Here is a 72,089-nt window from a genome sequence, read left to right on the forward strand (position 1 = left end):
TTAATACACCTCCACCTGTCACCTCCTCTCCATTATCCCCCTAATCAACAGTAGAGCTCCCTCCCATTCCTAATGCTTTTGGTTGTCTATCTGCTCGATTACATCTAGCAGTTGAGGCCCTCATCCAAGCTCCAAATTGTTTTGAATCAACATCTTCATTTATGCCCCTCACCTCTTCACCCAAACACCCCTGTGTAGAGTGCATTATACAGCCACAACGAAAGCAAATTCTAGGTAGTTTTTCATACCTAAAGGGAATCCAGAGCTGCTTCCTTTCAAAACTCATTGTTCTTCCTCGACTAAAGGTTTTGTAAGCTCATACTCCACCTTCAACCTCAGAAAACGACCCCAGGCCACCTCATTCTCCTCACCTTCCACTTCTAAAACCTTCCCGATGGATTTACCAATCGCTTCCCCCATTTTGCAATTCATCGCTCCTAATGGTAGATTGTACATCTGGATCCAAAAGATTGCTGTTGAAAAATCCAGGAGATGAGCCTGCTTGCTTCCATTGAACGGTTTTACAGCAAACAGATAGCTGTCAAACAGCCATGGATAGCCTGCAAGAACTCTGTTTCTATCTCCTTGATTTGCAAAGGCCACCACAAAAGTATTTATTCCAATCTCAATAAATTTCATGCTCATATTGACTTGTCATATCTTCTCCATCATCTTCCTCACAGTTTCCTTACCAATAGTTCGATCTGGACATGTTCTTCCAACTAAGCTCCTCTCCCCCTTTTTTTCGTAATTTCTCCAAATTTTCCAATTCCACTGCTATCGAAATACTCGCCTCATCATTTAGTCTTAATCGCTCCCATTCAACTTCAATTTGCTCCATCTTCAGCCTTCACCACCACTGTCAATGGCAACTTCAGCTCCCCTTACTCCACACGAGAATAACGGAAACTAACTAACTTCTCATCTGTCACCTACTAGAGGAGAGAGAGAAGAATATAATCTAAACGATCAATTTTAAATAGTAACCACATTTTAAGAAAATTGACAAACTATATCGTAGATTCCTTGTTCAATGTTGATGAAATTATATTGACCAAGAAAACAAAAAGAAAAATTTAACATAACAGCAATATCCGCCGCTAGCCTGCTACAGCTAGCCTGTGTATGTGGCGATGGCCCTGACACTCACACCAAGCCCACCTCCTCCCATTCCATCTGCGTCCACAACCAAGAACAACAACAACAAAAATGGCTACTCAGCTAACCATCAAAGTCACAGCCGTCTTCTCACGCTGCTGAATGAATGTACGGACATGTCTCGGCTCAAACAAATCCACGCTCACACGCTCCGTACCACCTCTACCCACAATCGACGCTTTGTCTTTCTCTGTAGTCGAATCCTACACTTCTCGTCTCTAGTTGACATCGACTACTCTTTCCGGGTTTTCGAGCAAATCGAAAACCCCAATTCTTTCATGTGGAATGCTCTTATAAGGGCATGTGCTCGAAGCTTTGAGCACAAAGAGGAGGCCATGCTGCTGTATTGTAGAATGTTAGAAGAAGGCATTGTCATGCCCGATAAACATACGTTTCCGTTTGTTTTAAAAGCTTGCGCGTACTTGTTTGCGCTGCTGGAAGGGAAGCAGGTGCATGCCCAGGCCTTGAAACTAGGGTATGATTCGGATGTGTACATTAGTAACAGTTTGATCCATTTGTACGGTACTTGTGGGTGCCTGGATTTAGCACATAAAGTGTTTGAAATTATGCCAGAAAGGAGTTTGGTTTCATGGAATGTTATAATCGATGCCTGTGTTAATCTAGGTGAGTTTCATACATCATTGACACTATTTGGTGAGATGCAGAAAATGTTTGAGCCTGATGCTTACACGATGCAGAGTGTTATCAGTGCTTGTGCTGGTTTGCGTGCTCTGTCTTTGGGGATGTGGGCCCATGCTTGTGTGTTGAGAAAGTGTGGTGATGAAATGGTTGCTAATGTTTTGGTCAACAATTGCTTGGTGGATATGTACTGCAAATGTGGGTCATGGGAAATTGCTCAGCAAATCTTTGAGAGGATGGATAAACGGGATGTAAATTCATGGAATTCAATGATTTTAGGGTTAGCCATGCATGGAAAGGCTGAGGCAGCATTGGATTATTTTGTCCGTATGGTCAGGACAGAGAGGGTTGTGCCTGATTCTATCACATTTGTTGGTGTGTTGAGCGCATGCAACCATAGAGGTCTTGTAAATGAGGGCCGTCACTATTTTGAAGTGATGGTTACCGAGTACAAGATTGAACCCCAATTAGAGCACTATGGATGCCTTGTAGATCTCCTTGCCCGTGCTGGGCTCATTGATGAAGCTTTGAACTTGGTGTCCAATATGCCCACTAAACCTGATGTAGTAATTTGGAGGAGCCTTCTTGATGCTTGTTGTAAGAAGAATGCTGGAGTAGAGCTTAGTGAAGAATTGGCCTCACAAATCCTCGAGTCAGATGGAGGTGATTGCAGTGGTGTCTATGTGCTTTTGTCCAGAGTATATGCATCTGCCAGCCAGTGGGATGACGTTGGATTGGTTAGAAAACTGATGACTGATAAGGGTGTAACAAAAGAGCCTGGCTGTAGTTCAATAGAGATAGACGGTACTTCTCACGAATTTTTCGCTGGGGACACATCTCATCCTCAAACCAAAGAAATTTACCAGGTTTTGGATGTGATTGAAGAAAGACTAGAATCAGTGGGGCATGTAACTGACTTTTCACAAGCACCAATGGTTGATGAGTTCAATGATGAAAAACAACAAGCTCTTAGGCTTCACAGTGAGAGACTTGCCATTGCTTATGGGCTCTTAAGCTTGAAACCAGGTACCCCGATTCGTATATTTAAGAATCTTCGGGTATGCGTTGACTGCCACAAGGTTACCAAATTAATATCTAGAATCTATAATGTGGAGATTATTGTGAGAGATCGTGCTCGGTTCCATCATTTTAAAGATGGCACCTGTTCTTGCATGGACTATTGGTGATGATTTTCAATTGTATGAAGAGTTATATAACTCATACATTCAGATGTATAAAGGTTAAAGAATTTGGAGCTCTGAGGTTGTAATGAGAATTAGAGTTCATTAGATACAAATTTCCTTCTGCATATGAAAATACTGACACCTGGAAAAGAAGATATATAATTCTAAAGGACTGCTCCATTAGCCTCCATATATCCTATTCATTACCAACCTTAGCAATTACTGATACTGGAAAAATAATGCATTCGGCATGCAATCTCAGCTGTCGTAATAAGCAAATGAGAGCATCATACATGCACTGGAACTGAGGGCTTCTGTCTCGGAACTAACTCAGACAGCAGCAGCAATTCTTATATATATATAGATATATATATATATATATATATTTTCTTTTACATGTACATATACCATGTTCGGTTTATTTTTGACTGTACGATACTTTTGAATGCAATGAAAGTCCCATTCGTGTCCATGGCAACACGCACGGTGGACTCATTTAAGCCAAGATGTTTGTTGAGATACGTATCCTTTCATTTCATTTGAAATAGATAATTTTCATTTCGAAGTATTTTACTTATTTAACTTGTCACTCTAATTCTTTGTTACTACATAATAATAAAAATGCGTCATGTTTTATACTATATGAATATTGTATAGGACAATACTAGGGTGACTACCAAATGTGCCCACCAAATGTGCACACTAATACAAATGAGTTTTTTTTTTTTTTTTTAATTTTTTAATTATTTTTTAAACATCCTTAACTAGTATCAAAAAAATAAAATATAAATATAAATTCACTATAGACACTTCCTTAACCATTATATATATATATATGTATATATATATATATATATGAGGGCATATTTGATAGACATACTATCATTTTTCATATTGTATATTTCAAGACAAATGAAGAGGATTATATTCCATCTTGCTGTCAGGTCCTTGCTTTGTAATGGGCATAAATACATCAATTGGCGGTGCTTTGCTCGACCGTTTGGCATTAGTCAATATTCGTATGCTTTTGTGATGTGTCAAAAGTATAACTTAAATTGATACTAAGGTTCTGTTTGGGGTTATGTTAGGAGTCTTAAAAATTATTTAAATAGCCTTAAAAGCTCTTTAACAGAAAAATAGGTTGTTTAGGTATTACATATTAAAATACTTTTTAATCTCAAATAAGTTAAAAGTACGTTTGAAAAAAAAATAAAACATTATTTGATATCCTCAAACGTGTTTTTCCAGATAATCTGGAATGTGGTTTAAATTTTAAAAACACTATCAATGGACAAAAATACCCATAACCCTTTAAGATAATTATAACTTTCAAATTTTTAAGAATATGGTCATAATCTTTACAAAATCAAATGATCATCATTTCTACATTAGAAAAATACTTTTTTAATCGTTTTCAAACAAATGTAACATGATTGAAAGTGCTTTTAACATATGATTATCAAACAGTAAATAAATTTTTAATAATAAAACTTATTACTTAAGTTATAAATTAAAAGCCGTAAAGTTATAAATTATATTTTCTATCGTAATCTCAAACATGCGCTAAGACTCTTCAACCGTGCCGTTTTTTCTTTTTTTGGCCCGGTCTAGATCCATGTAACTGGGTTTCAAATGCAGTTTTATCTGGGCCAAAAACCGGATCACCCAAACCTTCCCTACCTAGGTCAAGTATAAGTATGGGAACAAGGTACCGAAAATCCGGTGCCCGCAACTTGGTTTCTTTTTAAAGAAAAATTTAATTTTTTGACCAAAACGATGTCTTTCTAGGCTTAATGTTAACGTCACCTTAACCCTCTCTCTCTCTCTCTCTCTCTCTCTTGTGCCAAAACCCTAGCCACTCTTCCTCTACCGATTGAAGCTTTGTCGACTCGTGGCCCTCGTCTTCATCACTCAGTGTCGCACCGCCAATCATATAGACAGCCTCTCAGTCGTCGATGTCAAGAACTCAAGGTTAGTTTCTCTTCATTTGTCCAAGCCTTCTCACCTCCCCTGTCTTCTTCTTCTCCTCTTCTTTTTTTTTTTTTTTTTTTTGTTCTTTTTTTCCCTACAAATTTGTGGTTGTGTTCTTGAAAGTTGAATTTTACCCCTTGATTTTGGTCTTGTTGAGGACAAGTGTTTCGGGAGTTTGGATATTAAATAAAACTATTTTTTTTTTTACTTTAATTAGTAATTTCTTTTTTACTTGGTTGTCATGGGTTTGTGATAATATTTTTATAAAGTAGAGCTTTTTATTTCGTTGATTCAATTTTGTCTTTGGAGTTTTGAATTTCAGAAGGTATATGAAGAACAATGTTTTGTTTTTTGTTTTGTTTTGGCAGGAATTTTTCATACCAGAACAATAATCGGCACGAATATGTGGAATGTTTCGTTCCGGAGAGAATTCCAGCCTCTTTCAATGCATTCCGACTGGATTTTGGTGTTCCTTTTGAAAAGAATGTTTCGGTCTGAAATTAGTCATGATGGGAGCCCACCTATAATGCCCCAAATCCAAAACCATAAACGGACAAAGTCCGCCTATCTTTTTAAAACTTTCTTCCTATTTACAAATATATTTTAAATATACAACCTTCAAATTATTTAAAACTATAATACAATGATTTTTAAAAGTCCATTCATAGGTTCAGCTAGGCCCATTAAATTTTAAATAATTACGATATAGATAATCCAACAAAACCTGTAAAAATAACTAAAATATGACTATAAGAAAATTCTCTATATAACCAAAACTATTTTCAATAAACAAAATCATCAAGCCCCAAAACATCTAATCTCAAGTGACGAAACCAAGTCCACTATGAAATTTTTGGCTCAAAAGTTATCACCTTAAAAGAAGACACTTTCTACAACTCTGAAAAAGATGTGAAATAAAGTGGTGAGCTACCATGTGCTTAGTAAGTATCAATTTAATGGGGGTGTGAGAATTGACAATTTTCTTGATTATATGAGAGTGAATAAATTCCTAATAAAAATAATGTGCGTAATACAATTTTATCTTAAACAACATGTTTAGCCAAATATCGTATTCAGTGCTACATGATAATAGGAAAATCACCAATATACTAGAAAGATATCATGCCACGAAGACATAATGCCGCGAGGGGCATCAATATATCACAAAGATATCATGCCACAAGGGAAGTCAAATATGTCACAAAGACATTCATATCATGGGCTCAAGAATAAATAGTATGCTCACATTTAACTTTCAAATTTTAATAAGTTACATAACATTTCTCAGACATTCCAACAATTACAAAATCTGCACAATTCCCACAAGTTGTGCCAAAATGGCATAAAAATGTGCACAAATCTAAATTTTACACAAGTTTGAAATATAATACCAAAGTACACTGTTCCAAACAAAACCTACCATTTCTTTTAGCAAAATTCTATTAAAGAGCCACTTACCTCGATTGCAAGTAAAAAACAATCACACTATATTCATTCGCCAACGGTCACTCAGAACCTATTTAAAGACCATTATAATTTATTAACTTCTACACTAAAAATGATCCCACTTAACTCTAAAATTTCACCCAATCCTTAGTAACATGAATTTAGATTGTCCTAAAATATTATCTTCCAAAATTAATAAACCCCAAATTTCTAGATTGCAAACATGTTGCTAGACAGCACGTATACTTGCATCTAGTCCCTTATTATTTCATCATGAATAAAGTCTATGCTCAACCATATAACAATGACGTAAAAATGGATTAATTCTTAGTGAGGGGAAGGGTGTACGAACTAGAGGGTAAGGGGGTTTGTGTGAGAGAGAGAGTTAGAGAAGGGGGATTTAGGTCACCAGAAAGGAAAGAATGGGTGGGGGAAGAAAAGGGAAAGGGGGTTGGGCCTTTGGGGTGGGCTTTTTTTTAGGGCTAGGTTATTACATTCTTCCCTCATTCAAGAAATTTTGCCCATGGAATTTGATATATTATTCATAGAAAATAACTATGGGTATTTTTGTTTCATTTCATCCACGTGTTCCCATGATGCTTCTCGTAAAAGTTTGATTTCTCCAAAGAACTTTCGCAAATCTTATTATTTTGGAGCATAGCACTTATTCTTTGGAATCCACAATTTGAATTGGGGTCTCTACGTATGACAAATCTTTTTGGATTTGCAATGGCTCATAATGCAATATGTGCAAAGGATCATACACATATTTTCGTAACATGGAGACATGAAAAACATTATGTATTCTAGAAAGTGTAGGAGGTAATGCAACTTGACAAGCAACTTGACCGAATTTTTTAAAAATCCCAAATGGTCATACATAACGGGGACTCAACTTTTCTTGCTTACCAAATCTCATAATACCCTTCACTGGCGCAACTCGTAGAAATACTTAATCTCGAATCTAAAATTCTAACATTTTCCTAACTCTTTTGTCTACTTTGAGCCTTCTGCAACCGATTCTGAATTAATTATATATTTTCACAAGTCTGTTCTATAATCTTAGACCATAAAAGTTTTCTTTCACCAACCTCGTCCCAACAAAGAGGAGATCTACCTCTCATGAAGAGCCTCGTAAGGCGACATACCAATGCTCACCTGGTAAATATTGTTATAAGCAAACTCCACTACAGGTAGATGGTCAATGTAACTCCTTTTAAAATCTATCACAGAAGCTCTTAAAATATCCTCTAAGATTTAGACAGTTCTTTCAGATTATCCATCTATCTGCTGGTGGAATGTTGTACTAAAAGTTAATTTTGTACCTAATGCTCATTGGAATTTACTCTAAAATTGTGAGGCAATGGATCTCTATTTGAAATGATGGTTATTGGCATACACAATTTGAATTGGGGTCTCTTCGTATGACAAATCTTTTTGGATTTGCAATGGCTCATAATGCAATATATGCAAAGGATCAAATACATATTTTTGTAGCATGGAGACATGAAAAACATTATGTATTCTAGAAAGTGTAGGAGGTAACGCAACTTGACAAGCAACTGGACCGAATTTTTCAAAAATCCCAAATGGTCATACATAACGGGGACTCAACTTTTCTTGCTTACCAAATCTCATAATACCCTTCACTGGCGCAACTCATAGAAATACTTAATCACGAATCTCAAATTCCAACATTTTCCTAACTCTTTTGTCTACTTTGAGCCGTCTGCAACCAATTCCGAATTAATTATATATTTTCACAAGTCTGTTTTATAATCTTAGACCCTAAAAGTTTTCTTTCACCAACCTCGTCCCAACAAAGAGGAGATCTACCTCTCATAAAGAGCCTCATAAGGCAACATACCAATGCTCACCTGGTAAATATTGTTATAAGCAAACTCCACTACAGGTAGATAGTTAGTGTAACTCCTTTTAAAATATATCACAGAAGCTCTTAACATATCCTCTAAGATTTAGATAGCTCTTTTAGATTGTCCATCTTTCTGCTGGTGGAATGTTGTACTAAAAGTTAATTTTGTACCTAATGCTCGTTGGAATTTACTCTAAAATTTTGAGGTAATGGATCTCTATTTGAAATAATGGTTATTGGCATACACAATTTGAATTGGGGTCTCTTCGTATGACAAATCTTTTTGAATTTGCAATGGCTCATAATCCAATATATGCAAAGGATCAAATACATATTTTTGTAGCATGGAGACATGAAAAACATTATGTATTCTAGAAAGTGTAGGAGGTAGTGCAATTTGACAAGCAACTGGACCGAATTTTTCGAAAATCTCAAATGGTCATACATAATGGGGACTCAACTTTTCTTGCTAACCAAATCTCATAATACTCTTCACTGGCGCAACTTGTAGAAATACTTAATCTCGAATCTCAAATTACAACATTTTCCAAGCTCTTTTGTCCACTTTGAGCCATATGCAACCGATTCTAAATTAATTCTATATTTTCACAAGTTTGTTCTATAATCTCAGACCCTAAAAGTTTTCTTTCACCAACCTCATCGCAACAAAAAGGAGATCTACCTCTCATAAAGAGCCTCATAAGGCGACATACCAATACTCACCTAGTAAATATTGTTATAAGCAAACTCCACTACAGGTAAATGGTCAGTGTAACTCCTTTTAAAATCTATCACAGAAGCTCTTAACATATCCTCTAAGATTTAAACAGTTCTTTCAGATTGTCCATCTATCTGCTGGTGGAATGTTGTACTAAAAGTTAATTTCATACCTAATGCTCGTTGGAATTTACTCTAAAATTGTGAGGTAATGGATATCTATCTAAAACGATGGTTATTGGCACACCATGTAACCATACAATCTCTTATATATAAATTTGGAAAAACTTGTCGAGGTGATAGTTCACTTTAATTGGAAGAAAATACGTTGATTTTGTCAGTCTATCTACTACTACCCAAATTGCATCTTGATTATTATTCAACCTCAATAACCCTGACACAAAACCTATAGTTATATGCTCCCACTTCTATTCTGGAATAGGAAGTGGTTATAATAAACTTAAAGGTCTATGGTGTTCCACTTTTACCTATTGGCGCGTTAAACATTGCTACACCAATTTGGCTATTTCTTATTTCATGTTATTCCAGCAATATATACACCGAATATCTTTGTACATTTTCGTACTCCATGAGTGTATGGTATAACGAGAATTATGGGCTTCTTCTAAAATTTATCCTTTTATTTCTGGATCATTTGGCACACAGTCTATCTCTAAACCACAAAATACCATCATCTAACATGTTGAATTCAGACTTATTTCCACTTTGTACTTCCTTCATGATCTTTACCAATTTTGCATCATTGCCTTTACTCTCTTTAATTTTCTCAATCAAAGTGGGTTGTACACTTAATCTAGCTAGGTAAGATTGAGAATCCTTCACTATAACCTCAATCTCATACTTCTCTAGATCCAACATGATTTGCCTATGAGTGATCACTAAAGCAGCAGTAGCACCAAGGGATTTCTTGCTAAGTGTATTTGCCACTACATTTGCCTTACCAAGGTGGTAGTTGATCATACAATCACCATTCTTAATTAATTCTAATCACCTTCATTGCCTCATATTTAATTCTTTTGTAGTAAATAAATAATTCAGACTTTTGTGATCGGTGTAAATTTCACATTCTCACCATATAATAGTGCCTCCGAGTTTTTAATGCAAATACTACGGCAGCCAGCTCCAAGTCATGAGTAGGGTAATTTAGTTCATAGCCCTTCAATTGTCAGGAAGCATATGCAATCACTTTTCCTTATTGCATCAACACACAACCTAATCCTTTATATGAGGATTCATTATCAGTGACAAAATTACTAGAGTCGGAGGATAAGGTTAACAAAGGGGCAATATCTAACTTATGCTTAACTTCTTGAAAACTACGTCGCATTCATTAGTCCACTTGAACTTAACAGTTTTCCTAATTAGTTGAGCCAATGGCACTGCTATACGAGAAAAGTCCTCTACAAACCTCCTATAATACCCCGCGAGACCTAAGAAACTACGAACTTCACTCATATTAGTTGGGCCTAGTCCATATAGTCACAACCTCAATCTTACCTGGGTCTACCATTATTCAATCTTTGGATACCACATCTCCTAGGAAAGTGACTTGACCAAGTCAAAACTGGCATTTCTTTAATTTGGCATATAATCTTCTTTCCTTCAAATTTGTAGTACCAACCTTAAATGTCCTTCATGTTCATCCAGATTCCTAGAATAGATCAAAATATCATCAATAAATAAAATTAAAAATTAATTTAGATACCCCAAAAAAACTCTATTCATTAAATCATTGAAGGCAAACGGGGCATTGGTTAATCTAAATGGCATAACTAAAAATTTGTAGTGCCAATATCTAGCTATAAAAGCCGTCTTTGGCACATCTTCTTTTTTCACATTCAAATGATAATATTAAGAACAAAGGTCAATCATAGAAAATAGTTGAGCTCATTGTAATTAATCAAATAAGTCATCAATGCCAGGAATGGGGTATCTATTCCTTATAGTGACCTTATTTAACTCATGATAGTCTATGTATAATCCACTCCTATCAATTTTCTTCACGAAAAATATTGGAGCTTCTCAAGGTGATATACTCAGATGAATAGACCCTTTATCTAATAATTCTTGCAATTGTTTCTTAAGTTCATTTAACTCCATTGGTGCCATTCTATAAGGTGTCCTAGAAATAGGGTTGGTACCGGGGGTAAGATCAAAAGATAAGTCTATCTCTCAATCCGGGGTAATCCAGGTAAATCCTTAGGAAATATTTCGGGGAAATCTTTAACTACAGGTATATCTACAAGTTTCAACTCTTCCATTTGGACATCTACTATGCTAGCCAAGAACCCATACCCTTCCATCCTAAGTAACCGGTTGACCTTTAAAACCGATATTATTCGTAATGGAGAGTTGGTGGACAATCCATTAAATCTAAACTCAGACTCTCCAAGAGGTTTAAACACTATTTCCTTTTCAAAACAATGACTATTAACATGATATGCAGCCAACCAACGCATTCCTAGTATAACACCAAAATCATGCATATCTAAGACTATCAAGTCTGGTAACAATTCCCTACCCTCAATATCAATCATGCATAACCTGAGTACAAGATTTGTTATTAATGTACTGTCTGCAGGAATTCAAACTACTAACTCATAATCAAGTAGTTTTGATTTCCTATCACAATTCTTAACAAATATCCTGGAAGCAAAGGAATGAGTCGATCTAGAAGCAAAAAGTATGTTGGCATTTATGGGAAGTAAATTGAGTATACCTATGACTACCTTGTCTATAGCCTGGGCATGTTGTGTTGTCATAGCATATATTTGCCATTGAACTTGTTTTTCCATATTACTATTATTTTTCTAAACTAGGTGTGGTTGTTTATTATTTGGACATTCAAGAGCAAAATGATCTGGTTGTTTACAAGTGTAACATAAATTGACCCCAGTAATGCATGTCCCTTTTCCACAACGTAAACAAGGTCTTCCACTCATTTGATGGGAAGGATGTCCCTTTTTATCACCCTTATTAAAAATTCTCCTTTTAAAACCTTGCTCTTGGTCCTTTCCTGGTTGGGCATTAGGTTGCAAGTATCTCTTCTTGTATACATTTGAAACATCTCTTAATCTAAAATATTCCTCTAATGTCATGGCCCTCCTAACTGTTTCAGGATATGTGCTAATACCTAAAACCAGTATGAGGTGACGTATTCTAACACTCAAACCCTTCTGGAATTTTTGAGCTCTTTTCCCTTCATCCAGAATCAAGTGTGGGGCAAAACGAGATAGTTTGGTAAACTTGGTAACATATTGCTCTATGGTCATAGACCCTTCAACTAAGTTTGCAAACTCACTTTCCTTTCAAAATCCTTTACCACTTCAGGTTAGTAGTTATGATCGAAAGTTTTTTTGAATTTATCCCAAGTAATGGTGGTGCCTTCGCCAAGTTCTTCCTTTAATAGAAATTATGTACTATCCCACCACCTCTTAGCAGCATCCTCTAAGGTAAACGTAGCATATCAAACCTTCTGTGTGTCAGTGTAATTTAGTACTCTTAACAGTTTTTCTATTCTCAATAAACATTTTTCCGCTACAACATGATTTGACTCCCCAGAGAATGTAGGGGAGTTGTGTCCTTTAAACTCTCCAAAAGAGCAAACCTCTCTTAGGTTTTTATGTCTCCTAATACACCGAGCAATTCTAGAATATATTCTATCAATCATTTCATTAATTTTATCTGTCTCAGCCGCAACAAACATTTATTCCTTTAAATTACGTTCCGGGATTGAGATTTCACAGACTTCTTCTTTTGCCTTGACGGAATATTTAACCTATTTAATCATAAAAATATATTATATAAATAAGAGCTTAATAATAGGTCCATCAAACAATATCTATACCAAATTTTATCAAAAATCAATAAAGCTCATACCAACTTTAGACTCCAATAAAAAATATACAATGTCATTAACCTATGCTTCAACTATAACACCATCCTTTCCTAAGTGTCTACAGAATCATAGGTCTAAGCTTTGATACCACCTTTGTAATGCCCCAAGCCCAAAACCATTAATAGATGAAATTCTGCCTATATTTTTAAAACTCTCTCTCTCTGTTTACAAATATATATCAAATATACAACCTCCAAACTATTCAACATTATAATAAAATGATTATCAAAAGGACAATACTAGGGTGACTACCAAATATGCCCACCAAATGTGCACACTAGTATAAATGATTTTTTTATTTTTTTAATCATTTTTTAAACGTCCTTAACCATTAAGAAAATATATATATATAAATTCACTAATAATCACTTACTCAACCATTAAGAAAAATAAAAAAAATTATGAGTGGGTACATTTAGTGGGTTTATTTGGTAGGCATACTATCATTTTCCTTGTCAAAAATCCATTTACAAGTTCGGCTAAAGCCATTAGATTCTAAATAACTACACTACAGATAATCCGATAAAAACTGTAAAAATAACTAAGATATGGCCATAAGAAAACTCTATGTACAACCAAAACCATTTTCAAGCAACAAGACCATCAAACCCCAAAACTTCCAACCTCAAGTGACTAAACCAAGTTCACTCTAGAATCTTTGGCCCAAAAGTTATCACCTCAAAATAATGCACTTTCTACAATTCTGAAAAAAAATGTAGAATGAAGTGGTGAGGGTTGTCATGTGCTCAGTAAGTAGCAATCTAATGGGGGTGTGGGACTTGGTGATTTTCTTGACTATAAGAGAGTGAATAAGTTTCCAATAAAAATAATGTGATCGTTACAATTTTATCTCAAATAACATGTTCAACCAAATATCATATTCAAGACGACATAATAATAGCAAAACACCAATATACCACAATGATATCATGCCATGAAGACATCATACCTAAAGGGGCATCAATATACCACAAAGATATCATGCTACAAAGATATCAATTCACGAAAGATGTCAAACATGCTACAAAGACATTCATATCATGGGCTCAAGAATAAATAGCATGCTCACATTTAACTTTCAAAATTAAATAAGCCATATAGCATTTCTCAAACATTCCAACCATTAAACAATTTACACAATTCCCATAAGCAGTGCCAAAATAGCATAAAAATGTGCACAAATCCAAAGTTTACATAAGTTTGAAATATAATACTAAAGTGCACCATTCCAAACAAAAACAACCATTTCTTTTAGGAAAATCCATTAAAGAGCCACTTACCTCAGTAAAAAATAATCACACGATATTCTTTTACCAACAGTCACTTGAAACCTATTTCAAGATCATTACAATCTATTAACTTCTACAATAAAAATGATCTCACTTCACTCAAAAATTTCACACAATCCTTAATAACATGAAGAGAATACCTTCTTGATGGTCAGTCTGTCCAACCTCAAATAACAATCCTCCAATAATAGCTCTTCACGTAAGTTCTTTAATTTACATGTCTTGCGCCTGCCTACATGACTTGATCAAAAAATACAAAACTTTCTAATCTTTCTCATGTGTCCTTTTTGTCTTCTACCAATTGACTCTCACCAAACCCAGAGCTTGACCCTGTCAAGTCATGAAAGACGGAGATTGACCCCCCGGGCAGCAACGAACGAAGATTAACCCCCAAGCACCCAGCCCAAATCTAGAACTCCATCGACGGACTAATTTTGATTTGGGTACTGTACCGGAAACCTCTATTTTTTATTTATTCGAAGGTGAAAACTCATTTCCTTAATTGTTTAAGATATATTCTTATTTTCTTTTTTAATTTTATACTATATAGTTCCAAGGGTTTGGGATTGACCCTCTGATACAAGTCGTTTAATTTCTATCCAAGGAACATTTGCATTATTTCCTTTTGTGGTCTTTTATATTTTTTTTTTCTATCAGTAGGATAATAATGTTCATTTTCCTGATACAGGTCTCCACCAGTCACCTATCCCAATTTGGATTATTCTTTGGAATGTGATATTTTCTTCTTCGATATTACCTTCACAATACAACTTGTTTAATTCTTGTTTAATTTTGGAATGCTCTGGTATACATTTTGCTTTCTATTGTGTGATGAATATCATTGTAGATTGGACCACTAGGCTATTGTTCTTTTCTTAGTTGTCTTTGAGATAACTCATCTTCACTTAAGTTGTTCATTTTGGCATTTTACATATGGTTCTCTGACATTAGAGTTTTTGTCCTATATAATATTAGTGTATGTCTGGCAGTGCTTCGACTCATGTAAGTTGTTTTAACTTTAGCTTTGGACAACTGATTTGTAATGAATATATGATGTAATTAGTCATGTTTGGTTAGCACGCGATGTAATTAGTCGTGATATAATAGAACTTAAAAATTCTATTATTATTTTTTAGTTAGCATGAGACCATTTCTTTAGAAATAATTAGCTTCCCCACTATCACTATCCAAACGGGGCCTTATTCTGCCATTTGACTGTCATGATCTTCCAAAATCTTGAGCAATGAAACATTATATCAAACCAAAGGGAGAAGTAACTAGTAAATGCAATCCTTCTATAATATAAAACAATGATACACTATGCCATCAAAGTACAAAAACTTGATATATAACATGATTTTTACAACATTTTGGCACATCACGGCATATAACAATTATTACTAACAAAACTGGCCATCCAATCTAAAACTGAAGTAATAAAGTCATCCAAAATATCTAAGATCCACAGCTGGTGTCCAATTTGAATTGCAGAACAGAGATCAAAATAAGAGATTTTCGTAGAAACAACACATATCCTAGAGTACCTAAAATCAGTAGCCATAGGCCTTGCTTGCTATCTGAATATTAACAACTTCAATTGAATGTAGTCCATCACAAGCTTAGATCTTTGTCATCCCAAGAATCACAAGCTTCAAAAGCTTTACAACCCGCCTGTCATATTAATCACAAAACCAATAATTACATACAACTTAAATTTTTAAAACATCATATTACATTTAAGAACTTATCTACATAATATAAAAACAAAAAAAAAATATTAATCACATACATGCATATCAAAATGCGTCTAAAAAGGCACCAGATTACAAGTAGACCAAGAGAAAATTAGAAAATTATCACAAGAGAAAATTACAAGCATTTTTACAAACACTTGCTAGCCTAGATTACAAGCAAACCAAGAAAAAAAATTAGAAAGTGTAATCTTCAAACCATTGAATGGGCAGATTGTGGGGGTGATGGAAACTGTGGTGGCAGCGACGTATTACAAGCAGACTGAAAATCACAAGTTTCAGGAATGGGTTTCGTAGCGACGACGTATTACAAGCGGACCAAAATTCACAAGTTTTGAAAATAGGTTTCACAAGTTTGCAGGGGGAAGGGGTTTTGGTTTTGCAGGGGAAGGGAGCGGCTTCACAGGTTTGTAGGGGAAGGGGTTTCAGTTTCACAGGGGAAGGGAAGAGTTTCGTAGGTTTGCAAGGGAAGGAATTTCGATTTCATAGGGGAAGATTGGGTTTCATTTCAGACGGGTTTTAATCAGATGTGTGCTTCTATAGTGTTTATTTAGGCAGGTTTCCTACGTGTCTTAATATAATTGGGGGGTTTTTATATTGATAACTTCAAACGGGCTGTTCCGAAGAGGAATTGTAACATGAATTTACACTTGTCCTAAAAGATTATCCTTCAAAATTGATAAATCCCAAATTTCTAAATTACAAACATGTTGTTGGACAGCATGTATACCAGTCTCTGTTCCCTTATTATTTCAACGTAAATAATGTCTAAACTCAACCATATAACAGTGACTGACGTAAACATGAATTAATTCTAACTAATACCCATCACTAACATTTGAATATTAAATTCATTTTCAGCACACCCTAACAACATAATCAACTAAGTATATTCTCGAAAATTCAAAGAACCAAATCTTAACAAATCTCATATTCAAAATTCATTACATATACTACTTATGAGGGAGAAAAATTTACCTAATATTGTCGTTGGTGGTGATAAAAAGGCAAGGAAGGGTGGTTGTGAGTGGAGGTTATTACGTTGCAAGGACAAGAATTAAGAGAAAAGCATAATAGGGATAGAAATAAGTTGCCACACACACACACAGTTGGAGAGAGATATATACAGGGAATTGAGAGAGATAGAGAGAGAGAGAGAGAGAGACAAGATGGTGGTGTGAGAGAGTGAGTCTGAGTGAGGGGAGGGGTGTGCAAACCAGGGGGTTGTGCAAGAGAGAGTTAGAGAAGGGGGGATCTAGGTCACAAGAAGGGAAAGAGAGGGGGGAAGGGAAAAAGGTTGGGCCTTTGGGGCAACTTTTTTTTTTTTTTTTTTTTTGGGAGAGGAGAAGGGGGTGGCTGGGTTATTACACCATTTGTTGGTGACCGTTCAATTCTAGCTTGGGCTGACTGTTTCAGCTCCAGGATACTATTTCATTCCGAGAGCCCACCTCGTGGATGGTGTGATACGTTAAGGCTATTATTTTTTTTTTTTATATCAAAGTGAGTGATCATAAAAAGGTAGTGATGGCATTGATGGGGTTAATTAATTAATTCATATTTTCTCCTATATGAATGGACTGAGAGTGATTCCATATTTTGTATTATGATAGGAATCTGTGGATCTGATACTGTTGGTCCATGAAGCCGATTTCAGCAACTACATTTTTATCAATATATATATATATATATATATATTACATATACATTCCAGTTATTTTGAAATACAATATATATAATTAATTTATCCCTATAAAGACTATTTCAAAATGATACGCCTAAATATACCGGGACAGAAATATCTTATTCCAATACCTCAACTTTGGTTGACAAGGATATGTTTTAGTTAGGTGTCTTTACTATTTTTGTCATGTTATGAAGAATCAGCCTGCTCCTCTCAGCTTTGCAAGCACTTTGGATGTAGCAAGGAAAATGGTAGCTTTGCACGTACACTAAAACGTACCAGTAACAAAATACTCCATTCTAATACCTCAACTTTGGTTGACAAGAATATGCTTCAATTAGGTTTCTCTACTTTTTTTGTATCATGTTATGAAGAATCAGCCTGCTCCTCTCAGCTTTGCAGGCGCTCTGGATGTAGTAAGAAAATGCTAGGTTGCCCCTAGATTTGCCCCTGGGTTTGACCGCTTGTGTATTTTAATTTTTTTTTTAATGGTTAAGAAAGTGACTACTAATAAATTTGTGTATTTTTTTTAAATGTTTAAAGATGTTTAAAAAATGTTTGAACGAAAAAAAAAAAAAAAAAAAAAAGAGTGAAATTGGGGCATACCCAAATGGTACATTCTGGACAACAGAGTAGCATGATCCATGTAGTAAACTATAATAGATAACTTTTACTGTACTTTTACGTGATTTGGAGGGTTCTCTGATTTATATTTCTATATGGTGTAGTGTTTACCTTTTTTTTTTTCTAGGGGTGGGCAGCGGAGCCCCGCACCTCGTTGCCCTACCCCTGTTTGTCCCACCCCGCACCCAATTTTTTTTTTATATATATATAAAAATTATACTATACATATTTATAAATATTTATTATTTTTACTATGTATAAATCTCTTCTATTATATAAGTGCCTATCAGATGGTTGTAGACGGAAATTCTTGTTTTCCGTTAAGTGCTTATCAAACTGCATTAAGTCCACGTTAAAGCAGTAATCCGTCTTCTTTTTGGTCCCAGTCGAAAATGGGCTCTCTCAAACCAGACCAGCTCTCTCTCTAGAACCTCGCTCAGAAACTCGCTCCTCCGAATCCAAATAGGGGGAAGGGGAGCTTCGGCTCCTTCTTCCTCTTCCTCTGCTCCCTCTCCTCGTCGGTCCTTCATCTCCGCTGGTTTGGTTTGATTTTATATTTTTTTTCAGGTTTTTGGCCGAATAAAGGGGGTAGCCAATTCGAGCTTCTTTAGTGACCATCGTCAGACACGTGTATCACCCAGAAAAGCCTCACCCGCTGATCTTGCGGTCAACCAGATTGGGAGCCAATCGGAGCGGCGCGTTGTGCCAACACGCGCTTTAAAGGAAATGCGTGGGGTTCTCAAACCACGGTGATTCATCTTCCGTCGACGCCATGCGCGGCAGCTTAGGGCCCAGCAACTCCAGTAATGTCTTGACCAGCCGAAGGACTCCTTTCTAGTGTGGCGCATGTCATGCACACGCCACCGTCGATTTCCATTTTTTTCAATTCTGTTTGGTGTTGTTTGGTGGTGTTTGTTTGTTTCCGATATTGTATTTGTTTGTTTGTTTGGTTTTTGTAGTTTTGTTTTCGTTTGATTTGAAACTTGATGCCTTTCCAATTTCTTGGGTTGAGGTTTCATTTACAGTTTGTTTGCACAATAATTGGGATATGTTAGTTGGATATTTTTGTTTGCATATCATGTTTCTTGTGCAAAGCGTGAACTTTATTGTATGAGAATTGGTCTGATTGATCATTCCCTTAGCACAGATTAGTAAGTTTGTGTAGTGGGTGTATACTTTATTTGCGTAACGGATTTATTGATTTATCGAATGGCTGTTTCGGTCACCTCTTAATAGATAGAAATTTGCACTTTCTTGTTTATAGTTATCAATTTAATGAATAAATATAGTTATCGATTTTGCTTCTTTCATAATCTTGCTTAACCGTGCCTGTTTATAGTCTTAGAACTTACTTTTTTTTATTCCGCTTTATCATAAGATACTACAACAACTGTTTTTAATTATGAAAAATAGATAGAGTGATGAATTTATCTTTAGAGAAATGATTATTCCTCGAATCTTTTTGTGTACTTGTTACAGCATGACTGTCGAGAGATGTCCGGATAATCCGATGCTTGGTCGTTGTGAGATTTTTGGGAAGGTAAATGAACCTCTGTACAGTTTGTGCCTCTGATTTTCTGTGGATTGACTTTGATGTTCTATAACTTGTATTGACTTTGAACTAAATCTTCATATTGTGCTATATGTCTTTGCAGTCTGGTAAATACGTGTGGCAAACTTATGAAGAAGTATATGAATTGGTAATTAAAGTGGAAAATGCTATGCGAAGTTGTGGTTTTGGGGAAGTAAGTCTGTATTCTATTATCTATTATACGAAAGGTAATTAAATCTGCATGTGTAGGTGGAAGTTTCCAAAACATGGATTATGCGAAGTTGTGGTTTTCGTATTCTTTTGCCATGTTAATCTTTCCTCGTAGTTAATAACCTTTTTGGTAAATGTTTGTTCACCTAAAAAATTTATTGTTGAGACAGATTTCAGATTATGAGAAATATCATACCACAGAATGATAAAAAACTAGACAAGGCTTCGTTCTTGTTAGAGGTATGCCTAATGACAATGTTCTTTTTTTATGATTTGGAAATTAGTTCTAATGACTCATAATTGGCAATTTTTCATATTTATTTGCAGGTTATCAAGTACATTCAGTTTTTACAAGATAAATTAAATATGTACGAAGGACAGTACCATGGGTGGAGTCTAGAGCCAAAAAAATTGATACCATGGGTAAGATACTTATGGTAGACATTTGTATCTCTGTTTTTTTTTCACTTTAACCTGTTAATTGTTTTGGACTATTATTTGCTTTTGAATGGCATTCTTAGTTTGTCTTCAGTTTGAAGTTTTGTGTTTTTGGGCTCTGTGAATATAAGTTAAATGGGTTGATCGCAGCAGCCTGTACAACATGGTTATGTGTATCACATATATATTGAAGATTATGCTTGCTTGACCTGTGCGAAGCACATGTTTTCAACATGGTCCTTTGTCTATAGAGGTTGCAACAGAAAATTAAGTAGTGTGCTCCTTTGGTATATGAAAATGACCAGAGAGGCCACTAGGCTGATGTTTTGTTTCACACTGGGGTATGTTTGAATAAGAAACTCGGAAAAGTTTGAAATTTAGCCTTTTCCTGCCCCCAAGCATTTGGAAGGCAGATGGACCGTAACTCTAGACACAACCCTGCCACTAAAATGTGTTGGTGTACCAAAGTCCATGTAAGGTAGAATGCATCCTTTATTTTTATAAATTAAAAAGAAGAAAAACTGATATGATGGGAACTGTCGTGTTTTGATGGGAAGGATGTGATGTGCAAATTGTATGTATATTATTTTTTCATTTTGTTTCTCACAACATTGTTTACTAGTGTTTCTTGCATCCAGATATAGTTGTTGAATTTATCTATTTCTTTGGGATGAGGACCTTATGGTTGAGAGTTTTTACCCAAAACAGTATGGATTGTGGTTACTTTTATGGAATGATCTTCCCATTCTATTATGATGGTGTTTAATCCTATGGTTAGTTAGCACTTTATGATCATTCAAAATCTCAAATTAGAAGCTGCAAATTGTATGGAAATAACTCTAGAATTTTGAATCTTGTGCTGTTTGAATTTTCTGTAAATTTATTTGTCTATTTGTCTATACAGATCCTGCATTTATATTCTGCTGGCTTGACTCTTCTTGTTTTATGTTTACTGTACTTGATCTTAAAAACATGTTTTTTGAGGTAGAAACTGTAATAGACTGTCTATATGGTTGTGCTCACAAATATCTTCACAGGTAATGTGGATCTGTCTAATCTTCTTTCAAATATGGAAGATTAGATTGCGAAAGCCAAAGATCAAGCTCTAAGCAGGAAGGATATCATGGACAAGGTAGAGAAGTGGAGCTATGCAACCGAGGAGGAGTAGTGGCTGGAAGAATATGAAAGGGTAAATTGTCTTGAAATTTAGTTTTTCTATTAAATGCCAATCCCTTTTCTCAAGCGTAAGGCTGATATCTTGCTGCTAGCTACTACTATTGTTGGATAATCTATTGACTTTTATGAGTAAAAGATGCAAAATTTTCTGCAAGCATTCCAATTTTTTTTTCTTTTTCATTTTAGCTTTTTATACCATGTTCTGTTTATGTTAATGACTGACTTTTATTTAGAAATTACTTTTTTTATTCCGCTTTACCATAAGATACTACAACAACTGTTTTTAATTATGAAAAATAGATAGAGTGATGAATTTATCTTTAGAGAAATGATTGTTCCTCGAATTTTTTACAAATAACCATTTTATAAAACTAGGCAAACGTGCTTTGCACGTTGCCCCCGCCTAGTATAGTAATATGTATTAAGTAAAACTTTTAGTTAATACTTTATCTAAGTGCTAGTGTAGTAGAGTGACCCTTTTATAGATTTCCTTCATAATACAAGTATCACACTTAAGCAATGTGAGACTATTGTATTGGCTTGGCAGGATTGCTACACTACAACTTACACAAAATATACACTAGAAAATTTAAAAACTATAATTATAGTCATATTTAAAAATTTAAATTTATAATGCATTTTTTATCAATTTTAGACCCAGAAATAATTGGTAGGCCTAGTGGATTGTAGTTCATTATAGAAAAGGGCGGGGGGCGGGACAGATTGGGAATTTGTTGGGCGGGGTACCCGCCCTCGGGATGTGGGGGAGGGGGGCGAGGAGGGGATACAGTGCAGGCCCCTACTTTTTTCAAAATTTTATTATAGTTTAGCAAACCTGTATTGAGCCATTTTTTTCTTTTCCCATCATTTAAGTGAAGATTATTACTTTTAAAAAGAGGAAAAATGGATACAAATGCCTTTGTAGAGATAATAGAGGTTCTATTGTAATTATGGCTGTTTGGGGTGAGAATTGATGCTTTAGAGATGGGTCTTTCGTGGACAATTCGACATAGATTTTGGTTGCTACTATCCTATGTTCTCGTTTTTTCTAACCAAGGATCAAGTTAAAGTGGTCGTGAAAGTCTCCTTCAACTAGTATAGATGAACAAAATGCAGTACACAACTCTCCACTGCAGCTTCTAGTTGTAATTTTATAGTTTATTTATCAGACAATGTAAAAACTGCTTCAAACGGCTTCCTTTTGCAAGAAATGGGTGGGAACCAATTTTTTGGCTCTAGATCCCTTTTTTATTTTTATTTTTTTTTCTCTTGTGTTATATATGTTGATTTTGGGAAGATTGTAGGGAGCTTGCACCCCATAAAACTTTGTATCATGTAATCCTTACTTGCCTAAAAATAATAATAATAAAAAATTAAAATAAAATAAAAGGGAAGAAGAAGAAGATAATTGACGTTGGTAGTACTACTCACAGATCTTACGACCTACTAGATTTTAGCCAATAGAGGTGCAATTAATTAAATATCAACCCTCACGACTTCTCTGTAACATTATGAGTGATCAAAACATTGCCCACAAACCATGTGAGGGATCCCACATGTAGGTTCTCCTATCATTCATTCCAGATGTGATTAGTTTCAGTTGGGCACTTAGACTTACCATTTTATTTATGACGTTGTCTTGAACATCCTCTTGTCATGACTTCTCTCATTTTAGGTTTATTTAGTTTTTGATAAATAAACTTATCCGGTTTTAATATTTTAGATTATTGAGGTAGCACGTAACTTGTTAGCCACCTCTATTTGCACTAATGTCTCAAATTTCACATTTAGTATTAGAGGATGCACCTTCAATCTTTTTAAGAGTTCATTATCTCCAGAGACTGTTGAAACCCTTATTTGCATCCAAAATTAGTTATGGATCACACCACTCGACTTCCAGAAGTTAGAAGAATACGTACAATCGATTAACCTTGAAAATAAATTTATATATAACTTACTTGAAACTTGAAATCTTGTTTGTATTGATCTATTATCTATTTAACTCAACTTTTTCATATTTTTTTTTTTTGGATGATCATCCGGCTTCGTTTTCAATGTAAGCCAAAAGTTAATTTGTTGATGATGAGGACCAAGCATCAGCAAGCATCAATTATATGTTTTTTCATATCACTACAACAAATATGGGTTTTTTCCACAAATTTTTTTTTCAAGATATATGATCATGGCAAATAGTAGGTTTATGACACGAAAATTGGTCGTGGGAAAAAATACAAGTCTTTTGCTACGAGATCACATTGGTGAATATAACTTTGTGGGAAAATGGCTTTTTCCCACGAAATAAAAGTTTTTTGTCGCGATTATAAGTCGCTGGAAATAAATTTACCAAAAATATGTCTCTTTCGTGGGTTATAAGTCTTGGCCACAAGGTTATTAGTTTTTTCCGGCGACATTATCTCGCCGCAAAAACTAATACACGAATTTTTTTTTGGTCGTGGGTTATTAGTTTTTTTTTTTTTTACGAGATTTTGATCTTTTTGCGGCGACGCATGTCCGCCGCAAATATACTAACCATTTTAATTCATGTTATTAGTATTTGCGGCAGTGTTATGAGCTTTTCCGACAATAATAACCCGCCGAAAACACTAATAAAATTAAATCCCCCGCTCCTTTCTCCCCCTCCCTTTTCTCCCCCCTTCCCCCAAAAACACCCGCGCGATACTCTGAGTCTCCTCTCTCTCTCTCTCTCTCTCCCTGCGACTGTCAAGCGTCTCCTCCTTGTTGCGCCTCCGTAAACGGCTCCTCTTGCCTTCGAGCCATCGTGGGTCTTCCTCCTCAGCGCCTCACCCTCTCGTCAATTCTCGCTCTCTCCCTCTTCGTCTCAGATCCCATCATATCCGTGCACCTCCACCGTCTCCAAACATGGCCATCGCCACCCTCAGCCGCCCTACGATTCCGCCAGTCTCCAACTGTCGCTCCACCCCAGCTCCCGCATCTCTCTCCTTCGCACGGTCTCTTTCGCTGGTCTCCACCGCACACCCCCACGGTTTTCTGATTATAGTGGCCTTCCTCGCCGCCGTGAGCCACCATCGCCGCCTCCAGCCAAGACGCAGCACCACCACGAGCAACCCATGGACACAACAGTACCTCCCGCACGCCTCCTTCGTTGTCCAGCCCTTAAGCATGGTAAAAATCATACTTTTGTGTCTCAAGTGCATTATTCTAGTGTATATAGACGTGTATGGCTAGTACACTGCGTTGCCGAAACAGAGAATTATAGGTATGGAAGTATTCATTGTGATGTGGTTTTATTAAAGGAAATGATGAAAGTCTGTGTAATCTAATCATGTAAACTTGCCTGTTGATAAAATGTGGTTCTATTGGGATTATCCTTTATACTTCTCGTCGTAAATTGACGATCTCTTTTATGGAGGCTTTTTTTAGGTGGCTTGCATTTGCAATTTTGGGGGATATAAGAATTAACATACGTACCTATATTTGTGTGTTTTTGTCATTCATCTGCTTGTATACCTTGTCCAGTCCAGTGTTACAATTTCGGGGATTTAAGAGCAATTTGGTTTTTTGACTCTGGAATTTCTTGTGAAGTTTGGATCATAGTAAATGATGATCTTTGAATCTGTGCTTGTGAAACATTATTAACATGACAAGAGTTGCCACTACTATATTATATACTGATTCCTTTGTTATTTTATATGTGCTCACTGCTTTTGCTCTTCTTGTGGCGTTTGATTTGGATTCATTTTGCATTCTTTTCCATCCCCAACTCCCTTAGGAGAAACAAAGAGGAAGTTTGAAAGTGGGTACACAGGAGGTACCATGGATACTCCCAACTCTGATAAAGTTGTTCAATACTGGCATTGTTGTGGGTCTGAAGATCCCTTTGACCCTGGATGCACTGCGTCTCCTCATTCCTGCTATGATGACTGATGAAGTTAATTAAGATCTGGTTCACTTCTTTTACCCAGGATTCTGGACTCGTTCCTAGCTTCTATGATATGTTTGTCATACATATTGTTCATGTGTATTTTCTGACTCTGGCCTTTGATTCTTTACTGTTTTATTATCTTCACCTAAATGAGATTTATGTCATTCACTTTGAAAATAGCTCTTATAGATCTAGAGGATGGGTGATAGCCTTGTCACCACTCCTCAGGTATTACTTTCGGTTCGAGATTCTGTGGCTTTTGCACTGCACTGTCCAAGCATGGCGCACACAATATATTTAGCAGATTATACATATGAATACTAAGAGGCTTCTATGAAGGTGTGTGATCAATTTTTATAACTCTTCTGGTTCAGTTCTATTCTGCTTCGTTTTTAGGAGATATGCGTGAAGTGGTGGAGCATGTTGCTGCTCAGTACCCAAAAGCTAATTTATATGCTGTTGGTTGGTCTCTTGGTGCAAATATTCTTGTTCGATATTTGGGTCAGGTAGGATAACCATATAACTACGTTACTTTTTTGTTCTTTTTGACCATGTCGATTATATACGTCGTGTTTAGCGAAGTGTTCTCCTTGCGATTATTTTTTCGTATCGAGTGTTTTGCTTTCTTTAACTCATTCTCTTCCATGATTGATGAGTTGATGTGATATGTTGATTCGGGTTTGGAAGGCTTCTGCTTTTTAATTTTGTATGATACAGAAGACCCTATGCCAGGATAATCTTATTCTAGCTTGTAAGGCTAAGCTTGAATGTTAGCACAATTTTACATATTTTTTTTTAAATTATTATAAGCGTGAATTTGGATCTCCAAGATTCAGATATATTTATTTTAGCCTATATTAGACTATTTGTTATAATTATTTTTGGCTCAGTCTCACTTTTTTATTTTACAATTTATTTATTTATTATTTTTTTTCTGAAGTCTCTTAGTATTTGCTGCAAATGCAACTCGTGGCAAATACTTTTTTATTTGTGGGAAGTGATTATTTCCCGCGATAATAGTTCTTAGTAAATAAGTATTTTATGGAAAATATTATTTCCCAGAAAATATGTTATGGGCAAACACTTTTTGCCACAACCTCTTCCCATGGGGAATATGAAGAGTTTTTCCCACCACATTATACTAGATGATTGTGGTGGGAATTGCTTATTTCCAATAGAATTGATCATCCGTAATAATTTTTCGCCACGATTGAACTGGTGGGTAAAACTTAAAAGCATCTATTGCCACGAAGGGAATTTATGGATATACTTGATTTTCCACAAACTTCTTACATGGATAAAGACATTATTACTGACCACGAGTCGATGTCAATAAACTTAGTTACCATGAAATTAAAATGCTTTATCCACCGTTCATGTCGTGGCAAAAATGATGGCTTTTCCCATGAAATCAAAATTTGGTGGAAAAAAAATTTTTCCCCACCAGTTTTATTCCACGAGTCTCCCACGATACAAATTGGTGGGAAACATATAATTTCTCACGAAGTCCACACTTTTTTCGACCACAATCCCTCCTGAAAAAAAACAAGATTTGTTGTAGTGTATATAGTACTAAATTTGTAATAAACATTTACAATGATTGGTTTTATTTAAATTATTTTATGATCCTCTGCAATTCCGTAAACATAAACACGTTGTAGAACTATGTAAACTTGTGTCGTGCATGTGTGGTTGATTCCAATTTTTGTTTTACTTTTTCTCTTACTATCATCATTCATTGGGACAACAAACGAATGGGTGATCGATGTCCAAAATTTACCATCATTGTCCATTGACACACTAAACCTAAAATGTGCATGGGAACAAGGAAAGAGTTGAAAGGGCCCATACTTATATATTTTCAGATCATAATTATAAAATCAGTTCTATTTACTTTAAGTTAATACTTCTCTAAATCCAGTTAGCTAGCCTTATCAATCTTTCAAGTATACTTGTGCAAGTGATGATTCTTAAACTCGAATTAGTCAGATTACCCTTAAAACAGTGGTCACAATACTGGAGATATATTTTCTATAAGCTAGCATGAGATCTTAGATCGGTGTTACAACGAAAAAATAAAGGAAAAGATACGAAAATAAAAGAAACTCAAACCATTATGAAGTTGTGATTCAACACTGATGAGTCCTATATAATTCACGGAGCCAAACATATATAAATCTACAATGAAGTGTGTACAAATTACAATCTCTCATCCTCCATTTTTGCTCTTCATTACAATCTCTCATCCCAGACTCGTTCGCCCATACCATATACTCGTTCTCCATATCATGCGGGGTCCTCTAGCATCAGGTCCGATGTCTCTCACTAGGGTGACAACAGACCCAATTGTCAGATATGTAGTAAAAAAGGTCACATGGCCCTTGATTGCTATAATAGATTTAATTTCTCCTATCAAGGCCGCTTACCACCATTAGATCTTGCTGCTATGGCTGCTGAAGGTAATACTTCTCATGCTCAACAAGTGTGGTATGCAGACAATGGGGCCAATGCCCACACTACCAACAATACGACAAACCTCACCACTTCGCAGCCCTATGAAGGAGAAGAAACTATCACAGTTGGAAATGGCTCAAGTTTGGTGATTCAAAATATGGATACCACATCCCTCACCTCAAACAATTCCAATTTTACTTTATCCAATGTTCTTCATTGTCCAAATGCTTCCTCAAATTTAATCTCTATCAACCGATTTTGTTTAGATAATGATTTCTATTTTGTACTCACTAGAAATGATTTTTCTGTGAAGGAGAACCACATGGGGCAACTACTACTCCAATGGCAAGTTAAGAACAGACTCTATCCAATTGCAGATAATAAACCTTGTTCAAATAAAATTTCTTGCTTTGCAACTAAACTCGACGTGTCAACCACTCTCGACACATGGCATGATCGTCATGGCCACCCATCTCAAGTTGTTCTAAATAAATTGGTTACTTCCAAATACTTAGATGTTTCCACACCAAATAAAAATAAATCCAAACAATTGCCCTTTAGTGACTCAATTCGTCAAACAAATCGTCCTTTAGCACTTATTCATTCAGATGTATGGACATCTCCTATGTATTTGGTTGGTGGATCAAAATAATATGTTCTTTTTGTTGATGATTTTTCTCGCTTTACTTGGCTCTATTCCATTAAATTTAACAATGAGGTTTCGGCAATTTTAAAAATTTTCAAAGCTCTTGTGAAAAATGTATTTTGTTGAAAAATTCAACAATTACAAATCGATAACAGTGGTGAATTGACCTCCATCGTCTTTAAATCTTTTTTGCAAGAAAATGGCATATTTCATTGATTAACGTGCCCTCATACCTCCTAACAAAACGGTATTGCCAAACGAAAACATCGTCACATAATTGAAACTAGCTTAACTCTTTTAGCTCGATCCCACCTGCCAAATACATATTGGCCTAATGTTTTTCTCACATCTGTTTATCTTATCAATCGCCTTCCCACAAAATTCTTACATCATTTGACGCCTTTCTACATGCTCCATAAAACAGTTCCCAAATACTCACATCTTAAAATTTTTGGTTCTGCATGTTTTCCTTTACTCAGACCATATGAAACACACAAACTCTCTTTTCACAGTAAAGAATGCGTCTTTATAGGCTATGCGAGTCAACAATGTGGGTATAGGTGTCTTGACTATAACACTAGCTGTGTATATGTGTCACATAATGTCATTTTTAATGAACAAGAATTTCCTGCAACACATGATGGAGTCTTCTCTTCTCCTGCCTCACCGAGTACGATTTCCCCAAGTATGTCTCCTTCTCTATTCTCATTCGCACCATTGAAAACCCAACTTTCTCCTAATACTAAAGCCAATTTCACTGTCCCTTACCCAAAAATCTCATATCTTCCTCCTACCCTTCCACCTTCGAATCAACCAGAAATTTTGGATCATCAACCAGAAAGCCCAGTGATTCTCCTCACCGATCCCCCCATCACGGCTTCACTTCCTCACTCCATCCCGTTAGCCTCACCCTTGTCCAACAGCCAAAACGTTAACCGAGTCTCCACTCGCTCCATGACCGGACACTCCAAGCCCAAAACATTTCCAAATTTCACCTCTTTATACTCAACTCGGCATCCCCTGCAGGTACTCTCCACCGTGGTCACCGACACTAATCCTTCCACCTGCACACAAGCTGCCTCTTCTCCCCAATGGCGTGCTGCAATGGGTTTTGAATTTGATGCATTAATGGTGAATGAGACTTGGTCACTCTGCCCGCGTCCGCCTAGTAAGCGTGTTCTTAGAAATAAATGGGTATTTAAGCTCAAAAGGCTCTCAGATAGTAGTATTGAGCACTAGAAAGCACATCTAGTTGCAAAAGGGTTTGATCAGCAATACGGAATAGACTATGCCAAAACATTTTCACCAGTAGTGAAACACACAATCGTTCGCATAGTTCTTGCTTTAGCAGTCTCTTTTAACTGGAATATACGTTAGTTAAATATTTCGAATACATTTTTGCATGGGTTTTTGGATGAAGAAGTATTTAGGGAGCATCCTCAAGGCTTTGTTGATGAAAATTACCCAGATTATGTGTGTCGTTTGCACAAGTCTCTGTACGGCCTCAAACAACCACCCCGTGCTTGGTTTTGCCGTCTATCACAATCTATGTTGGAATATGGTTTTATTGAGTTTACTGCTGATTACTCACTCTTTATTTATGCTACTGACTCAATAAAGTTATATGTGTTGGTTTACATTGATGACATTCTCGTCACTGGTTCCAGCAAGGATGCTATTGATTCTTTTATTTTATCTCTCAAAGACTCATTTCTTGTTAAAGATCTGGGTGAGCTGAGTTTTTTTCTAGGTGTCCAGGCTAGCCGAGATTCACATGGACTACACCTACGTCAAACCCGATATATCACTGATCTACTTGACAGCACCAAGATGGTGGGTGCTAAACCTCTCAACTGTCCACCAGTATCTAGACTGAAACTCTCTTCCACTGAAGGTGAGCTCTTATTTGATCCAATTGAATATTGTCGTGTCGTTGGGGCTCTTCAGTATTGTACACTCTCGCGCCCCAACATTGCATATGCTATCAATCAGTTGTGCCAATTTATGCACAATCCCAGAGAGCCCCATTAGACTACTGTCAAACGAGTGCTTCGCTACCTTACGGGTAGTATTGACTATGACCTCTATTTTTCTCCTGGTGCTATAAACTTACAAGCTTACTGTGACTCTGATTGGGCTGGCAATTCGGATGATCGTTGTAGCACAACTGGGTATGACATATTTCTTGGGCAAAATCTCATCACCTGGATAGAGAAGAAACAACCAATTGTTTCCAAGAGCAGCACAGAAGCGGAATACCGCAATTTGGGCATTGTAAATACTGAACTATACTGGATACGGATGCTTATGAAGGAACTTGGTGTGCTCCTATCTTCCACTCCCACCATATAGTGTGACAACATTAGAGCCATTGCCTTAGCATCCAATCCGGTGTTTTACGCTCGCACCAAACACATTGAGGTCAACTATCACTTCATAAGGAAAAAAGTCATCAACAAAGACATTCAAGTGAAGTATATTTCCATACAAGATCAGATTGACGATATTTTCACCAAGGGCCATATTGCTCCTCGGTTTACGTTCCTACGGTCCAAACTAATGGTGATTTTAACCCCCATCACTTTGAAGGAGGTGTTAGACCAATTATTCCTGGAAATTCCTCACTTGTAGCCGATCCTCTGGTACATTCCAAATATGTAATAGTAGCTTAATTCCCTCCTGAACCAGGGTGATCAACGCCTCCTTGATTTCTTATTTCTCTTATATCATGCTAAAAGTCTTATTTCCGTTTTGTATATTTCCATATTTAATTCTTGTAAAGCTATAATTCCTTATTGATCCTTGTAAAGTTGTAATTCCTTATTGATAGATTGTGCTATGTAAATCAAATGAAGAAGAGGAGAGACCAAGTTGGCCTCTTTGTTTTCGACATTCTCTATTGTGTTTACATGATCTTACAAAAAGGACTTTTCCTCAAACCTCACAGTATTTGGTTGAACATACTCATCAAACACTCGGAGTACCAGAAGGCCATTATCAAATAATCAGGGACATCCATCCCATACTCTAGCCAAATCATCTCTGTCTCATCTTAGTTACTAGCAGGACAAATCACATAGTAACTACATGGTGTAAGTCGCATGGGTAGAGAAGGTAATAACAAAGTTATTTTTACCTACCTCCTGAAACACCAAAGCTCTGCTAATCTTCTAGATTTTGGCCATCGTGGAGGAGAGGATCTCCATCCCGATCAGTCTGTCCAAGCAGAACTTCCAAACCAGACTTCGATCTCCTTTATCCTTCAACGAGCCTTCCATCCCATTCAATCTAAAGACACTTTTCTCCTCTGTCAGCCGAAGGTTCTCCCATAGCACCTCTAATTTGTCGACGCCTCTTCTCGCCATCACCGCCCTCGACGGAGAAAAAGGGTTATTTTTGTTTGGAAAGAAAAAATCGAATATCGCACTCCATCTCTACTTCCGCAAGAGACTCCGAGAGGATAATTAAGCGATCCATAATTTAAGATTCTTATTGTGAGAGTAGAACAGCCATGAATGAAAATTAAAAAAGTCAAATGACTTTATGCTAGTTTTATTTGACAGACTTCCGCAATCAGTGGTTGCCACTTACACATTACTGAAATGTCTAGTGAATCAATAATCAAGGCGCAGCTTGCAAATAGAATTTTTCAATAATTTTACAGCAAAATTAATTACACAAGCCTCAAAAAGCAACTGGGAGGGCGTACCAGGAGATACAAAACCATCAAATCATGGCTCCCCCAAAGGCAGAAAGCATGCAGAAGTTTTTACAACATATTCTCACTAACCCTATAGAAAGTATCTTTTGAATTGTTTCCGAGAAGAACCAGATTGGAACATTATTGATCGAACATTACGACTCTCCATCATTAAAAACTTTTTAAAAAAAAAAAAATATATATGCACATGTGCTCTTAATTCTCTCCATTCGATTGATACATTCAGTACAAAACACAGCAGGCAAGATGGGCAACCTGTTAAAATTGGTTCCAGGATGCTTTGAGGTGGCACACGAACAGCAACATGCCTTACTCAGAATGTACAGAACATTCGTTCGTGGATATTTTGAACAAAATTATGATGTCCACATGGTCTTCATCATGATAAACCTTGTTTTGCAAAGTCCTTTGCCACTGATGCACCAAAAATAAAAATAAAATAAGGTAAAAGCCAAGGCAAAGGAAGGAATATGCTATAATACACGTCAAGACACAGTTATCTCTGTGTTTTTTTTTTTTTTTTTTTTTTTTACCAAAGCTTAAAATTAACAAAAGAGTGGCACTTTAGCCATTAGCCATGGCCTAGAGGACAGGGCAAACCTCAATCTTAAATAAATTTTGAGGACCCATACGACCATTTGGTGATGGAAGGGTAAGAAACTGAGGTAAATTTTTACATCTAAATAGTTAATACTTATACAAGCCAACCCCTCACCATCTTTTGCTAGGTTCCATTGTATGTTAAACAGGTTACCCTTTTAACATACGACAAATCTCCTAATGTAAAAAGTTAATTATGGTACCTATCACAGGATTCCCAAAATACATGCTTACTTTTCCAGATGTTTAATCTACAGACATGACTTTGATAGCCCTAGTATTAGCTTCCAAAGCATGGTTAATAAGATATAAGGAATAAAGTCCGATCATTGTAATATACAACTTTCCGAGTCTTGAAGAATCTTTTACTGTCTTCCCAGCAGGCAAACAAGGCACAAAAATGAGTAATCCGATGCTAAACAGGTCTAGCAACCTAGATATCGTTCTGCACTTGGTAGTTCCTACAAACTGATATCGTATTCAACAAATTTACTCAGCATAAAACAAATATCATTTTACTACCTATAAGATTTCTATCACGAAAAGTGAACTTCGAATTCAGGAAATACGGAACCAACTCGGTAGAAACTGACCTTTTGATGACGATAAAACCACTACGACATTCATAGACGCATTGTTTGGAGGAAGCTGCAAGCGAAGGGGATAAAGCTTTCCATTAAAACGATTACACACAATGATACCCTCTAACCCCGTCTCTTCCTCCAATTTACGGGTCAATTCATCGACCCCATTCCCCTTAAAAGTAAATGGATATCCCTCTACAGCTTCCTCGATCACAACACCATTCTCATCGGCCACATGGTAGTAAATAGTCCTCCCATCCGACTTGGGTGGCGAACTCACATTAGGATCAGCAGACTGAAAAATCATGCGCACAAAATTCAAAATGATTGCAAAAAAAAAAAAAAAAAAAAAAAAAAAAACCCCAAAAGGAAAGTTTCAAGCTTAATTGTGAAAATCTCCAACCTCTTGTCTTGAGAATTTCCCAGATTTGATGGAAGCCGGAGTTGGGGAGCTCGGATTTAACTCCAAAGAGTCGACACGTCGAACCGGTTCCGGAGGCGGAGATTTAGGACGCGGAGACTGAACCTGAATCTCAACGATATCGACATCCCAAAGTACCCAGTCCTGGGTGGCGGTCCTGTGAGGAACATCATGGGTCACAGAGTTCCGCCAGGGAGGGAGTCCGCCATTAGCCCTCAAGAAGTTGCCATACCGAGTCTTGAGCTTGACCTGGGTCCCTTCTCTAACGGGTTCCCACTCGACAGAGGAGTCGAGCCTCTGGGGCAAAGACTGGACCACCTTGCGACCGGTCATACCGAGCAAGAAGGGCTGGTTGGAGGCGGTGAGGTACTTGTTGTAGCAGCTCTTGAGGCGAATGATGCAGTCGGAGTCCGGCAAGAACTCGACGGTCCAGCGGGCAGTCTTGGAGGATCCATTTCGGTCTTGGGTGACTGACTCCTCGTCGTCCTCGGCTAGGAGATACTTGTCGTGGTGGCTACGGAGGCGCACCGCCTTTGCGTTGTGGAAGAGGCCCATTCCTGAGCGGAACTTGTTGGACATGCTCTGCGCCCACAAAATCAAAATGCTGAGAATTGTGAAAAGTAATCTTTGCAAAGGACAATATAAAAGTATTGATGTTATGTTTTCATCTTTTCCCAAATTATAAAATTAATTTATTTAGAACAAAGAAATTGTCCAAATAACATCCCTGCTTTTTGCTCATAAGGGGGAAAAAAACTTAAAAAAAGGGTTGTCATTTTCCCATTTTAAATGCACCTCATTTTCAACAAACCAAATGAAGAAGACGTAGTCGTAGTAAAGTCCATCCTTTCATTTCATTTCACACCTAAGTTGGAAAACTCTGGAAACTGTTACAATTTTCAAATCGATTGATAGCATTTTTTTTTATTAATATTAGATAAATACTTGGTGCAAGTCATGTTCAAAAAAACAATGGCTAAATGCATATTTAAAATTTAGTTAAGATCATATTTTTTTGTATTTTTCCTTTTCATTTAAATTAAATTCATTAACCATTCACTCTCTATAAAATAATAAAATATTATTAAATTAATAATTTTTTTATTTAATTTATTTATATCATATTTTATAATTCTATCAATTTAATATTAATAATAATTATATTCTAATTAAATTCATATTAAAAAATTCATATCTTTAAAAGTCATTTAATACTAATAACAAAAAATTAAAATTAAACCTATCTAAATTTCTTATTCACTAATCAAATATCTAGAAACATATCCATTTCAATGTCAATAAAAAATCTGCACCTACATAAACATTTACAAGTGGTTGGAGTGAGAAATTAGTATTTTAATGTTTAGTGAATCAATTGTAATTCTCCATCTTTGACCAACTACTACAGCAGAATTCTAAATTATTTTAGAGATACCCAATTCAATGTAGAGTCTTTTTGACATAGATTATTTAAATTTTAGCCATCTTTCAACTTTGGCCAAGCCAATAAAAATGCTCTAAGAGCATCCTTATTGGCTTGGTCAAATTTATCTTCAAAATTTAGCCAATATTACATTTTTTTACATTTGCCTATTCCATTTAAATTCAACCCTCACATTAGATTATACATTCACTCTCTCTATAATAATAAAATATTATTAATTTAATAATTTTTAATTTAATTTATTTTTATCACATTTTATATCTCTAACAATTGAATGTTAATAATAATTATATTCTAATTAAATTAATATTAAAAAATAATATTTTTAAAAGTCATTTAATACTAATAACAAAAAATATTTGATTAAACTCATTTAAAATTTTATCTAAATTTCTTAATTACAAACCAAATAGTATTTTTGTTTGGAGTGAGAAACTAATATTTTAATATTTGTTTAGAATGAGAAATCAGTATTTTAATGTTTGGTGAATCAATTGTGGTTCTCCATATTTGGCCAACCAATATAGCAAAAGTCTAAATTATTTTAGATTTACCCAATTCAACGTGGGATGTTTTTTATATTAATTATGCAAATTTTAACCAACCTCCTCATTTGACCAAGCAAATGAAGATGCTCTAATTGGATAGTTTGAGAAGGCCAAAGCCTTGGGAGGATGAAATGATGAATGATAAATGATATTTGCATTGGTGAAATATGCAAGTGTCGTGTAATACTTTTAGAAAATTGAATAAATACAAAACTTATGTAATAAAAAATTAAATTTTTAATAATAAATTTTACTTTTTAAAAAAAAAAAAAATTGCACAATACCTTACACATTTATGACTATTTTTAGAATTACCTACTAAACCAATAGCAATGAGGAGTGCAAGTTTGAGACAAATCTAGTGATGGTGGTGTGCTTTTGTAAAAGGTGGGTGCATGCGAGTTTGGTGTAGGCCAGCCTTCGCCACCTCTCTAAATTAAAGTTAGTGCGGAAGGTTGGTTGATGGAAGAAGACGCCCATCTAATTTAGAGCAGAATAGTTGATGAGTAATGCTATATTTTTTTTATTTATTTATTAATTTTTAGGTATAACTTTCAAGTATATAAATTATATACAAGTCTTTTATTATTATATTAAATTTATTATATTATTTTTTGTTATGTTTACAACGTGACATAAAAAGAAATATAAAAAAAAAGCTCAGGGATCGGAACAACAAAATATGAAAAAAATATTGTAGCAGTGGCATTTGCTTATACGCTAGAGTGATAGATTATTGTAGTTTTGAAGAGAACCGCTGGACTGTCCTCAAGAAATTGAGATAATTGAACACATGGACCCATTCCAAACTGCCGTATATGCTTGTCGTATAAAGTATGACACTCTATACACTTGTAGCTCTCATTTCACCATCAATGTGTAACACTAGAGTACTGGATCATATATATACATAAGAATACTAGCAGTGGCTACCATATTTATCTAATTGAAAGAAAAAATAAAGTGTGATTCCAAACATTGAAAATAATCTAATGCATAAGAGCAAAATCACTGTTCATTTATGTTCTTCATTTATTATGAGATTTAAATTATGTTGAAAATTTTAATTAATTAGATGGTTTTATTCTCTTAAAAATGTTTAGCAAAACTTCATTTATTTAATGATGAAATATTAGTATTTTATAAATTAAAGTTGATTTTAAGTGTATGATATAATATTTATATTTTAATTATCTATTTTAAGTTAGTTTAAAGCAATGTTTAACCTCTACCATTAGATTAAATTTGAGAATTCAAGATGAAGAGTTGTAATTTAAAACCTCAAACCTATCATTTTCCCCGCACTCTCCCTCTCTCTCTCTCTCTCTCTCTCTCTCTCTCTCTCTCTCCTTCCCGTTCAGCCGCACATATTTTCTCTCTCTCACCCGATCTCCTCCCTCAAGCAGCCCAACGCCGCCATGCGCCACCCTACAGCGTAACCGACCACTTCACCAGCTTCCCCTCACGCCAACGACCAAACCCAACTGTCGAAACCCCTTGGCAGCTCCTCCCTCAGCCGCACACGAGCAACTTGAAATGAGTCTCGACGCACGGATTCTCCACCCTTGCACCACCGCAGCTCAACCCCAATTCCACCAAGCACCACTACCGAGTTCCTCTCACGCTGTGGACCACTTCCATGGAACCCACCACCTGTAGCTCCTTCCTAGCCCCACGCATGCAATCTATCTACACGCACGGGTTTCTCCTCATAATGCCACTGTTAGCCACTCTCACGCCACCACACCACCACTAATAGCCTCCTCATTCGCCAACAACTCCTCCACTTCCTCCTTTCTTCTAGTCGAAGTCCCAGCTCCTCTAATGCCCTATTTCTTCACGGGATCTGTTGTGTGGTAATTTTGTGATCTATTGTGTGGTGATTTTGTGATATTTTATGTGGTGATTTTGTAATGATTTTATGTGGTGATTTTGTGAAGAATATTGTTGTAAGGATGTAGAGAGGGATATTACTGTGGTGGGTTCCATGGATGCCGTGGTGGTATGACGTGGTGATTTTGTAGTGTAGAGAGGGATGCCATGGTGATTGTGTGGTGATGTTGTGGAAGAAGAAAAGTGTAAAATAAGATTACTGTTCATTAGGCGATAGACACTTTTTTAATATAAAGAGATATTAGACAAGGGAGAAAAGTTAGGTTTATAGGAAAATTTATAAAACAAATCATTTTATATATTGATAAGCGTAATCTAGTAAGTAATTTTTCTTTTAAAAAAAAAAATGTAGTTTTGGCATCATAAGCTGCAAACTCTAATATTTTACCGCAAATTCTAGCGAAAACTGCAGATATACCAAAATAATAAATAAAAGATAAGTACTATAGAAATAAAGAAAATAAATAAGAATAAATTTATATTGTTCTTTATATATTTTATAAAAAAATAATTTAATAATTTAATGTAATTAATCAAATCACGTCATTTGCAAATTTATTTTTCTATAATTCGCTCAAATACTTCTCTCGTCAAAATCATACACCTAGGTTCTAAAAAGTAGGCTTGGCTTATACCAGAAGAGATATATTCAATCATAGAAGATAAGGTCATGCAACTTAAATCACCCAAAATATAATATAATATATATATATATATGCTAAAATCAAATACAATATATCAGTAATCAACGTGGACAAGGGATTAATTACCAACCATTAATAATTAATCAAACCGAGAGAAAAAATAATAAACTAACCTGCTTTGAAGAAAATCTCGATGAAGCCGTGGAGGAGATAACCGACATGGGGGACTCCGGTTCCGAACCGAAGACCTCATCAGACAATGAAGACAAGCTCGACCGAGACGACATAAGCACCGATTCCGACTCCACCGCCTCCACATCCCACAGGATCCAATTCTGCGTGGACGAGCTGTGCGGGTCGTCGTGCGTGATCGAGTTCCTCCACGGCGGCGTTCCTCCGTTCGCGCGGAGGTATTTCCCGCACCAGGTCCTCAGCTTCACCTGGAACCCGTCCCGTATCGGCTCCCACTCGTACTTCCAGTAGTAACCTTCATCCGGCTCGGTCTGGAGCACCTTGTACCCGGTCATACCTAGAAGAAACGCGACGTCCGTGGCGGTGAGGTACTTTCCGTCGCAGCTCCTCAAGCGTATCGCGTGGTTTTTCCCTTCGACAAACTCCACGAACCATTTAGCTCTGCGCGAGGAGCCGCTTCGGCTCTGGCGTACCGTCTTCTGGTCGTAGTCGGCGTACAGGTACTTGTCCATGTGGCTTCGGAGCTTCACCGCGCTGGATTTGTTGAAAGACTCCATGACCGAAGTTCAAAGAGCAGTAACAATTAACCACACAACTCGATCGTTTGAAGGGTATATATTCCAACAACAATATCCAAACGGAGTTTAGAGTATTCTTATTATTTCTTACTACCTTCAATTGAATAAATATAAATATATATATATTAATTAAGGAAAAGGTTAATACTGTAGTGTTCACGTTGTTTCGTAGCGAGAAAGATTAGGAAATGTCAGATGTGGTCGAGGACTCTGAGAGGGTTGACGACGAAGCTGGACGTGTTGGAAAAATATACGGGGTGGCAGTGGTATCCGCGTGGGGCCGTACGGAAATTAATCAATCTAGAAGCTGCGTTAATTAGACGGACGTTAAATGGTCTTCCGAAAGTGTATGTTTTTTGGGTTTGTACGAAACTTCTTTTTTCCTTCCTTTTATCTTTTTATTGGGGTCATCATTTCCAGGAAACTGGTTTTATGTACGTCGAATCAAGAACGTGGAATTTCCTTTTGACCAGATGAGAAAATTGATTTTAAAGTTGCGTTCAGACGTTCAAATTATAAAATATTATTTTTTAATAATATTATTATTTTAATATTAAAAAAATTAAATTCTTTATTATATTTTATATTTAAATTTAAAAAATTTATAATAATAAATTAAGATAGCTTGAGATGAATCTAAAAACTAAATAAAAATATTACTTTTACGAATGAATTAGGAGAAAAGAGAGAGAGAGAGGAAAGTACTGAGAAGTGGGAAGTCATCCGGATTAGGGGGCCTTAAATCCCAATTTCAGATCTAATTAGTTACGTGTCGATTAGAGGAGAGATCAAGATTACAGAAGCCAGCAGAAAAGGGCATTTTTCTGTTCATGGATTTATTTGAGTTGGGTAAGGAATGATCATCCTTCAAGAAAACCACGTCATAAAGAAGCTCTGTTCGATTGTGATTGCACTTAATGGTGGCAGATAACATTCAGTTCAGGGCCCCGTTTGATTGAGAAATGAAATACGATGGATGAGATAATTTTAACTAATTTGAGTAAAATTTTATTTTTTTAATATTATTATTTTAGTATTTAAAAATATTAGATTATTTATTATATTTTATGTAAAAATTTAAAAAAAATTAGAATAATAAAATGAGATGAGATGAGATAAGTAAAAATTATTTATAATTATTTTATCAAATATATATTTTTAATTTGTTAAAATGGAATTTATAGATTTATGATTATATCACTCATTTTGTTTTTAGAAAAAATCTGGAGAGAAACCCTTGTTTGGAAGAAGCCGTTGCACTCACTACGTGGCTTAAGTAAAATACTAAAAATACCCTATAACAAAACCAACGTAACACACGTTCACTCTCTAATTTCTCATCGATTTCTCAAAGCCCCCTACCGAACCTCCTCAGCCATTCTCTTCTTCGATCTCAGCCCTCGAAGCCAAGCCCTCAGTCCATTCGACGCGAAGCCACCCTTAGTCCACCGACGCGAAGCCGCCCTCAGTCCACCGACGTGAAGCCCTTAGATCTGCAGAAGGGTAAATAATTTGTAATTCTAGGGTTTAGGCATACATTTTTTTTTTCTCTATTTACTCCATCCCTTTTTTCTCTCTGTATTTGCTAGAAACTAATGGTACCCTCCTGTAGATGTTGCCTCCCATGGCTTTGCGCAACCCTCTCTCTCGGCAGCTCTAAACCCTTTCTACAGGTTTCTTGGTTGTACATGCTTAAAGACTAAGCTCTCCCTATCGGGAATTATAAGGTATCGAGAGCTTAACATTTGCTTCTTGTTTTTTCAAATCAAAGTGGTCTTTTTTCATGAGCTCATTGTTGGTACCCTCCATATGTTTTTGTGTTTCTCGGATGCTTGGTTTTGTATTTGTTAGATCTATGTTTTTTGTCTTTTAATGGTTGTTGACTTTGGGTATTTTCTCATCCGAGAATGACATAATTTAGTAGCTTTGTTTATGAAGGCATTAGTCCGCATTTAGTCTGAATGCTTCCGTTTCCTAGCATCTCATATGTGTTTGTGTTTCTTGGATGCTTGGTTTTGTGTAAGTTAAGATCTGTATTTTTAGTATTTAATGGCTGCCAACTTTGGGTATTTTCTCATCCGAGAATGGCATAAACTTAGTAGCTTTGTTTACGAATGCATTAGTCTGCATTAAAGGAAAGATTTAACAACCAAACAAATCTACGAATTCCACTACAACTTTATCCAAATTCGAAGTTTTCTGATCTTCAAAATAAAGCTTTCGAAGCTTTCTCTACCATATCAAAAATAAATTAAGCTCAGTACGATTTTGTTGTGGTAAAGCTCAATATAATTTTTTTACCACTAAATTGATCTATGACACGATTTTTTCCTTTACTTCTTACTTCTAATGATGGGCGTCATGTTTTCTCTACCCCTATTCATCCTGCCCCTAGACTTATTTAGTGGTAAAAAAATAAGAAAAGTTTCCTCCGCAAATGAACAATTTTTCAAGAAAGGGCAGAGAAAACATGAATGTTTATGTCAACAAAAAGGTCATAGAGATCACAAATTCTGTCCTCTAATGTGAGAAAATTACCTTTCTCACGTTATATATCTTCTCGCAACGTTCTATTTTTAATGTCTTTGTTTTAATTCTTCATTTTGAGTATCTTCAGGATATGTCCTGCTTGCCCTCATGGAACTTAGTGCAAATCAGTCCCTGTGTTTGAGTTGAGCCTTGGCCTACTAATTGTGTAAAGGGAGATGGGTAATTTCAGCCTTTGTGAATTTACATCTAATAGTGTTATGTATTAGTGTTATGAGTTTTTTTTTTTTCCTTTGTTGCTATACATAGCTGTTCATGTTATGCATACATGTTATGAGTTTTTTTTTTTTTCCTTGGTTGCTACAGGTATATACATTGAAGGTTCAACAGATAGCATATAAAATGCAACATTAAAATCGACAACAGTACAAGATCTTGAGTTCTGAAAGGTGAGAACTTCCAGAGAAAGCTTAACAATGCCATTGGTTTAAACTTGAAGGGCACTGAATACAGATACCTTCCATTGTATACTAAAACATACCTTAGACAATGAAGCAAGGATGCAAAGCAAATTGAACATTTTCATCCCCGTTGTAGATTAATTAGTACTACAAAAATCTGATCACTGAAAAGTTCCCAAATTCCCTCGTCATTTTCACGTGGAATTAGCTTACAACATTCATCCACATAATAGAAAATCATAGTTTTCTCTCTCTCAATATATACAGAGATCAGTGCATGCTTAGCAACCACATAGGGTGCTAAAGTTACATGAACTAAATATTTTACTTATATATAAAAAAAAAAAGTTATATGAACTAAATATATAGCAAATGAAAATCAACATCTTGTCTTCGCATCCAATCTTGTCAATTTTAGTCAATCCAAAATTTGCACCAGAAAGCCATTCAAAATACTGGGGGGGCGATGTTTACCAAAGTTCAAGACCAAATATGAAAAATGACAAAGACAGACAGATCAGATATTGAACGCAAAGAAAAGCAAATAAAGAGGATTACTATTTCAAGGAAAAACTGTGAATCAATAAATTCACATATATTTTCTATGAAGTGAAATATAACACACTGTCTTAACATTGTCACTGCCGTTGCTCAATAATGGGTTAGACATGAAATTTCACAAATGCCTTCTTTGAAGATGAAGCTATTCAAAACTAAGTAAAGGGAGTAAAAATGAAAGGGAAAGCAATAGACTATTTGAAGATTAAGAGAAAGAGTATCTTACGAGAAGCTTCAATAAAGTAGTCAAATACCACTTTACATTTCGTGGGTCCTAGTGGAAGAACTATAATGACTATACGGTACCTATTGATCATAAAATTTGGATAAACGAAAGCAAATAGAGCTTTTGACCCATTTATGACCCTGCTGTGGAGAGCTGGTTGTTCAGACAGTGTTGGAAGCCCCTGCAGTTCTAATTTTCAATTTTTGAGTCATTCCTAGTCGTGCATTAATCATGTATTCATAATTTATTGAATATGCTATTGGTAATGGATTTTATTGAATATGCTTCAGAAGTCGCCATTGAAAACAATTCACATTCCAGCTCGATTTGAAGCCTTCTCAAAGTTGCAGATAGTTTCTTCAATTGTCAATGGCTATCTTGGATTTGGGTACTCGTGCTTGGGAATTTGGGTTTTAGAGGAGAAGTTGAGGAAAACCAAGACTGCTTATTCAAAAATGATCCCCTCAATGTGCAAGAATGTCTAGGAAGAATATTTTAAATGAATGACCCTTCCTATCTCGAGCATTTTCATCAATAGAGTATTTTAGAAAAAGAAGGGACATAATGTTTGAGATAGTTAGGCAACTTGGGTTTAGAGGTGACCCTGTTTTACAACAGGAAAGGATTATGATCCAATCGTGATTTGTAGCTAGTTTATATCAATTGCAACATGAGATCATTAATACTTAAATCACTACAAATCCAACTTTGAATTTCATTGACCTTTTGCTCCCATTCAATCAATTATGTCTACAGAAAAGTCTTTTAAGGGAGGTAAGTATCTATCCATTTAGCAGACTTATAAAAAAAAAAAAAAGATCATGCTTATGGCCCTCTGAACTCTTCTCTTTAGGATGGTTAGAATATGCTTGTAGAAAAAAATATATGAGATAACTATATCAGAATTACATCTTCCCTTAAAGCTAACATCACATATATAGAAACAATAACGTTGTATTATTAGAAGGATCCCACCTCTGCATTCCAATTCCAATGTGATCTAACATGATCTAATAATCCTACCTCCCTAGCAATCCTAGAAAAAAGCCAATTTCAAAGAACCACCCTTTCAAATACTAGTAAAAATACATAGGAGAGATTTTACCTAGTAAAAAATGGCCATAGAATTAGAGTTTATGACATCCGCTTTCACTTAATACTTGCAATATGAAAACTCTCAAATGTTTGAAACCAGCCCTCTGTTTAGTTGTTAGAAAACCTTACAAAAACATCAATCTTCCTCCAAGTTCTCAGCAAACTTACGCAGACTTTACCTTTAAAAAAGAAAAGACCATGAAGAGTATAAACGAACGAACTTTGATCCTCCATTCTCTTTCTTTTTCCTATACTCTCTCGGTAACCAGTGTAATTTTATGCGGCCAAAAAAATTTTAAAAAAATTGTTTAAAAAGTCAGTTCCTTGTTCCTTGGCATTAAGGTTCAAAGGCTAGTAATAGTGAAAATTGAAGAATCAATCAAACATCTTCTTTCACGAATCAAAATACTTCGGATCCAAGCTTACTCGACCCAGTGGCTTTTGTTCCTCCTCCTCTTGCCTTGCTTCCCCAATGCCTATTCTTCGACGCACTTTGCTAGTTGAGATGGGGAAATCACATCAGGTGGAAAATTGCAGTGTAAGCGAATGAAGGGAGGGGGAAATCACAATGCACGTGAGGGGACTGAGAGAATCACAGAGAATGTTCTAAAGAAGAAGAAGGTCTCGAAATCGAACCTGAGTTCCACAATTCACAGAAAAATAGATTCGGAATGCTGGGTTTATGACTTCGTCAACGCCACTCAGCGATTTGCAAAGAAGAAGAAGATTCATGGGTTTTGTGAGGAAACTTGAGAGATTCACAGCGGTTCACATTGAAGAAGAAGGGGGTTTTCGATGAGCTCGCGGGAGGCACGACACCGTTCAATGACCTCGCGGGGAGTGGCGGCGTTGGGCAAACAGGGAAGCTAAGCGAGGTGGCGCTGAACAGAGGGACGACGTCGCGGGGTGGCGCTGGGTAGAGGGAGGCGATGTGAGGGAGGAGGGGCTGTTTTGCGGGATGGGATGAAAAATTTGAATGGAAAGAAAAGAAAACGGGAAGAGAGAAAAAAAATAGAAATATCGCAATGAAAAGAAAAAAAAAAAGTATCTACGTAGTGTGTGCAATGTGTGCACCGCTATAGTGGATGCTCTGTAGAAGAACTCTTATTTTTATAAAGAAAATGTCTTTTTCTAGGGTTATAACTTACGACTTCATTTTCTTTTTGTTTTTTTCTTTTTTAAGTAGAGGATGCTCCAGCTGAATTATAAAACGTTCAATTTGATTATAAAATACTTAAAAAATATATTATAAAATTTTATACTTGCGTACATATTCTTAGACATAAAATTCGAACAGAAATCCTAAATTTATCGAATCGTCTTATAATATTATTTTTCTTATTCAAATGTATTAATTTTGTTCTGTCGTTTCCCACAAAGTAACAAATTGCTGAAAGGGAAGTAGTCCAAGCAATATGTTGATTGTTGGGGAGTGTGAAAGGCTGAAGTGTTGGGCCTTGAAAAAGGTATGGTCATTAATAGCTCATGGTGGAAGGAAGGGATACTCGGTAGTGAAAGCGTAGGTTTCAGTCGAGATTAAGACAAGCACCTGCCACCTATCCAATCCAACACAGGCGAATGTATTAGGAAGGGCTCCAATCCTTAATACACAGTCATCAGGGCCCATTTCTGCACCTCTCATACTGGCTAGGCCCAACATTGGTTCATCACTACCTGTCAGCGTCCGGTTCCTTTTTTTTTTTTTTTTTTTAATTAAAAAAAAACTAATGGTAAGTTTATAATTACCAATTACTATGGAACTTTTTAAAAACCGTAACGACCGAAACACGAATAAAAAATAAATAAGAAATATTGCAACTATAAAAGAAATTTTATAAAAATGAATTAATATAGATTCATATGATGCGTTAAGAAGGAAATTATGAAAATTAAAAATAAATTTTGGACTCCAAAGCTCGATCTTAATAATAATGTTTTTATAATATATTTTATTTCATTTCAACGTGTTATAGAATATTAATAAAATTGTTCTCAGATACAATAAAGCCAATAAACAAATCAGTTATATGGCAACCCTAAGTTAATGGTGACCATTATACCGGATGACCTAAAATCCTTCAAAATGGTCATCAAATTACACACTTAATACTATCATAGTTTGCATCATAATGTCTCATTTTAATTCTCGAATTATAAAACATCTATTAATTATGATGCATTCAAATAGTTAAAAAAAAGACTGATTTTCTATTATGTAATAGATGCAAACAACACTTAATATTTTCAAAATAAATGTAGAGCTTCTTGCAACGATGCATACGAGCTAAGTGCGCCTCATAGCACCCTAAGCTCATTGCCCTTGACACGGGTTACTTATGTAGCTCTCTCTTCTTCACTTTAGGACAATATTATAGTGAGTATGATTCAATATAAACTATTTGTCTACACTTTATTTGATCAATGTGGGACTAACACTTCATTCCTTATATACTTTAATGAGTTGACATTATTTATCAATATACAAAATACTATATCTCCATGCTCATACTAAGGAAATAAATATATTTATTTGAAATACTCAAATATATTTTGTTTATGTAATAAGATCTAATATTTTTAAATTTATAATAAAAATAATTTTATAATTGACGTAATACTTTAAACTTTGTCAATTTACAAGTTTATTTTTGTATAATCTTTTTGTAATTAAAACATTTCTCTATATAAATTTTTATATTCCCATCCTTAATTACATAGACACAACTATTTTTATAATTTTTTTTTTTTTTTTAAATAGGGCATATCTTTGTAAAACAAAAGCATACAGTATAGTTATTTTATAAAAGTATTCCCTATTTAAATTTAAAGATGTATAAAAGTTATTAAAAAGGTTATGTCTTCATCATTACGCTATTTGTTTTCCTTATTGTATTAGAAAATAAGTTCAATGTTGATTTAATTTGTCAGTTTCAAAACAGAGTTTTTAAAATATATATTTAAAACTTTATAAAGATTAAGCTGGTTTTTTAATTCGACTTCATGTAAAAAAAGTTATATAGGAATACCGATATCAGGATTATTTTCTTGATCTAAAATCAATTTAAGGATATTTTCATGCTCATACTATTTATAAAAAAAAAAAAAAAAAGAATAAGAAATATTGGTTACTACTAATCCTAAATATATATTTACTTAAAATGTGTTCGAAATGGTTATAGTTTTCTAGCGCAACCAATGAAGGGCTGTGAATGAAGAGATCCAACGTATTATTGAAATTTCTTGTATCGAAGTATGAAATGAGCACTTGTCTAAAAAATTTAATTTGATAGAAAGAAATAGATTTTATTATTTATTTTATATCTTAACACTCTTATTACATATGGGCTAGACTTCTCTTCAATGGATAGTCCCAATACGTGAAATATTTAATTAAATAGAGTAAAGTATAGAGTTAGAATTCGAATTCAGGACCTTTGCTCAAATATCATGTGAAATCACCACTTATTTCAAAAGTTTAATCTGGTATGAAGAGATATATTTTATTATTTATTTTATATCTTAGGATTCGTTTGAATAGTAATATGAGATGAGATGATTTTAAATAGGTGAAATTAAATATTATTAAAATATTATTTTTTAATATTATTATTATTTTGAGATTTGAAAATTTTGAATTGTTTATTAAATTTTATATGAAAAAAAATTATAATGATGAAATAAGATAAAATGAGTTGAAAGTATCTTTATATCCAAACGGATTGAACATAAGTTTTGTTAAAATCTAACCTGTTAGAGTACTCTCATTGAATTAGCTAAAAGCTAAATTCAATAAGTATTTAGTTATTAGAGAGTAAAATATGCTTACATTAGATTAGCCAAATTCTAAATATTTGGAATTTAACTACAGTGACTTTCAAAAATTTTTTCAAATTTAAAGGTTACTGTACATACATCAAATATATATTTTATTAATTATTTTTCTTTTCCTTTCTTTCTATCACATCTTTTATCACAATTGATATATTAATTTGAGTTAGTGATATAATAATTTAATAAGAATATGATTATTAATTAATATATAATAGGTAGAATAGTAAAATATAATAAAATATAATAAATTAATAATTAAAAAATTAAATATTTTTGAAATTATTAATTATTAATTATTATATAATGAATAAATATATAATCTAATGTAGAGATTTGATGTAAATAACTAAAATCAAATTTATCTTATATTATTTTATTATTATATAATAAAAAAATAATTATTTTAATATGAAGATTTATGTGAATAAAATAATTAAAAATTAAAATTTTCTTATATTCATAAAAAATATTTTTTAATTTTAACTAATTTAATAAGAGTACTCTTATAAGGGAACACGTGTTTTATAAGCAAACAAGACGTGTCCCTCGTTCAAGGAAGTCCAATTTCTAGAACCAAGGCCTTCCTCCGTAACAGTACACGTGTCATATTACTGGCCAACATGGTCATTTACCATGTCGCATATGGTTATTTTTATATTATGCGAATTTAGAATAAATTATAATTTTGTTTCCACGGAATAACTTTATGGTAGAATTCTACTTAAAAATTATAAATTATTTGTTAGAAAGTTAAATAGTTTAGTTTTGGTTATAATTACTTTTAAATAAATAAATTGAGAATCAAAGGGTCAGGATTCAGTCACCTACCCTCTCCGTCCGAAAGGATTGAGATCTATTTGTTTTTATAGATATGATTGAATAAGTTTAAATAGAAGTTAAAAATTAAATAAAATATTATAAAGATATTTTTAATATTATTTTTATTTTAAATTTTAAAAAAAATTAAATTATTTATTATATTTTATATAAAATTTAAATAAAATATAATAATTAAATAAAATAAAATTAGAATAAGCAAGCAGTAAAAAGTTAAAAACAGTGTTACAAATAATTAGAATAAATATAGATAGAAATTATTATTAGAAGTAATTATTTTATATATATGATATAATATATATCACATATTTTTTAAATTTAAAATAAAAAAAATTAAAAATTAAAAATAATTATATAGTCAATATAAAGTGTGCAAGGCGTATATCCCAGGTATAATATAATAGAACAGTAATGTATTAATAGAAATTAAAGGCGGTAAGACCGGCCATATGCATGATGGCAAAGTAGGCAGGCGGTATAACCGACCATATGCATGAGGAAATAAAAACTAAAGAGATATGAAATAAACTTCTTCATTAAAAATATAATACTTACAAGGAGACTAATTCTCAAAGGAGTTGGGAGCTGAAGACATGAGGGAAGGACGATTGAAGATTTACAGAGAGAGGAGGACAGGACTAAGGAAGACAGGACTTGGACTGGAGAGGTTTGGGCGAGAGAGGAAGGGATCAGATTAGAACTCTGAATGCCCTTCTTGCCTCGTGAACCCCCTTATATAGACACTAAAACAGTAACTTTAATAATACATGAACAGTACCGGCCGTTATAAGAACAGTATTAGCCGACGCTAAAGACAAACACAGTACCGGCCGACATTAAAGACAAGAACAGTGTCAGCCGACGCTAAAAACAAACATAGTACAGAACACGTAATCTAGTACAGAATTATTTGTCGCTTTGCTGGGCAATAATCTGTCGCGAATAACTTTTTAGAGAGATACTATCTGCATGTCATGCTGATTAGTCAGATAATAATTTTTTGGAGTTACAAATTCTGAGGATCAAAATTTGCTAATTCCAGTTCAAACGGGTCTTGAGAATCCATCAGTTGTACCGGATGGTAAGGTGAATAATTTTGAGAAGGAGATGCAGCTTGGTTGCCTTGAGATTGAGAGGCCTGTTGGGAAGGAGAGGCCTGATGAGCTGGTGATAATGCGAGTTGCTGTGGTGGAGTTAATCTGGGTTGTGCTTCTTCTTCATCGTCACTGTCTGATATTTGTGACATTACTTCAGCTAATTTTTTCAAATCTTTTTTGTTTGTAATGGATGCCAATTGTGCTTGAAATCTGCTTCGCTGGACTAGGACTTCCGGAGCTTTGGTAACTTTTGAAAACATCTTCAGTACATGATCATAATTGTATTTTTCCCACCATTTGATGGAAACTTGACGGGCTAGGAACATAATGGTTTTGAGAGAGGGATGAGGTTTGATAACGTGTTCCCATTTCATAATCCAATTTAATTTTGTTTTGAGAAAGAAGAGCAAGAGGGGTGAGCAATGGTTTAATGCTGGTGGGCTGTCATTCTGTGAGATGAAATTTTGGAGACTTTCCTGAAGGGGAAGAGGAAGGAGAAGAGGTTCAGGTCCATAATATTCCCACCATAGTGAGAACCATTTCGGGAGTGTTTTAATTTCCTGTAGTTTATCAAAATGAAGGAACCATGAATGACGCAAATTTTTGTTTTGTTTTAAAAACATTTTTGTCCATGCTTGCTGGTAATCGTAATAATCATAATAAGGAGGATCATAGGGATGAGAAAATTTTCTTGTCAAGTAGGGATTTTTTCCCCATTGTTCCAGTGTGAGAACTTGCTTAATAGTGACTTTATGAAAAGCAATGATTGGAGATGCTGGTGGAGAAGGTTGAGTTTGAAGGGAACAAGGAATTTCTCAGAGAATAATTGAGTCAGTATCTACTAATATAAATTCATAAAAATGCTGGGTTTTCTTAATGTTTTGTGGAACATAATGCCAGTCCGGTAGGAGAAAGGCATCAAGTAATTTCTGAGGGTCAGACAGATGTTGTATTTCAGATTCAATAGGAAAGACCGGATGCCAATGAGATTTGATAATAATAGGAGACGAAGAAGGTTGAGATAATAATGGAGGATTAATAATTTGGGAAGGAGAAGGAGGAGAAACAGCTTTGGAATAGGTTGGTAATTTTGGAGAGGCTAATGGTGAAAATGGATTGTAAGAGGGTCTAATATTTTGTGGTAATGATCCCAATACCGTATAAGGTCTTGGAGTTGCAGAAGGACAAGGTGAAGGATAGGGAGGAGATGGCGGCCGTGCGTATGAAGATTTGGACTTTATTTTGGACTTTGAAGATGACATGATTTTCCCTGTAAGAATTCTCGGGATAGAAAATCAGGAAGAGAATTAGATTCTCCTTTAATATGCTCAATATCAAAATCAAAAATACTTAATATAGCTTGCCATCTGGCAAATATTTGTTTTGCAGCCAGGTTTTTCACATCTTTAATTAAAACTTCATTGGCTGATTTGCAATCTATTCTAAGCAAAAACTTTTGATTCAACAAATCATCTTGAAATTTAGAAATACATAATACAATAGCTAAAATTTCTTTTTTAATAGTACTATAATTCTTTTGAGTAGGATTCCAACATCCTGAATGGAATCGAACTATTTGTTCCGGGTTGGATGATAATTTTTGTTTCATAATTCCTCCGTAACCTATATCAGAGGCATCTGTTTCAACAATTTTAAAAGTATGAGGAGATGGAAGCCCTAAACATGGTAATTTCTTAATATGAGCTTTAATCTGTTTTATAATACTAGTATGTTTTTCTGTCCAAGGAGGTGGATTCTTTTTTAATCTTTTAAATAATGGTTTGCATAATGGTCTGAGAGATTGGTAAAAATCTGCAACATAGTTGAGACTTCCTAGAAATCTCTGTAATTGATTTTTATCTTTTATTTCATCTGGAAATTTATCAGCAAATTCTATTGCTCTACTAATTGGTGTAATAGTTCCTTGATAAATTTCATGTCCAAGGAATCTAATTTTCTCTTGGAATAGTTTTATTTTTGATGAGGAGACAACTAATCCATTCTGTTTGATAACTTGAACAAAGATATTTAAATGTTTCCAATGTTGTTCAATAGATGAAGAAAATATTAATACATCATCTATATATACTATTGAAAAATAAGTGAATGGAGTAAAGATTTCGTTCATAATATTTTGAAATTCACTAGGGGCGTTTTTTAATCCAAAGGGCATAACATTCCATTCAAAATGTCCAAAGGGGACTGTGAAAGCTGTTTTATACCGATCTTTTTCAGCGATTTGGATTTGCCAAAACCCGCTTTTCATGTCGAATTTTGAAAATATTGTAGCATTATATAATCGGGATAATAAATCTTTTTTATTAGGAATTGGGTATCTAATCCATTGTAATACCTTATTTAAAGGTTTATAATTTATTACTAAACGAGGAACTCCTCTTTCTAATTCTGCCTGTTTTTGGACATAAAAGGCAGCACAACTCCTTGGTGATTTACTTTTCCTTATTAATCCTTTTGTTTTTAAATCATTAATTTCTTTTTTACAATATTCTAGTAATTCGTTATTCATTTGGATAGGTCTAGCCTTAGTTGGAATGTTTTTTTCAGAAAATTCTTTTTCATAGGGTAATTCAACTATGTGTTGTTTTCTATTCCAGAAGACATTGGGTAGGTTAGCACATATTTCATTTTCAATTGTAATTTTGAAATTATCAATTTTTTGGGTTAATAATGGGTCTTTTAACTGTTCTCGAATTCTTTTATATTTTAATTCTTGTTTTAAGAAGTTTATTTGGTTTTCCTTTCTTCTAATTTTATCTTTTGTTAAGAAATTAATTTCTCTGGTTAATGAAATTTTCTTTAAAGAGTTAATTTCTTTTGGAACTGGGGGAAATATGAACTTAAATTGTATTTCTTGTCCAAGTATTTTAGTAGAGATTCCTTCTTCTGTTACAGAGAAAGGGTAAAGTAGTGCAAGAAAGGGATTTCCTAAGATTACTTTGGTATTAATATTTTTTACTAAGATGAATGTTGTTTTAAAGCAAAGTCCATTATTACATATGTGTGCATTGGATAATTTATAATTTATATTTAATTTTGTTCCATTGGCTTGGGATAATGTTTTTCTTGTTTTTTCAAAATATTTAGAAGGTATTAATCCCTCTTGTATACAATTTAAGTCTGCTCCTGTATCTAATAGGGCAATTGTAGTAAAAGAGAATTCTTGATTAATTGAGACTGTTACTTCAACATACCATTTTTGAAAATTTATCTTATTAAGAATATTAATGAAATTGTCCGTTTCATCTAATGTTGAACATTCTCCCTGTTCAATATTATGTTTTTCTTCATGGAAGTTTTTTCCATTTTTCTCTATTTTTAATAATATAATTTCTTGTAATAGTTGTTCGTTTGAAACTTCTAATTTAAGATTAGATGTTTTTAAATTTCTAATTTCCTGTTTTATCTCATTGATTTCTTGTTGTATATCTTGAATAGTAATTTTCTGTTTGTCAGTTTTAAATCTACTTATTATTTCTGAAAAATTGTAAGGTGTTGAGGATGAAGTTATTGTAGTATTTTGATTATTAAATGTATCTTTTAATTTTTCTAAATAATCTTTTCTTTCTTGAGAGTTGTTGATTTTGTCTATTAATTCTAATATAATGTCTTCTTGTTTTGAAAGTACATTAATGGTTTTGTTACAGATACAATTATCCTTATTTAGACAATTACAGATATGTACTTCATCTTCTTCTAATTCACTATCGGAAGATTGTTCTGAAAAGCTTGATTCTTTTAATTGATAAATTTCTTCTTCTTCTGAAGAACTAACCTCATCTTCACTTGATCTTATTATAAAAATGTCTATTAATTTATCTTTTAGTGTTTCGGGTATATCTAATTCATTAATTTGTTGTTTAACTTTACAGTTTGATTTGTAATGTCCTATTTTTCCGCATTTATAACAAACAATCTGCTTTTTCTTTTTATTAGTCTTTTTAGGATTTTTTAGTGGCTTATTATATATTTGTTTATCTTTTATCTTTTTATAAGGTTTTCTGTATTTTCGTTTTTTATTGGAATAATTGTTATAAACTCTTTTTCCCTTTTTGTGTCTTCTTGAGGGGGCTAATAAAGGAGTGTAACCAAATTGTTCACAAAAAGTACCTAATTCTTTTCTAGCAAACTTCTTTTCTTTCTCCATTTGCTTTTTTAATCTTAAATCATTGCACATAGTTAATCCAGTTCTATTAATCTTACTTATTATATCACCATATGTAAGATTATGAAAATCAATAGTACCGTCTGATCTTAATAATGATTCTCGTACCTTTTGAGCGAAGTAATATGGAAGTCCGGCTATGAACTTTTCCTTCCAGTATGGCTGTTGACAATCATTTCTGATCATAACTTTAGTTAGAAATACATCTTTATACCAACGGAAATCAGATAATTGAGGGCATTTAAGATTAATCAATAAATCACTAATTCTTTCTTTAAATTGAACGGGATCACCTACAAAGTGTTTGGTTAATGCATATATTAATGTATTGACAGCATCTTCTAGGGGTAAATCATTTTCCGTTTTAATTATTTGCATATTTTCATCATATTTATAGGCTGTTAATATATGTGACCTTTCATCATATGAAAGATAATGATCCCACCAACCCTTTAGTTGGCCAGTAAATCCTGTAACAATAATGTGTGCTACCTGATGATCAGTTTTTCTGTTACTTTTATAGACGTTGGCTACCATAATCATTTCTTGAAAATGATTTAGTATTTCGTATTCAGATAATCCGTCTATATTCCATTCGTATAATACATCTGGTGCGAAGGCTGATCTTACTATATGTTCTCTTTCCTCGAATTGCATATCCGGTGGAGTAGGTCTGGGATACCAATTACGAGTAATAGAGACATGATGTTTTGAATCTCTAGCCGAAAAGTTATTAACATGATCTCCTCTAATCTTGTTTATCTGTAAATCTAGATTTTTAAATTGGTTTTCAATATTACTAATTTCAGAGTCAGATATTACGGGTGAGTCTATTTTGCTTAATACATTAATATGTGGTTGTTTTGAGGTGGTGGCAGTGTTGCTAATAGTTAATTTTTCTAATTTACTAGATATCTGTTCCAATAAATCATTTTTGTTTTTGGAAAATATGGATTTCAAATGGGATGGAATTTCGTGGGGAACAAATAAGGGAGTTTCTTCTATTTCTTTAATAGTGGGTTTTATAGGAGATATTTGGGTTTCAATCCTTTCTAATTGCTTACCCATGATTTTTAAATATAAATTAGTATAATTGTTTTGTTGTATTATATTATCAAGGTTTTTTTCAGTATTTGCAATATTATGTTTTTTTATTGGTGTAGCCAGAATTTGAGTATTCCTTTGATTGTACTTGATGGCTTCAAAAGGGGGATATTCTTCATAAATAATTTGGTTATTTTCTCCTTTAATCCATTGATTAGTAGTCCTGTTTATGGTAGATAATTTGTTTGATTTATATATCTCAAACCATGTAAAGAAAGGAATATTGATCTGTATTTTCTCTAAATCTTCGTAATATTTTTCTTGAATATAATCTCTTTCTATTTTTGTAAAGGTTGAGAAAAATGTTATTCTTTTGTGACCATTTTCTTTTTTCATATAATCTTGTTTGAGATATTCTTTGTTAATTTTAAATTCTTCTTTATTCAGGGTATATGTTTGGGCATCATCTCCAACTACTTGAGAATACGTTGGAGAAGAGGATTCTTTTTCAGGATTTTGGGAGGTAGATGCTCTATCAGGATTCCTAATAGTATATACTGGTGTATCAATAATGTTTCCAGGAATGATCCCTCGAATCTGGGTGTCAAGATTTTGGGATCTAGTATCAAAAGATCTGGTGTCAAAATTTTGAGATTTATTTCTAGAAATTGATATAAGAATAGATCTGGGTGTATGATAACTGGAAGGTGCTGGAGAGGAATAATGTGAAAAAGATCTTCTGAAAGGCTGAAAAGCTATTTGAACCGTCCCATCCGTTTTTTGATCTATATATTCGAGATTATCTTTAGAATTATTTTCTATTTTGGGTGTTGGAGTGATATTTTCTAATTGCCATTCATTAGGAAGTGTGACTTGATTCCAATTGATTTGTTTAGGAATTTGTATACTAGAATTTTGTGTGCTAGATTGTAATAATAATGTATATCCTTTAGGGCTAGTAATTAAAGCTTGTGGTTCTAATGTTGTTTTCATTAATTTATAATGAATCCTGTAAACTACTGTTAAAGCATGTGACCCTTTCATCATTTGATAGCCATTTGTTTTAATATTTAGTATTAAGGCGTGTAAAATGTTACCATCAAATAATGATAAAGAATAATTGAGATAACAGTTAAAATAGACCGGTCCTTGGAACAAGCTGGATTCTACCATTCCAAGTAATGAATCATTATAATGTCTTCCGTCTCTTAAACAAAGCAATACTGAGGTATTTAAGCCGTTTCGAGTGAGTGGCTTTATAGCTACTTGTACTAATCCAATATGGATGAAAGAATAATTCTTTTTGTGTTGATCAATAGCCTTTTTTGTTAAGAGATGTAATGATTCATAATCATTATTTAAACTAATAGTTTTCTCTACTGTTTTAATTGTGTAATTTGTAAGGAATGAAAATTTAGAAGAAAAAGTTGAGATTTTATATATTTGATTGTTTGGAACATCGGGAATTGTCCAATCTTGTAAATTTCTTTCTATATCTAATATACTATAATCTTCTTGATTAATATTATCAGATTCTATAGGGATGCTAGTGGTAGATTCATTAGGTTTGAATAAAGAATTCATTGATTCAGATTTTCAACAAAAATTTCCTATTTCCAAAGAGAAATAAGTAGATTAAGAACTTGAGGGAACACCACCGGGACCACCCTGAGAGCCCTCTGGCTTAAATGGGCTGACCATCGATTTTTCTTGGCTTACCAACACAAGCTTCCCAATATACATTTTTCTCTCTAGTTATGGGTTATCTTTGTAAAATTTGTATCAATGATTCCTTCACTTTTTTTTTTTTTTTTTTTTTATAAAGCAAGTATTTTTAGATGGTTTCTTATGGCATTAATTTCTTTTCTAAGGAAAGTGCAGTCAGCTTCATAGTATTCTATTGCAGACTGCCTACTTTGATATACATAGTATTTAGTCATCATTAATGTATAATTTTGCCTCATTAATTGTTGTTGTCTTTTAAGATCTTTTATATTATCCATCAAGATTTGTAGATACATTCTTAAATTATATTCTGTACATTTTAACTCATACAAATCACGAAATCCAGTACTATGAGCATAATAAAAATCCATCGTAAATATCAGGAAAATAAGATAGAAATATCAATAGCAATAAAATAAGCAATAAAAAAAAAATAGTAATAACAATACTATCACCAATGGCTCTGATACCAAAGGCGTATATCCCAGGTATAATATAATAGAACAGTAATGTATTAGGTTGTGCTTCTTCTTCATCGTCACTGTCTGATATTTGTGACATTACTTCAGCTAATTTTTTCAAATCTATATATATATATATGATATAATATATATCACATATTTTTTAAATTTAAAATAAAAAAAATTAAAAATTAAAAATAATTATATAGTCAATATAAAGTGTGCAATGACTCTATTACTCAAAAAATTAATCCAAAAGAAAACAAGAAGGCAGAGATTTCCACGAACCAGGACCCGCCTCGGTTCACGTGACCCTCAGCTATCTTCCCTACTCACGAGACACTATTTTCTGCAATCTCTCTGCAACTCCCCAGTAGCTCTATGGCTCTCTATGCAGGCCTCTCAAATCTCCTTTCTTTCTAGGTCACTTTCAGATCTCTGCCCAATCAAGTCCAGATTCTTTCATTTCATGACTTCTACAGCAGCGCTTCCTCGCCATTTTCCATGCCTCCGCCACTTTCTTCCTCCAATCTAAGCCTAGCCCTCTTCTTTCTGATACTGTATTCTTTTTTCAAAACTTCTGCAGCGGCTCAAAGATGCTCTCCAGCGACAGTGACGTCCGGATCTCCTTGTCCACCTTTCACTTCCCCGCCTTCCTTCCCTTTCTCGTCCTCTCCCGGCTGCGGCCATCCTTCCTTTCAAATCAAATGTTCAACTCCCCATTCTATCATCTCCATTAATGACCTTTCTTTCTCGCTCGTCCACTACGAACCCAACTCCTCCACTCTCACACTGGCCCCGAATCCCTCCAATGAGACCACAACTAAATCAGCTGCACACAGAAAGTACTGCTCCGTTCCTGATTTTGTTTCGATCCCTAATCGCTCTATCAATCTCTCAGGCTCGCCGTTTCGAGTATCCGATGGTTCTTGTGCTCGCCTCTCTCTTCTCCGACCTTGTTCTCCTCCAAGTCTCCCAAACTGCAGCCATTGCCCTTGGGAATGCAAGCTCATCAAGAACCCACTTCAGCTGCTCCATGGCTGTGGGTCCACACACCATTCCGTCTCGGAGCAGGGTTGCCAAAGCGACGTTTTGGGGTTCCTCGATAATTTTCTGATCAAATTTGGGTTCCAAGTGGAGTGGGACCAAGCTCAGGACACTTACTTTTCTAGGTGCCAAGATTGCAAGGCCAACAATGGAGTCTGTGGCTTCAATTCCTCCGATCCAAAAAAGCAATTCATTTGCTTTGGCACCCAGAGCCGCTATTCCCCCTCATGGCTTCATGAAGGCAGCCCGAAACGACTTGCGATCTTGTGCATTATATTTGCAATGACATGTTTTCTTCTGCTTGCCGCAGTGATTCTCCGGTCTAGGCGGTTTAAACCATTAGCGATAGAAGAAGACCCAAACACTCTTTTCCTCCATCGCCATCGCTCAGCCAGTCTGCTCCCACCAGTTTTCACCTACGAAGAGCTCGAGTCCTCCACCAACCGATTTGACGTCAAGCGCAAAATCGGCGACGGTGGGTTCGGGTCCGTGTACCTGGGTCAGCTCTACGACGGCCGAATCGTAGCCGTCAAGTATCTCCACCGTGCATCCGCTGGCCGAGCTTTCTCCACCAAGTCCTTCTGCAACGAAATCTTGATCCTCTCCTCCATTGATCATCCAAATCTCGTGAAGCTCCACGGCTATTGCAGCGACCCGAGAGGGCTACTTTTGGTTTATGACTACGTCCCTAATGGTACTCTTGCAGACCACCTTCATGGCCCAAAGAGCCTGTTCCGAAAAGGCTCTTTGACTTGGCAAGTGAGGATTGACATGGCTATCCAGACTGCAATGGCAATCGAGTACTTGCACTTCTCAGTCGTTCCACCCATAGTTCACAGGGACATTACTTCTACTAATATTTTCGTGGAAAGAGATATGAGAATCAAAGTTGGTGACTTTGGGTTGTCTAGGCTGCTAGTTTTCCCAGAAACGTCGACGACGTCGGCATCCTCATCTGGGTATGTCTGGACGGGGCCTCAAGGTACGCCGGGGTACTTGGATCCAGACTATCACAAGTCGTGCCGGCTAACAGAGAAGAGTGATGTGTATAGCTTCGGGGTTGTATTGTTGGAGCTAATAACTGGGTCGAAGGCAGTGGACCAGAGCAGGGACAAGAGGGAGATGGCCCTGGCCGATCTGGTGGTCTCGAAGATCCACATGGGGCTGCTCAGCCAGGTGGTGGACCCCTTTCTGGCACTGGATGCGGAGGCCATTGGCGGCGTTCATGCGGTGGGCGAGCTGGCCTTCCGCTGCGTGGCGGCCGAGAAGGACGACCGTCCCGATGCGAAGGAGGTAGTCGAGGAGCTGAAAAGAATTCGGAGCCGTACACGTGTAGACATCCAAGCGTCGAACGCGATTGCCAGTGATGATGTGGTAAAAGGTTGATGTTTTGATAGGATTGTGATGTGACGTGGGAATCGGGGATTGGTAGGTGGTGGTTCAGATGCACATGTGTGGGTCTGACTTGCCGTTGACTAATGTTGCTTTTGTCAAAGATATTAATTAAAATTTCTAAAGCCTACATTACAAAAATTTTATTGCAGAAACTCCCCGCAAATGTTAGAATTGTCTGTAAGCGTATGTATTATCTGTATTATTGAGATTTTCTACCCTTTCTTTATATCCAAATATTGCATTTTACAATTTGGAGATACACAGTTTGAGCACCCCACACTCACAATATTCGATGTTGATTTGTGAGCAGCGTGATCTCTATAAATTATGTTTATATTTCTTTTGTAATTGTAAAAAATTCTTTGTATTCGTAGTTCATCTCAATTTATTTTAATTTATTTCAATTCATTTTATTACTATTCATCATTATTTATCAACTTTAACTCATAAATTTTATTATTATTCATAATTTATTTTAACTCAACTTTGAATTCAAACGAAACCTTAGACAAACCCACTACTTTGCCTCATTTTGCATTTCGAGTCTCTATCTCATCGTTTGCTGGGTTCACTCACTCTGGCTTTTGAGTATGTAGCAGCCTTATTTTCAATATTAGACTAAACGCAAAGGAACCAATTTTGACTGTTCTATTTGATTGTTGGTTATTTTTTATTATTATTATTTTTACTTAATAATTAAGAAAATAATTTTAAATATATTGATATATTTTTTTATTTTTTAAAAATATTTGAATATATTAAAAAAGTATAAAAAAAAAGAAAAAAAAATGTTGGGCGATGAGAGTGGGGCTACTCTAAACTTTTGAGTTTAGAGTAACCCCACTCTAAACCCAAAAGTTTTATTGAAAATGTTGGAATCAGCTCTTGTTCGGATCTTAAATGTTAAAAGTATTTCAAATTATCTGGAAATCGAAATAATTTATGAATAATAATGAATTATTTATATTGAAGTAGTTTGAAAATATTAAGAATAGTTTTGTTTACCAAATATAATTTGGTTTGAGTAGTGAGAATATTTAAAAAGTATTAAAAATCTTTATGAATAGTAATGAAAAAATAATAAAAAAATAATAATAAAATATTAAATAGTAATAAAAAATAGGTAAAAAATAATAAATAATAAAAAAAATAGATAAAAAATAATAATAAAATCAAGAATAATAGTGATACTTGCCAAACACACCAACTTTAGTTCTGGGCAATCAGCTGGGAATTAGAATTTAAACCAACTTGGAGTCTTGGACTATGCTCTCATTTAGTTCAATTGTTTAACTATTTATTAACAGCTCTGTTAGGTACAACCGGGGTGGGGAATCGCTGGGAATCGGCTGAGCCGATATGTTATTAAAAAAATAATAAAAATCAGTGAACAAACGAATAAAATTTCATTCCATTTGAAGACCTCTCTCTCCCTAGCTTCAGACTTCAGAGTCCTTTGCCTTTTCTTTATCTCAATCAAGTAAGATAAAAATTCTCATTCTGATTCTGTTGATAAAGGAAGGAAGAAGAAAAAGTCGAATCTCTTATTTGCAGGATATTTGATTGTGATTTTCCTTTATTTTCTCGACAACCAAACTTTACGGACTATTGTTGTGATTTTCCTCTGTTTTCTCGACAAATTTGTTTTCTCGGCAACTAAACAGACTTTTGCGGACTATTGTTGTGATTTTCCTTTGTTTTCTCGACAACCAAACAGACTTTTACGGACTATTGCAGACTAATGCATGATTTTTCTCTATTTCTTGGCAACCAAACAGACTGACTTCTGCTGTCCTACCGCAAAGTTAGTGGCGATGATGGGCCGAGCATGCGCATGCCGTCTTAGAAATTAGTAAAGAAATTATATGTAAGTTGGTAAGATATCTAAGAATAAAATTCAACATGGGTTCTCAGATTCATTGGAAGTGTGAAAAAAAATAAATTTCAGCTTGTGAAGGGAAAAAAAAAAAAAAAAAAAGACTTTCGGCTGAGATTTCAAGGGGTTACGAAGAAGTAGAAAAGTTTTTGAAGATTTATGGAAAAAGGGAAAAGCTTTTGGATGGCAAGATGACAAAAGAAGCCGAATGGACTGATGGGTAGATACATAGACTCGTTTCCTTCTTATGTTTTCATGTTTCTGCAGATTTCAGTTCTCCATTCTCTTTCTCTTTTGCTAGTTTTATGCAACTTAAAAGACTTCTGAATAACAGATAGAGATGAACAGTCGTGGAGCTGAGCGAAATGAAGAGAAAAAGTATAAAAAATAATTTTTTTTTATATAAAGTGGGCCGATGACGCGGGAGTTTCCAGCCGGTTGTAAGTAGAATTTTTCATTTACTAAGTCAAGAAATGATAAAAGATTAAAATAAAGAAAAAAGAAAGTAATAATATAAAAAATAATGAATAAATATAATTAGTAATAATATTTTTTAAAAAATATTTTATAAGAAAAATTCTATTCATTATATCTATACCATATACTATACAGAATTTTTTATTTTTTATTCTTATCAAATATATAATGCATAAATGATGAATAGAAAAATTTAATTAATTTAAAATAAATAAATAAAAATTAATATAATATATGATGTGGGGAAACCAAATCGATGTTAAACAAATAAAAAGAAAAAGGCATCATCTCTCATCGAACGTCTAACATAAAATCTCTCCTCGAGTCCTTCGACACTGTCCACAATGTCAACAAAACTAATGCGTAGTTTTCAAAAAACATCTCATCTCATTTTATTTTATTTTATTTTATTATTATAATTTTTTTAAATTTTTATATAAAATAAAATAAATAATTTAATTTTTTTAAATTTTAAAATAAAAATAATATTAAAAAATATATTCTAATAATATTTTATTTAACATTTTAACTTTAATCTCATCTCATCTAAAAAAAAAACAAACGAACCTTAATACTTTCTACCCGTTCGTTCCCCGTTCAAGTTGAATTCAATGGCTCGAGGTAAAAAAAAAAAAAAAAAAAAAAAAAAAAATTCTACAGTTTCGAAGCTGTTGAGGTGAAAGGGGTAGGCCTACCTCACAGTTGGACTAAAAAGAGTCACGTGGTTGATTTGATAGAACAAGTTTATAGGCTCGAATTGCTATTTAATCATGAACTTTATCACAAACTTACTTTCCCAACTCATGTATACTTACTTTGATATGTGCTTATACTTTAAAACGAGAGACCCCAAACATAATATAACTGCTCCATTTTGCACTTCATAATTCATAACACAAGGCAATAATTTCCTAGCAAAAGGAAGCATAAATTTAGAGAAAAATTTCCAGCCCGTCATTCTGTTTTCCCTCAAAAAACAGCCTCTAATGGACGGGTGCCACGTAGGCATTCTATTTGACTAACGATAGGACTGCACAATACAGGATCGAGAACTTACGCATAACGCTCAACTAATCCAGACAGCTTGCACCAGAATCAAATGGAAATGATTCATGCCAACAAATCCTTCATTAATGGGGAAAACTCGGAAAATGATTGACGTCATATAGAAAACTCTCCAAACATTTTGCACTCTTGAATCATCTCTCTCTCTCTCTCTCATATTGTTTCTTGCTGCAAACAAGTTGTATTCTTCCATCATACTCTCTTTCTTATTCAAAGAATGATCACTCTTGACCTGATCGATTGGATATTCTTAAAAGAAATCTCCAATAATCTTTTTTCTTTTTTGAGCAATTTGATCTGGTTTACACCAATTTGCAAGAGTAATAGGCCCACCAAAATGGATCAAGGAAACCCAGAGTTACCTGTATGCAATTTGGGAGCATTATCATTTTGCTTCCCTTCATTTCCTGGTGCTTCTTTTGGATGCGGTTTGGCTCTGACTGCCTTCTCTCTATATTAGCTTTATTAAAAGCTTCATATCTTGCACCTGGGAGTTGATGGTAAAAACTTGTTAGCATGAGTTGTTGGCGATGAAATAGGTGCCCACTGAGCTGGTGGCGACGAAGCTGGTGGGTGACACAAAACACGGTGGTGGGCGGTTTGAAGTTTGTGAGGGCTCGGAAGAGGATGTGGTTTTGTATTTTCTGCAGAAATAAATATTTCATCTAGTGTATTGATCCTTACAGTTTTTGTGTGGGCTTGCTTACGTGGAGCACTTTTATTGGATGTTGTTGATGGCTTAGCAACGGACGGTCTGTTCCAAAGAGGAACTCATAAAATTAAGTAGTTGTCCATAGAAAATTAGTCCTTAGGAGGAGAACTGGGAGCCCCTCATTTTGGCCAAAAGGTTGTAAGCAAACTCACTATACAGGCTTCTTAGTCTGTGGCATTGGACCCTTAATAGCACCATCCGCACAAAAATTCTCTGCCCATTGCACCAGCCAAGGAGTCTTTGCTTCTTCTAGCAGTTTCACCCCAACCGTGTTCTACGTCGCTCTCAACCAACCAAACATGGATCCTAGGGCGATATAGAGGAACTCATTTGATCTCCCCTAAAGAAAGCCTTCTTGTTACAGAAGCCTTCTCCAACAGAACAAGCCCCTCGGTCACTTGTTCGATACTTCGATCAATGCCACTTTCCTTTCTCCTTGTGCACCAATCACGAGTCTGAGGCTTGTTTGGAAATAGATTTCATCTCAAAATTTTCATCTTATTTCATCCCATCTTATTTCTAAACATAATTCAAATATAAAATTTTTAAACTAATAATTACAACTTTTTCAAACTAATCATCATAATTTTTTCAAATTTTCAAATAAAAAATAAAAAACAATTAAATTTTTTCAAATCTCCAAACAAAAATAATCTTATAAAATTATATTATAATAATATTTTAACTTTATAATATTTTTTTATTCAATTTTTTCTCTATCTTTTCTCAAAATCCAAAAAATATTCAACTTAAACTATCTCAATATTATTCACAAATTATCTTATTACTATTTATAAAGTTTTCATCTCATCTCACTTCTCAAACCATCCCTAAACTCTTTGGAATGGGAACCATTGCACACGCATTTGACATTTTTAATAATTATGCTACTAATTACAAGCAATATTTTATGGACTTTATATATAAAATGCAAAATCATATCACATGTGTAATTAGCATAAGTAACAATGTTTTGAATATCGTACCGGATACCGTACCGGTCAAGGCACTGGAACAAAATATTTCGATACCGGTACCGTTTCGGGATAGCTTTTCGGGATAACGTTTCGGGATAGTCGATCTATAAATAAATTATATATATAAATATATATAAAAATTATATTCTAAAATAATAGTCTATATATAAATAAATTATATACAAATACATATATATATATAAATTATAAATAGTCTAGTCTGAATTGAGGGTTAAAAAATAAGCTTGTAGTTTGAAAAAAGAAAAAAAAAACACAGGCCGAAATATCGGCCGGTACCGGCCGAAATATAGGCCGGTACAGGCTGAAATTGAGACCGGTATGACCGGTACCGGCCGGTATTTTAGCCGGTACGGAACAGGTATAGTACCTGTACCGGCCGGACGGCCGAAACGAAAAATTTCGGCCGTACCGACCGGTACGGTACGAAATTTAAAACTTTGATAAGTAATATCATCAACACAAAAACTCTACAATTGGCTACTAATGCTTGATTAACCTACTTTCACCTACCATACGCTAGAGGTGGGTAGCGGGGCCCCGTACACCGCTGTCATGCCCCCGTCCGCCTCGCCTACAGGGCCCCTCTATCATGCCCCCGTTCGCCCTGCCTCGTATGGGCAGGGCGGATCCTTCGTCCACCAGATGAGGGGGGCAAATGCCCCTGTGCGCATCTGGCGCCCACAACGGGGGCTGACATATAATATATATATATATAATTAAAAAAATACCCCGGCCATCAAAACAACATCATTTTGATAGCTGAGATTTATTTTTAAAACTAGCCATCTCAAAATGATGTCATTTTGTCCATAGTAAAATGACGTCATTTTGAGATGATTTTTATTAACGCCCCTCTTGGCTCTCCTCCTGCGATCCCCATCTCATCTCTCTCTCTCATCTCTGTAAGCGCCCCGAGTATCTCAGCATCGCTATCTCTCCCTCTCGCTCCGTTCATCCGACGCATGTCGTTGCCAAAGTTGTCTGTCACCGTCGTTCCCGATTAATAGTTTTTTTTTTTTTTTTTTCAGTTATGAAATATGGATTATAGAGGATGAGATTAAATTGAGGGGTTAGAGGATGAGTTTGTGAATTGTGTGCTGTGGATGATTGATTTGTGCATGTGTTTGTATGATTGAAATTTGTAAATTCTTTGGTGTGAAATTCTGTAGGGTTTCAAATTGGAACCCTAAATTAATTTACGGGTTTAATTTAGAGTTTTAATTAAATTCTCTGGAGTATAGGGTTTTGGATTGGTTATAAATTAATTTAGGGGTTTTAATAGTATTGAGTAATACTGTAATTATATGCATATAATTTTTTATAATTTTTATTTATGACCAAACAGACTCATAATTGATAAATACGAAAACCCTACAAGTTCTTTTTATTTTTATTTTTTCATAAAAAACGTGTAAAAAATTTAAAAACTAATTAAAAAAAATTAAATGTTACAGTTGTGTCTTTCTAAAGTACGTGTTCTTCTCTTATCCTCAATCACGTGCAATACCATAATCTGCATTGATCTCATGCATCTAGGTTATTTGTAGCTTTTACCACCACATGTGAACCACCTTAGGTAAAATTAACATTAGACATGCAGTCCCAGTTCTTGGCACAAAATGATCAGTGCCCTTCTAGTGCATATGATGTTTCCGCAATTACTATAGATTTTATTGATTTACTGCTTACGTTTTGACAAAGAAAGGCCATGAGATTTTGGATTATAAAAGAAAGGCCACTGCTTATCTGTGGAAGTTTTTTAACAAAAAATTCAATTTGGTGCTCTTTTAAAAGGTGGATTTTCAATTTTTTTTTTTTAGTTCTTAATTTATAAATTTACCAATCATGATGGTTGTTAATTATTATCATGTTTTCAATAACTTACCTGAATTCTCTTTGTTGTGAATTCTCTGTTGTGCTAACATACATATAGTCTTCACATATAAAAGAAATATGTTGTTGGAAAGGGCAATGGCCTGGTCTCTATTTGAAATTGATGGCATCACTATCTTTAGTGATTAACATTGATCCAGTAATTTCTATATCTATATTTTCTTTTTATAAGTAAAAGATTATATTAATAAAGATAGGCATAGCCCAAATAACTTCTATATCTATTAAATGTATGTAGTGATATTTTTCAGTCTCCTGATGCATGCAACTACTAATTGAGTGATTGTTGCATCAACTTTTTTAAAATGAATGAACTTGAGTGATTGTTGAATGGTTATAATTGTTTGAACTTGGTATGATGTTGCTTCATTTCAGATTTTATTTATTTATTTATTATTATTATTATTTTTTTAATTTTGGGGAATGGAAAATCCATCAGATTGTAGTGCTATCTCTCCTACTTCTACCTGTACCCGTACCCCAACACCTATCCCTATGGACTCTTACCCTAGCTCATATGGTTATCATGGACGAGTTATCTTTTCAATTTGTGGAGGGGAAAGGGTTCCAAGCATTTTTTAAGTACTTGGAACCTATGTTTAATCTTCCTTCTCGCCATACAGTGACAAATGATATAAAAAAACAATACATGTCAAGGAAAGAGTTGTTGAGGGACCAATTGGCAGGTTAAATGGTTTGCCTCATCACCGATACTTGGACATCAATCTAAAATTTTAATCATATGTCTTTGACTGCGAATTTTGTTGATTGTGATTGGACATTGCATAAAAAAACTTAAAGTTTCATCAAATTAATCACAAGTGTGAGACGATTGGGGGGCCTTGGAGGCCTCAATAAATGAGTGAGGGTTGGCACGAGTGGTGATCGTTACAATTGATAATGTCTCGTCTAATGATATCGCGTTAGGACATCTTAAGACCTATCATAGAGAGACAAATATGACAATCATGGGTGGTGAGTGTTTGCATGTGAGATATGCTGCACATATTCTGAATCTAATTATGACTAATGGTTTGAAAGACCTTGATGACTTGATTGCCCGAGTCAGAACTGCCGTGAGATTTTTGAGATATTCTCTTGCTAAATTGGATACATTCAAGATTGTTGTGAGGTCCGCGGGCATAACATCCAAGAAGAGCATCTGTACTGATATTCCTACAAGATGGAACTCAACCTTCTTGATGTTGGAGGCGGCCCAAGAATATCAGTCGGCCTTTACATTATTGGGTGATGAAGGCATTTACGATGTTAGATATTTTGATGAGTATAGAGGATTGGGGAAGCCTATGATGATGATTGGGAGATGGTTGCTACTTTTGTTGATTTTTTAAAACTTTTCTATGAGGTCACAACGAAACTATCTGGTTCTTTGTACCCTATATCCCCTTGTTTATGTAAGCAAATATGTAAGGTAATAAAAGAATTGGATGGCATGTGCACGAGTGACCATATTAAAATGCAGGAGATGGCATTGATGATGATGGTAAATTATATCAAATATTGGAAAGATTTCAGTAAGTCTAATATTTTGTTATATGTGGTTGTTGTTCTTGACCATCAAATTAAGATTGATGGAATGGTATACAAATTGAGAATTACACATGAGAATGCATAGGTGGAACTTATTGCGGCAAGGGTTAAGGAAGTCCTTATTTGATTGTTGGATGAGTTTACCGTTATCAGGGGTGGTAATATTCCGACACGTACACCTACCCCCCCCCCCCCCACTTCCTTCATAAGTCGGGGTTGAGAAAAAGCATAGGTTGGACTTGTGTGAGCGGTTGGAGCACAACCCCATAGTTCGTCATTTTACAAATGCTCAGTCGAAGGTAGACAGATACTTGGGAGCGAATCTTCAACCATTTGCATGAGATTTTGATATATTAACTTGGTGGAAGAGTCATGTCGTGAAGTATCTCGTCCTTGGAGAGATGCATTGCAGTATTTTGGCCATCCCTATTAGCACTGTAACCTTAGAGTCGGCCTTTAGCACCGAATGGAGCATATTGGATCCATTCCGGAGTTTATTATCTCCTACCACTGTGGAGGTATTGATTTGCACGCAGAATTGGATCAAGAGGACCTCAATTCATATTCTGGATGTTCTTAACTTTCAGGAGGCCGACAAGGAGGAGGGTGATGATCAGCCTGGATCTGGACCATATGGTAATCGTGAATTTCATTTTCTTATTTAAATTTGTTTAAATTCATTTAATCGGTATTAATTTCAAATTTAATTGTTGTAGCGATACATGAGATGACGTCTATGACTAGTTCCGCTTCAATATAATTTCGTGTGTATTGGACCCACCATTACCATCCGTTATTGGTTTGCACAATTTGTCCCTTAATTGTTTTTTTGTATTTATATTTAATATAATTTTTTTTTTTATCTACTTTGCTTGTATTTTTTTTTTATAATCTCAATGTCATATGCTGAATCCTAATCCTAACTTTCTAAGGACCCAATGATTACTCTCATCTTGATCTCAATCTCATCTTGATTAGTACTTTTAATATTTATAATTTTTACATTTCTAGTATATGTTCTTATTTTTAATTTTTGTTTCATGTTTATGAATCTAATTTGTTTTTCTTTTAAGTTATTAATATTTTAGGTTTTATGATCTCGATTCTCATAGTCTCACAGCAGTCAGCACAACTCACTTTTCAACCACCATGGGCCATGGCCGCCCCAAATTCCCTTGAAGCATGAAATATTATTCTTTTGTTAATTTAGTTAATTGTAATGTTGCTACAATAGTACAATTTGTAATATTTTTAGATGAATTTCAAATTTTATAGTAGTTTTCTCTTAATTATCATTGTAATATACCAATAGGTTAGTTATGATTATTAGTTAATAGTTGCAACTTAGTAGTATATAATTAATAAATTCTATTATTATAAATTGTTTTTTGTTATTTTTATTATTAAATTTTTTTATTTTTTTTCATTTTTTTTTTACTTAAATTCTAGGCCATTTTGGGCCTAGAATTCATATTAGGCTTGGGGCCCATTCATGTGGGCCGGGGGGAAACAGAGCGGAGAAGTAGAGTGTCTACCCCGCACCCCAGTACTTGGACAAGGGAAACCCACTCCCACACACCGGGGGCGGGTGTCAGGGTTGAAATCCCCACCCCCCACACATGTGGGAGTAGGGGTGGGGAGGGGGCTACCCCGCCCTGTAGGGGTGGTTAACACCCCTAACACACTGTAACTAGCCAGTTAGGGCTAGGTGGCAGGCGCCAACAGAAGACTATACGAGAGCCTTATGTCATTGTTAGTGTATATGAGTTATATGAGTTCCACATTGGTTGAATAAGGCATTTGTATAGCCTTTGGCCTTATAGATATAGCATAATTGATATATAGAATTGATTAATACAATTCTAATATGGCATCAAAGCCACTATTATGATCCTTTAAGTGCTAGTAGTTTTTATCATTCTCAGCATTCTTCCGTTGCCTCTGTTTTCTAGGACTGAGTCATTCGAGTGGTTACTCACTGTCGTCAGATAGTTGCAATCGTTGTAAGGAAAACTACAAATTTTAAAGTCATTGTGCTTGAAGCTCCATTTTTATCACGCGACATACCAGTGGGAAAATCTCATTGAGATTGACTCAACGCCATCAAAATTAGTAAGATTGGAGCTTGTAGGCGCTCCCACGCGTCGTTTGAATTTTTTGCCTTGCAGCCCACACGCTTCACGCGCCTTGAAGCTACACATCCACGTGCCACACACACGTGTCTCATTGCTGACGCCAGGCCTAGTCTTGTCAGTAGCCACATCATTTTGCCATGTTAGTAGCCAGGTGCCACGTTAGCAGCCTTCCACGTCAGCATTATTGACCATTGACCGATCACCACTGCGTTGATTTTTTTGATCTAAGTGTTTTCTGCATATTTTTGTGTGCTGATCTCATTTTTGCAGTCTATTTTTGTATATCTAATCTCATAATTGTTCAAAAAAATGAGATTCTTTGTCCTATTTCTCTAATATTAGATGGTAGAAACCATTTAGTGTGGTCTCAATCTTTTCGCAGCTTTCTTAAAGGTTGTGAACTTTGGTTCTATTGCACGGGTGATTGGATAAAGCCAATGCCGAAAAGAGAACTTGTTCCAACAATGCCTTCTCAAATGGGATAGGCATAACCACCAGATCCTTATTTGGATGCGCAACACCTTCATTCTGACTATCTCCAACCTACTTGGTAGCTATGATGATGCTCTTTCTGCTTGGACCATGTTAGCGAGGCATTATGTTACTCCTCATGGGTCCAAAGAGTACCAACTTATGGTCAGGTTGTATCAACTCAAATAGGAGCTTGGTCAGTCTATCAATGACTTCTTTAATCATCTTTGCCACATTTGGAATCAGATTAATCTCTCTGACCCACTTTGGAAGGATCCCACTGTTAGTGTATATGTTATTGTTAGTGTATATGTATTATATGAGTCTCACATTGGTCAAGTAAGACTCTTGTATAGCTTTTGACCTCCTATATATAGGCTATCTTATATAGCACAATTGATATATAGAACTGATTATTACAATTCTTACATTTATATATATATATATATATATATATATATATATATTGAACTTTATTCCTGCTATATATAATATTTTACTGCTATTTTCAAGACATAAAAATATGATACTAACGGCTGACAAGAATGAGCATGACTACTCCATGCCCTAGCTCAGAGGATTCGGAGCCATCTCAACGTCAAGCTCGATTGCGAGTTTTAATTGGATTATGATGTGTGAAGTGGGGACCAATAGCCAGGTTTGACTGTCTCACTGTGTTAGGCGAAAGCTTTTATTATTTATTTTTTTTAAGAAAATGATTTTTACAATTTGAAATAAATCTCACATTTTTTTAAAAAATATACGAAATTTGTAATCTTAAAATTGTAACTAGAGGTAAAACTTAAGAGGTAATTTTTACTTTTATCTTTTAAATGAACGATACATGGCATCAAATAAATATAGAGGAAAAAGAATGAAAACAAGGCTAGAAGGGAAAATAGAAAAGTGGAGTTTGGATCGAAGTGGACAATTGACTAGGGAAGCTGTTCTTTAATGTAACAGGGAGACAGGATGGTTGTGATTGGGGGCCATAACTGATAAAAGGGCGGTTGTTTTTCACTTTCATTCAAGGAAAGTTACTATGATAAAAAGACAATTTATGAAAGGGGGTGGGTCTAAAACTGGGCAGCACACAAACAACACATGCGACTGAGTGCAGCGGGCTGAACTTTTAAGACCTGAAGTTAAGAAAGTTGTCAATGCCATGCGTGTGATTATTGGAGTTGCAGTTTCATGAAAACGCACG

General features: G+C 34.9%; 3 protein-coding genes and 1 non-coding gene across 4 annotated transcripts; 3 read left to right on the forward strand and 1 right to left on the reverse strand.

The window, feature by feature from the left end:
- The first annotated feature begins 1,065 nt into the window (after window positions 1-1,065).
- On the forward strand, window positions 1,066-3,090 carry LOC121254765 (pentatricopeptide repeat-containing protein At1g59720, chloroplastic/mitochondrial-like). Its single transcript, XM_041154913.1, has one exon. The coding sequence runs from the start codon at window positions 1,134-1,136 to the stop codon at window positions 2,982-2,984; it is 1,851 nt and encodes a 616-aa protein (XP_041010847.1). The 5' UTR covers window positions 1,066-1,133; the 3' UTR covers window positions 2,985-3,090.
- Window positions 3,091-17,484: 14,394 nt separating this feature from the next.
- Window positions 17,485-17,612, forward strand: LOC121256785. The gene has a single exon (XR_005939076.1). It is a non-coding gene; the product is annotated as a small nucleolar RNA snoR2/U65 (small nucleolar RNA).
- Window positions 17,613-32,265: 14,653 nt separating this feature from the next.
- On the reverse strand, window positions 32,266-39,310 carry LOC121254767. The gene is made up of 4 exons (XM_041154914.1): window positions 38,661-39,310; window positions 33,941-34,540; window positions 33,547-33,832; window positions 32,266-32,767 (listed from the first exon to the last, which is right to left on the reverse strand). Exons 1-4 carry the CDS (start codon window positions 39,234-39,236, stop codon window positions 32,733-32,735), a joined length of 1,497 nt encoding a protein of 498 aa, XP_041010848.1. The 5' UTR covers window positions 39,237-39,310; the 3' UTR covers window positions 32,266-32,732.
- An 18,213-nt stretch (window positions 39,311-57,523) lies between these two features.
- Window positions 57,524-60,069, forward strand: LOC121254768 (LEAF RUST 10 DISEASE-RESISTANCE LOCUS RECEPTOR-LIKE PROTEIN KINASE-like 1.5). Its single transcript, XM_041154915.1, has one exon. The coding sequence runs from the start codon at window positions 57,767-57,769 to the stop codon at window positions 59,693-59,695; it is 1,929 nt and encodes a 642-aa protein (XP_041010849.1). The 5' UTR covers window positions 57,524-57,766; the 3' UTR covers window positions 59,696-60,069.
- The last annotated feature ends 12,020 nt before the right edge of the window (window positions 60,070-72,089 follow it).

This window comes from Juglans microcarpa x Juglans regia, chromosome 3D (genome assembly GCF_004785595.1).
Source record: "Juglans microcarpa x Juglans regia isolate MS1-56 chromosome 3D, Jm3101_v1.0, whole genome shotgun sequence".
In the NCBI taxonomy this organism is placed as follows: Eukaryota; Viridiplantae; Streptophyta; class Magnoliopsida; order Fagales; family Juglandaceae; genus Juglans; species Juglans microcarpa x Juglans regia.

What these genes read in the sequence shown, in the direction of transcription:
- LOC121254768 (XM_041154915.1), top strand. Translation starts at nt 57,767, where the DNA reads ATGCCTCCGCCACTTTCTTCCTCCAATCTAAGCCTAGCCCTCTTCTTT.
- LOC121254765 (XM_041154913.1), top strand. Translation starts at nt 1,134, where the DNA reads ATGGCCCTGACACTCACACCAAGCCCACCTCCTCCCATTCCATCTGCG.
- LOC121254767 (XM_041154914.1), bottom strand. Translation starts at nt 39,236, where the DNA reads ATGGAGTCTTTCAACAAATCCAGCGCGGTGAAGCTCCGAAGCCACATG. An exon ending in CGAGATTTTCTTCAAAGCAG is followed by an intron (nt 34,541 to 38,660) that starts GTTAGTTTATTA and finishes TTGTGGGCGCAG; the next exon opens with AGCATGTCCAACAAGTTCCG. An exon ending in GGTTTTATCGTCATCAAAAG is followed by an intron (nt 32,768 to 33,546) that starts GTCAGTTTCTAC and finishes TTGGTGCATCAG; the next exon opens with TGGCAAAGGACTTTGCAAAA.